The sequence below is a fragment of the Parambassis ranga genome, chromosome 16 (assembly GCF_900634625.1).
Source record: "Parambassis ranga chromosome 16, fParRan2.1, whole genome shotgun sequence".
In the NCBI taxonomy this organism is placed as follows: Eukaryota; Metazoa; Chordata; class Actinopteri; family Ambassidae; genus Parambassis; species Parambassis ranga.
Window position 1 is genome coordinate 643,466 of NC_041036.1, and position 67,780 is coordinate 711,245.

Sequence of the window (67,780 nt, forward strand, 5' to 3'; positions counted from 1 at the left end):
CGGTTTGAACAAAAAGAGAGGTTGTTTAGAGGGTGTTTTTACATTGGAAACTCATTATTAGGAGGGGGACAGAGAGAGCTGCAGTTGGGGGCAGTTGATAAACATTAAGGTTGCCATGGATACAGGCAGGTGGGCAGGGCTGTTACCATGGTGACGGGCTGACACAGGATCAAAGGTAAACCTCTGATTCAAAGGTCAAAGGCATACCAAAGGTATATAAAGGTACACCTTTTTGCAATAAAGGTGTTTCAAAGACAGACACAGCAGGATATTTTGGGGAGCTCTGTGGAAACAAACCTGCCTGAAGTGCAAAGCAATAGGCGTCCTAACGGAGAATAATCTCAATCTGATTACTGGACTAAACGCGTAGAACAGAAGGATTTAGAGAGGAAGAAGGAGAAACAGCTGCAGAGGAGGCTAACATCTTAGCAACAGGTTTCTTCATACAGTCAGATTCGTGGTGAGTACCAACAGTAGTGAGCGATAAGTGCAACTTCATCGCGTTTATTCAAAGAGAGAGAGGGAGAGAGAGTCGTGCGCATTTATGTACATGCCGTGTGTGTGTGTGTGTCTGTGCATATTGGGGTGAACTCCATTCTGTGTGATAGAGAGACCAGAGAGTGTAAACCCAGGGACTGTAGAGATGGTGGAGCTCTCTGTGACGTTACATTGATGTTAGACTTAACTTAAAGAAAACGCTGGGAGGAAGCTGTTGTCTACTCAAAGTTACAGTAGATGGTTTTATTTGGCTGGTGATCTGTTCTTTGCCATATCTGCGATGGCCATGAGGAGAAGGGTTACAGGCTGGAACTAGAAAAGGGCTTTTCCTGAAGAAAATGCAAGTTTGTGTTATGTGCCATGCAGAAATTGGACCCAAATGCAGACAATGGTGAGTAAAACAAAAGGTGAGCTTTAATAAAGCCAAAAACACAGTCCAGGGTACAAGAAAGACTAAACTAAACTACGACTGAGCAACTAAAAATACAAGCAATACAACAAACCAGGGAGAAGAAGTCCATGGGAGCACGGGAGAAAGGCAGGACGGAAGGAGCCCGGGGAGAAGACGAACACGGCATGGGGAGTGACAAACACACACAATGAACTGATCAAGACAAAGGGGAGCACAAGACTTAAATAGGGAAGAGACAGCACAGGTGAAGACAATTAGGGAGGAGCTGGCAATCAGGGAGGAGGAACAGAAGGAGAGAGGGAAGGACTGAGGAGCAGAGAACAGGAGGGAGGAGGAACAGAAGGAGAGAGGGAAGGACTGAGGAGGAGCAGAGAAAGACGAAGTACACTGAAAACTACATAACAAAATAAACAATATAATAACCAGACAAGGAGCCAAAACCCTGGCTCATGACAGTTTGATTGCTGCAGCTGAATTGTTGCTTTGAATACTGATGTGAAGGATTGCTCTGAATTGCTGGAGAATCAGAGGAATCGCCTAGCAACGGCAATCAAACTAATTAAAAACCAGCCTGTGAATATACCATATGAAAGGTCTGAGGCTGGAATAATACCATAAATTTATAAGAAGCTCAGGCTGCGTGATGTGAATGTGGAAAAGTAGTATACAGCTGAAGGACGATCAATATGACAGATGCTTAAAGTCTGATAAAGACTACAAACATGGCTGCTTTGTGTGCTTCCTGTGTGTCAGCCTGTCACCATGGTAACAGCCCTGCCTGCCTGCCTGTATCCATGGCAACCTGAATGGTTATCAACTGTATAGCTCTCTCTGTCCCCCTCCTAATGCATTTCCAATGTTTCCATGCAGGGTGTGTCGTGTCCCCACAGGGTATACCCCGCCTCTCACCTCCTCCGCCTCCAGCCCCCCGTGACCCTGCACTGCAGGACAAGAGGGTTAACAGAAGATGGATGGATGGAAACTGCTGTTTTTGTCCAAACCGAAGCCTTCAGACAGAAAACACGAAGAGAAGCCTGAGAAGAAAGAGTGCCAAGAACAAGACAAGCGCCAGAAGAAAGAGCGCCAAGAACGAGAGAAGCGTGACCAGAAAGAGCGCCAAGAACAAGACAAGCGTGACAAGAAAGAGCGCCAAGAACAAGAGAAGCGTGACAAGAAAGAGCGCCAAGAACGAGAGAAGCGTGACAAGAAAGAGCGCCAAGAACGAGACAAGCGTGACAAGAAAGAGTGCCAAGAACGAGACAAGCGCGAGAAGAAAGGACAAACGTTGAAGCAGTTTATTGGGGAATCTGAGCAAACACAGAAAAGTTTACACCAGCCTCTGACGCAGCAGCAAAAGGAGACTCTAGAGTTAGGGGTAAAGTGTGAACAGCTCACAAAAGAAAACGAAAACCTCAGAAAGGCTGCCGAAGAACTTACCCAGTGTTCTTCCAAGTGTGAGGAGCTGGCCAACGAGGTCTGCACTCTGAGGAGTGACCTACAGAAGGCCAACAAGACCATCCAGGAAAAAGACAGTGAGATAAACCAACTGTCAGAGGACAGGTCCTCCTTACAAGATCAGCTGAAACAAGAGCAGGAAGCAAGAGAAAGCATTCAGATAGAGCTTGATGTGGTCGAGAAACGTAAAAGCGATTTTCATTCAGAGGTGGTTCGTCAGGTGAATTTAATCACTGACCTGTCTGTTGAACACATTGATGTCTGCAACCAACTGGCCAAGAGCAAGGCCAAGGTCGGACAGTTGGAGAAAAAGGAGCTGGAGTTTGAGCAAACACAGAAATGTTTACACCAGTCTCTGACGCAGCAGCAAAAGAAGACTCTAGAGTTAGGGGTAAAGTGTGAACAGCTCACAAAAGAAAACGAAAACCTCAGAAAGGCTGCGGAAGAACTTACCCAGTGTTCTTCCAAGTGTGAGGAGCTGGCCAACGAGGTCTGCACTCTGAGGAGTGACCTACAGAAGGCCAACTGGACCATCCAGGAAAAAGACAGTGAGATAAACCAACTGTCAGAGGACAGGTCCTCCTTTGAAGATCAGCTGAAACGTGAGCAGGAGGCAAAAGAACCAGAGGAGCTCAAGCAATGTGACAGCGACCTGATTGCTGAGAGCAAGGATCCCTGCAACCAACTGTCCAAGAGCAAGGCCAAGTTCAGACCGTTGGACCGCAAACAGCAGGTAAACATCTCTGAGCCAGCATGGAAAGATTCACAGGAACCACCGAAGAGAGAATGTGTCGCAGAGACACCAGAAAAGAGCAAGGCCAAGGTCACACATTCGGAGGACAGTGAGATGGACAGCCTCTTTGCAAGGATCCATTCAGACATCTGGTACTACCATGACGATGAGAAGTACCGGAAAAGCTGGTACTACCAGTTCCACCAGGCTGAGCGAGAAAGTTCAACACACCAGGACAGCCAGGACTACCAGGGCAGCTGGGACTACCAGGACAGCCGGGACTACCAGGGCAGCTGGGACTACAAGGGCAGCCGGGACTACCAGGGCAGCCGGGACAGCCGGGACTACCAGGGCAGCCGGGACTACCAGGGAAGCCGGGACTACAAGGGCAACCGGGACTACAAGGGCAACCGGAATTACCAGGGCAGCCAGGACTACCAAGGCAGCCGGGACTACCAAGGCAGCCGGGATTACCAGGGCAGCCGGGATTATCAGGACAGCCGGGACTACAAGGGCAACTGGCACTACAAGGGCACCCGGAATTACCAGGGCAGCCAGGACTACCAAGGCAGCCGGGACTACCAAGGCAGCCGGGACTACCAAGGCAGCCGGGATTACCAGGGCAGCCGGGATTACCAGGACAGCCGGGACTACCAAGGCAGCCGGGACTACCAAGGCAGCCGGGACTACCAGGACAGCCGGGACTACCAGGGCAGCCGGGACCACCAGGGCACCCGTGACTACAAGGGCAGCTGGGGCTACAAGGGCAGCCGGGACTACAAGGAGATTGTAGACCACCAGGGCGGCCGGGACTACAAGGAAAGTGTAGACTACCAGGGCGGCCGGGACTACAAGGAGAGTATTGACCACCAGGACGGCCGGGAGAGTGTAGACCACCAGGCTGACCGGGACTACAAGGAGAGTGTAGATCACCAGGACAGACAGGACAACAACGAGAGTGTAGACCACCAGGACAGCCAGGACAACAAGGAGAGTGTAGACCACCAGGACAGCCAGGACAACAACGAGAGTGTAGGCCACCAGGACAGCCAGGACAACAAGGAGAGTGTAGAGGCTGACCAACACAGCCTGGGCAACCCGAAGAGTAGGGATAGTTGTGGAAAGGAGACAGGCAACAGACAGAAAGGAGGAAAGAAGAAAAAGAAGAAGAAGACAGGCAGAAGACACTGAAGTAGACCTAAGTCTCTGAATTGACCCTGTTTTCTGACAGAATCGTGCTTTAGTTGTGTTGATGTGGCTGTGATCTCCCAGCACTGTTCTCCTGCTCTGGAATACTTCTTCATTCACTGTGAGCCGCTCCACTCTCCATGTGTTTGCTTCATTCTTTCAGTTCCACTCTTTCATATCAGGGTCTATGTTTGCAGCTACAGTCCCCACTCATGTTCTGTTCTGGTCATTGTGGGTCTGTCATGTCAGTTTATAGCCATACTGTTAGTTCACATTGTTCACCTTGGCTTTTACCACTTTTATGCAGGTTTTATCTTGTTTCCTGTACTTTGATTATTTTACTTTGATGTTATTCATACATGACTGACTCCTGTCTGCAGCACTTTGTTGTTTTTTAAATGTGCTTTATAAATAAACTTGACTTGACCTTGTTTACTTGACCTGATCTTTTTGTTACTCACTTTCAAATTTACAGAACCAAACCATTCAAGAACACATCTTCATTTGTACAAAGTGAGATGTTAAAATATGTGTTTGTAAAAAAATACAAAGTGTTATACTTACAGTACAGTGTCATAGATTTCTTTCTGGAAACACTGTAACAACCATTTGAATGTGCAGGCTGCACCATGCTTGTGTACGGCTTTTAATAGCTGCAGTGTCAATGAGTGTGTTAATGGGAGGCGCTTACAAAGGTGCACAAACAGCTGCCAAGTTATTGTTATTCACAAAGTGAAGTTATCATCTTAAACACAAATGTTTGACTATGACTGTATTATTTATTTATGATATACTTCCGATATATATATATTGCCATTTATTCATTGTTCGATATGCTTATTTAAATATACTGAAGCTCTAACCCCAGATCAAATACTGCAACTCAAACTCCACACCAAAAGGGGCCGCTACATGTTACTACACTACGTTTGTGCAGAAGACGAAGAAGAAATCAAACGCACGGAGGAAACGGTTCGGAGCCTGTGGAGGAACAGAGGGAGGTGGAGACGTCACGGAACTTGTTGAATTAGTATCGCAAGCCATTCATGTCACATTTCGCCAGCACTTAAAATGTTGTTTTTTACGTCATACACATTGACAGTAAAAACTATGGACAGAGCTTTGTGACGTCACCCTTTTGTTTCTGAAGAGCCGTTCTGAGGCTCGGTGGGAGGCTCCAGGACGTTGATGACCGCCGCCATGTTGGCAGCGTCACGTCCGCCAAAACTCCAAATATGGACAAAAAGGGGGGGGGGCACGAGCGGGGTTAAGGGGGGCGGGCGATCGTGGAAGCAGGAAACTCACGTTGTGATACGTCAACTGTCTGTCACTCAAGCGGCAACGCCCATAATTAGGCGTAATTTTAAGTCAGAATATAATTGAAACCAGTGAGTTGTAAAAAAATTCACCCCCCCCCTACAACTGACACTAGAAGAGAACCTATCATCTGAGACCAGAGCGGTTTTGGTACCAGGCTGTAAACATGTTTTTTTCTGCTGTGAAGTGTCGGGGTGAAAATCCCCTTGTTTCCTTCTGATCACCCCCTGAATTAGTTTGTGAGGAAGGAGCGGATAAATTCTGGTCTCAAAATTATAATTTATTAAACAATGAGGCAAATTCTGAGTCGCAGAGCTCTGGGTTGTTGCACACAAATAACCAAACAAGAACAACACAAGAACAGGACAACCAACAAGAACAAACAACCACACAGCAACAACGAACAATGCAACAACAACTGGACATGGAATTCACACATTGATATACCCCGTGGGCGTTCCTGCCTGCCGGCCCACAGGGGCATCTACCGCCCCCCTGCAGACCCTGGTTCATACAGCAACTAGACCATCAGTGTTTACTGCCAAATAAGGTAAAACTCCAATTCCTTAAATCTCATAGGTTGTGAGTCCGATCTGGGGGTGACCATAAACTGGGCACTCAGGAGAAAAACACATTCCTTTAGAATCTGGCTTTTATCAGGTCAGAGGTGCTGCTGTCCTTAGTCTGAATTTATGACCATCTCGTACCAACCGGAGCTCTCTCCAGAGAACAGAAAAACAACTGATCTCATCTGCCACAGCCTGAACTGCAGAAAACAACGTTATATGACACACTATGAAATTACTTATTAATACATTCAGTATCCGCAAATTACTTTGATTTTCTATAAAACTTCCTAACACATAAACACTTATGAAAATCACATTATTAAGCGATAAACACATATAAACATGAAAACTTATATATCTGAACACACTGCATGTTAACACCATGCAGAATAAATTCTTTCACCCAACAATTCCCTCTTTTGAGCTCTTATAAGAGCTCACAACAAATCTTCCTCGTCGTCACCTGGCACGGGCACCTCTGCTGCCAGCAGAGGCATCTGATATGAAGGAGAATGAAAACCTGAATCCTGCTTTTCAATTGCTGACACAATTAACCTGTTACATAAACAGTGCACACAGGGAATATAACAACAACAACCACATGTAGTCAAAATACCCAAGAATGCTGCAAAAAAAGTGATTAGTGACATACCATACTACCGCCTTCCAGGGTCCAAGCACTCTAATCAGCCAGTCGTCCAGGGGGTTATCTATCCCTGAGTGCTCATGCAACATACTGGAAAGAGTTCTCAAACCTTCTAAAGCTTTAGTGACCTTACCGTCGGGAGCAGTGTTATTGGGAATGAAAGTACAACACATTTCATCAAACATAGCACATACACCTCCTTTCTCTGCCAATAACATATCCAAAAACATCCGGTTCTGTACTGAAATCAAATCCCCATGCATCGTCTGGATATAATGGGGCAGGTTCAGTGTACAGGTGGGGCCTCGCTGATGCACAGGCAACACAACCTGACATATTTTGCTCCCTCACCTGTTTTACCATCCATCTGAACCAAATATTATCATCCTCATATCCAGTAGATAACGCTAATACATCGAACGGGGTGAGCTTATGGACTACAATGTCGGGTTAGGAGTCCCAACATTGGCCAGGCACTCCGGAAGATTTAACATAAGGGTTGTGGTCCAGGCAAGTAATTGATAACATAATGGGATTCTGCGTGCAGCTCCAATCTCTTTGTATATGGAAATACCCACTGAGCAAGATCCGCCCACCTGAGGTGGTTTTAGCTTTTTTAGGTGCCCAATTTGTGTGCTACCACCGTAATCCACAAACATAGACGCCATACTGTCTCCACGACGCATTATATCCCCCGCAGTTGATTACTACGCACAAATCAAAGATGAAAGAGGACTCTGAACCCTTATAGTAGTCTAACTCTATACCTCCCCGTTTCTCACACATGCATCTCCTCCTGTCCCTGGTGCTCTCCTCACCCTGCGTGTGCTGGGCCCTGGATTTGATATACCATTGGATCCTGGAAAACTGACAAAATAATTATGTTCACACAAAAATAAAGTCAAAGATACAATAACTACTGACATGAAAACACAAGCTCCCAACACCCTCCAGTTACCCCACAGTCCCATCTTGTCAGTCGGAGTTTTCTTGACACAGGAGCTAGAACCTCTGCTCCTGAAACTTTAGACCTTCCTCTCGACAGCTGACCTTACTGATGACTGTGGTTCGTCTCCTGGTGGGGTGATGCACTTAACGTCGCCTATCACCCTTAGTTGGAGTGATGCGCTTAACTTCGCCTATCACTCTCGGTCCCACGCTGATCTTGATGGTGTATTCTCTGGACAGCCGCTCACTCGTGTCGGCTGAAATTCACCGTCTCATCCTCTTCAACCAAGTAGGGTAGACTACCTACTGGTCACACTCTTGGTTTCAGGGGATTATTCTGCCCCTTTTATTTTATCCTCCTCCTGCTGCTGTTGGATGTCGCTCAGCGTTCTCCCTGGTTCTGTAGCTGGGGTGCACTGGCTCCAGTGATACCAGGTGTCTCCTTTGCCTTTCAGCCGCACCGCGTGGGAGGTGCGCTCCACCACCTGGTAAGGACCTGTCCACCGTGGCTCTGACCACTTTCTCTTTATCACCTTCAGGAGGACCCACTCAGCTGTGTGTGGCTCCTTCTGGACTCTCCATCTCTCCTTTCTCCTGTAATACAAATACTAACACCAAAGCTTTAAATTCATTATATTATGGTTTATATTAATACCATACTGCATACTTCTTCAGTCTCAGCCGGCCAGCTGGTCCAGGAAACTGTCGACCTGTAAGAAGCTCATAGGGTGTACATTATATGGCGTTATTAACAGAACATCAATACAATAGATAATACTTGAACCCATATAAATTTGGTCTGTGCACAGATTTTAGCCAATTTTTGTTTTAGGTTGTAGTTTCATCCTTTCCACTTTTCCCTGTGACTGTGGGTGATACACTGCACCATACCTCTGTTTTAGGCCTAAAGTCTGCTCCACCTTTTCCAAGTCTAAACTCTTAAAATGAGATCCATTCTGGGAATCCATGCTGTGGAATGTAATAGTTAATCAAACAGTTTATTGTCCGGTTTAAAACTCAAATACATTAATACCTGTCTCACCCTCTTTTTTCTGAAACAGAACACCATTCACAGCTCCACCTGTTTCAGAAACATCAAGATAAAAAGTAATCTAGGTGAGCCAGATCGGTATGGAAGTTGAGACAATGAAAGAGACAAGAGTACAGGAGGCACAAAACCTACATCAGTAAATGATGAAGACCAGATGTTATGTGGTAGTGTGGCTAACATCTCCTGAGCCTTATTATGCCTCTACTGTATGAATGGCAACCTAATAAGCTTTAAAGGATGAAGAATTCTAAACACCTATCCTCTGTGCCTATTCATTAGAAATAGCTTTACATTTCTTAACCATGGAGCTTAATTCTATAATATTATGTGTGGTACAATGACTAAGCAAACAAGTGGCACACTATCATCTGCCATTTTGAGCCATTTAAAAACTGTTCTGGTGTTAACTATACGTCAGCAGCTACTCCCTCCTCAGTCACAAACAATTTATCTGCTGTGATGGACCAATGTAGTCCCTCTCATTAGGAGGTAGAACCTCTCCTGATAGAAGAGATCCTCACACCTGTCATAGAAGAGAATAACCTACAGGGATCAGTGGACAGCCTATAGGGTCAGAAAGACATTATCCAGGGTTTCCACAGCTGGAATAGACTGAGGAGACCGCCCCCTTAAGGAGACTCAGGTAAAAACGAGTCCAGCAGATATCTTCACAAGACATCTGTATCATAGTGTTTCTCATCAGCCACTGTCCAGTTACTCCAACACTCTGGGAGCATAAAAAGTCTGTCCAGTAAGAAAAGTCACTATTAATCCATCTGGGGAGCACATAACGGAGGTTCCAGTTTTGATCAACAAGTCTCTGCCCATCAAATTCACTGGTGATGAGCTGGAGCAAATGAAACAATGTCTGTGGTGCTGCTAACACAGTTTCACAAGTTCTGTGAATGGCAAAGGTTTCCCAAAAGAAGCCAACCGACGAAACGATGTGAGATGCCGGTGTGATCTTTGACAGCCATTTCCCTGGGGAGGATACCAGGGAGCCCCTTGTGGTCACTGACGGGGCTGCTTGTAGGGTCAGTCTCTTTCCCAGTGGCCAGGTTTTCCACAATAGAAGCAGTCACCTCCACTCAAACCGCTGTATCCACCCTTTCCATGCCCCCCTCCCCCACGGCCACCCTCTTTTCCCCTCCAGTTACCTCCTCTATGATATTGACCCCACCCACCATGATAGTGGGGGCGGGTGACCCAAGATGGGGTTAAATACATATCAAGATTTCCCACAACTGGGGACTGTGGCTGAGGTGGGGGAGCAGGCTGAGGCTGAACCACCCTCTGTGATGCAAGGGTGTATTTCTTCATTTTCCTCTGATATGCTGCTTCCTTTCTAGCTTGAGCTAACTGCAGCTTTAATAATTGTGTCTGCAGCCCTTTCATCTCCATGGTCTCTGTGTCTGTGTGTAGATTCATATGGTGTACAACATGTCTCTCCCAAGCAACAGAATCACTTCCTGGTAAATCAGGGTCATTTTTCTGGGCCTGCTGAAGCAACAGGGGAAGCCCCCTCCTCTGTTGCCTGTCTGTACCAGTGCTGCTGGGCACCAGGTTGACTAGAGTTCACTCCTGTCTGTCTGTCTGTTACTCGCCCCCTCCCATCAGGGACAGTCATGATGGGGTACATCCCAGGAGGTGGGGTCTGAGGCGAAGCAGAAGCTACAGCAGAGGCTGGTGAATAGGCAGGCGGTATCTCCGCCCCCTGAGTTCCCTCGCTCTCTACTTCCTGTTTAATGTCAGTGGTACTACCAGACTCCTCACAATCATCGTCTATGCAGCACAGATATGCCTGATATAGAATCTTACGTCTCTCATCAGCCTGCACTGCCTTCTTCAACTCAACTGTCTCTAACACTAATAATCTAATAATCTCCTCCTCTCTCTCTCTCTAGTTTAACTCTATTCTCCACTGTTGCAATCACACTTTTTAGTGGCTTTTATCATCTCCTTTCACTCCCTGTCCTGTCATTGCTGTACACACTGCTGCTTCCATCTTAGCTGCAGCCTTCTGTTGTCCCTCTGGTCCTGCCTGTCCGTAGCAACGGCTCAACATCTTACTCATCTGTTCATCAATTGTCTTCCACGTAGACATGATTACCACTCACCAAATCCTTCTTGCGTACCTGCTGTATGTTAAAATGTACCTTCTATATGTGCCTTCTTCTATCCCTCATTGTGACTCTGGCAACAGAGTCACACACCTTCACTTAAACACACTTTCACACACACACACACACAGACACTCATTCAACCTGCAACACACACACTTAGGCCTACACACACACACTCACTTCTCCGACGGCACGGAGTAAACACCTTTCCTCGACGGCGCGAGGTCAAAACAATTAAACACAATTTTCAATACATAAAACACAACTTAAACATATAACATACAAAAGCTATATATTTTCTTCTCTTTTCTCTTTTCTCGTGATCCTTTTTTTGTCTTTATTATTTTGTGATCACTGTGACACTTTTCCTCTGTGTGACCCTTTTTTTTTATTTTTTAAGCTTTAGGCGGTCATCACTGTCGTTTCAGGGGTCATCAAATCCCACAGGCTTTCAACCGAGCTTTATCTATATTTGCGTCCAAATATAGCGGGGGATGCCACTCCCAATGACATAACGCTCATTCACGTTATTGTATTAACCCTTTTTTTATTCTTTTTATTTTTAATTGGTTAATATCTCTCTCAGTGTCACTTTTCCTTTTTCTCTTTTACTTCATCTCATTTTCTCTTTTACTTCATCTCATTTTCTTTTACTTCATCTCATTTTACTTCACTTATTAAGACTTACAATCTGCCTCTTACAATTTGAACTCTAAAACACCGTACCCATCCTAGTGACTACTTAATTTAGATTGTCCAATGTGCAGAATTTTGATTAAACAGGTATCTGCTTACCTTGTTATTATTGGCCAGCCAGTAGTCACTCCGTCAGGCAAGATGTCATTTGACCCACACTCCTTTCGTGTCCCTGTTCGGGCGCCAAATTGTCGGGGTGAAAATCCCCTTGTTTCCTTCTGATCACCCCCTGAATTAGTTTGTAAGGAAGGAGCGGATAAATTCTGGTCTCAAAATTATAATTTATTAAACAATGAGGCAAATTCTGAGTCGCAGAGCTCTGGGTTGTTGCACACAAAGAACCAAACAAGAACAACACAAGAACAGGACAACCAACAAGAACAAACAACCACACAGCAACAACGAACAATGCAACAACAACTGGACATGGAATTCACACATTGATATACCCCATGGGCGTTCCTGCCTGCCGGCCCACAGGGGCATCTACCGCCCCCCTGCAGACCCTGGTTCATACAGCAACTAGACCATCAGTGTTTACTGCCAAATAAGGTAAAACTCCAATTCCTTAAATCTCATAGGTTGTGAGTCCGATCTGGGGGTGACCATAAACTGGGCACTCAGGAGAAAAACACATTCCTTTAGAATCTGGCTTTTATCAGGTCAAAGGTGCTGCTGTCCTTAGTCTGAATTTATGACCATCTCGTACCAACCGGAGCTCTCTCCAGAGAACAGAAAAACAACTGATCTCATCTGCCACAGCCTGAACTGCAGAAAACAACGTTATATGACATACTAGGAAATTACTTATTAATACATTCAGTATCCGCAAATTACTTTGATTTTCTATAAAACTTCCTAACACATAAACACTTATGAAAATCACATTATTAAGCGATAAACACATATAAACATGAAAACTTATATATCTGAACACACTGCATGTTAACACCATGCAGAATAAATTCTTTCACACAACAGAAGTCGGCCATTTTAACATGGGAGTCTATGGGAAATGACTCGCTGCTGGAGCCAGCCCCCAGTGGTTGCAGCGTGGACTACAAGTTTTGACACTTCCGCATGGGCTTCAGGTCTGAGCCCCGAAGGTTGCCGCTTGGTCATACGCCATACGGCGTTTTCTAACGTTCTAATGATCTCCGCCCCATAACTTGCTCAGCCACTAGTTCCCTCTTTATCAGCAGAGAAGAAGGACGGACCGCGCTGATCCAGCACTGACCTCCTTTGCTAATGTGGATCCATTCAAGATTCAAGATCCAAGACGTTCATTGTCAAATGCACAGCAGAGGTCACGCAGAGCACTGACCCTCTGACTGTGCCAGCTCCCTTCACATGACTTTGTCCACAACATAACTAAGATCAAAGAAAACAGAGCAAGAATCAACACAAATAAGAATAAACCAAGAAATCCAATAAGCAAAATGAGCTGATGTGCAGGTCTGTGTACAGAGGGTGAAGTGCTGTCAGTGTTGAAGGTTCATGTGTTGTTGTCAGAGCTCGGACATTCAGAGCGTGCAGATATCTTTGTAAAAAACACACATGTGCAGGTACTGATGTTAAAAAGTACTTCAGTAAAAGTACAGAATACTCTCCCCAAAAAGTACTCAGAGTACTAGTTACTTTCAAGGGTTGACGTAATGATTTATCATCATCCATCTTCTAGCGCTGGTCCGGGGCTGGAGTTCTGCTCGGCGGTCTGGAGCACCGTGTTTCTGGTGAGTCCATCTTCACTTCCTTCAATAAGCTCAGAGGCCTTTTTCATCCAGGACGTCCGAGGAAAGATTCCTCTGGATGAATCAGCAGAATCCTTCTGATCATCACTGATACATGTACACACACACACTGACACACACACAGACACACACACTGACACACACACAGACACACACACTGACACACACACTGACACACACACACAGACACACACACACACAGACACACACACACACACAGACACACACTAACACACACACTGACACACACACAAAGACACACACACACACAGGCACACACACACACACAGACACACACTAACACACACACAGACACACACACACACACTGACACACACACAGACACACACACACACACACTGACACACACACACACACACACTGACACACACAGACACACACACTGACACACACACTGACACACACACACACACAGACACACACACACACAGACACACACACACACACAGACACACACTAACACACACACTGACACACACACAAAGACACACACACACACAGACACACACACACACACAGACACACACTAACACACACACAGACACACACACACACACTGACACACACACACACACACTGACACACACACACACACACACTTACACACACACACACTGACACACACACTAACACACACACTAACACACACACTGACACACACACACTAACACACACACTGACACACACACACAGACACACACACAGACACACACTGACACACAGTAACACACACACTGACACACACACTAACACACTAACACACACAGACACACTGACACACACAGACACACACTAACACACACTAACACACACACTGACACACACAGTCACACACAGACACACACTGACACACACACTAACACACACACTGACACACACACAGACACACACACTGACACACACACACACACACTGTGACTGACTCTCAGGCCAGCTGCTGTGGCTGCTCTGTTACAGAGAAATAATCCCAGAGTTCAGTCTGATTTACAGTCACTTTATTCATAAGCATGAGGTCATTTAACATGAGCCGAGACCACTTCAGGGTCAGTGGAGCTGAATACTGGATTCTGATTGGTCAGTTGCGTTCTGCCACCTCTTCTTTCTGATAAACAGAGGATCCTGACCAATCTGTGAAGTTATGATATTGAGGATGTGTTTACAGCAGTGATTCCAGATTCAACCCCCCAACCTGCATATGGCTGAACAGCTGTACTTCCTGTTTCCTGTCAACAGGTGTCCTTCAGTCCAACCAGACGAGCGCTCTCCTCCCACAGCTTCCCTGCCGCCACGTTGTCCTGTCCCTCTGGAGCCGGATCCTGCTCGGCGCAGTCGCTGCGAACAGACAGCACGCTGGTTTAGATGGCGTTCATGAACAGCTTGGTTGGGTTCTAAACCACCTCGACCGACGACCACCACCTCCTACCTGAAGTACCGCCCTGACAGTCTCTCCAGGCCTGGCATGAGGGCGCAGTACAGAGTGGTCTGGCAGCCCTGCGTGGGCGTCTTCATCAGCAGCAGAGATGGAAGTCTCAGCAGCACCCCCAGCAGGGGGAACCAGCCCTCAACATGACGGCTCAGCTCAGTCCGGATCACACCCGGGTGGAGAGAGAAGGACGACACACCAGAACCTGGAGGACAGGTGAGGAGAGGAAGTCAGCAGCCGATCACCTCTTTGTCGTGGGGACCGCTGAGTGTCTTCCTGTGTGTGTGACCTCTGAGGCGGCGGGCAAGTTCTCTGGAGAACAGGATGTTGGCCAGTTTGCTCTGTCGGTAGCTCTCCAGAGGGCTGTACGGGCGTTTGCTGAAGAACAGGTCATCGAAGTCAATACGCCCTGAAAACGAAATAAAAAAACAAGAAAATGAATAAAACCTCAAATGTCAGGAAACCCTCAGAGGTCAAAGGTCGTACCACCACGGTGGACCATGGATGACACGTTGATCACGCGGCTGGGGGCGGAGCTCTTCAGCTTTGGCAGCAGCAGATTGGTTAACATGAAGTGACCCAGATGATTGACACCCAGCTGAGTCTCAAAACCATCTTCCGTCAGCCATTTTGGACACATCATGACTCCTGCAGACAGACAGACACTTAGACAGACGGCTGGGCCAGCACGCGGCGAGACGGACCGGCGTCTCACCTGCGTTGTTGATGAGGATGTCCAGTCTGTCTTCGCTGTCCAGGAACTCCTTAGCGAACTGTTTAACGGAGTAAATGGAGGCCAGGTCCAGGTGTCTGATCACCACGTTTCCGTTTCCTGTTGACCGCCGGATCTCCTCCGCCGCTTGCTCTGCCCGGGCCAGGTCCCTGCACGCCATCACCACCCGGGCCCCTGGTCAGCAAAACAAACACATAGGTGGTGGTTTGTGATGCAGTATGTTGACCTCTGAGGGCCACCGTATGACCACAGAGCCACGATGTGACATCACGGCAGGGTCAGAGAGGCTGAGAGAACCGGAGCCGATTAGTGCGGATTAGTGTTTCCTCTGAATGAGAGGGCAGATATTACACAAAGGCTCATGACATAACGCTACACAACAACACACACAGGAACACAGGAACACGGTTTTAAAGGAGGACACACACCCACACCCAGGTCTGACCTCTGCGGGCCAGGTCTCTGCTGGTCTCTTTGCCGATGCCGGTGTTTGCCCCGGTGATCAGAACCGTCTTTCCATCCAGGCGAACCGCACAGCGACACACTCCTCCTGCAATCCACTTCCTGAGCACTGCCACACCTGCGCACACACACACACACACACACATTAAACTAAAAGCTGAATGTTTTCTTTAATGTGCTCGGCTGTACAGCCACACAGCAGGGGGCGCTGCTGCAGCGGTAAGATAATGTTATGCTTCTGCATTGGACCTTTACCAGACATCCTACAAGCTCTTAAGCACTGATACTGAGAATCTTTCACCGTCTGACCCTCCTGTCCCATAGGGGGCGCTCTGTAGATGGTCCATAATGAAGGGGGTCCTACAGAGGCCAAAAATCCAGAATATTTTCATGGTGCCTTCACTACGACTTTTCTGATCAATAAGTCTTGATCTATAACTCAGTGACATCACCAGGAGCCACGTTCTGATTGGACACATCAGCCAGCAGCAGCAGAGCCCCTATAGAGAGCCCCACAGTGAGCGGCTGGATCAGCAGGAAGCTGCAGCTTAGCTCGCCGCGCTGGAACATTTCCACACAGATCTGTCTGTAGTAACTAAGTACATGTACTCAAGTACTGCCGCTCAGACACAGACCACACAGAGAGAAACCTGATCATTTACTCAACAAGATGGATTATTGATGATTGTCTATGATGATGATCTGAATATTTCTCTCACATGTTTTAACCCTGCGGGGTCTTTAAAACATAACAAGTCAGACAGTCACCTGATCTTATTCATATATAAACACCATACTGAGCAGAACCAGCTCCCTGCTGTAAGTTATTGATCTTGAATCAGAAGTAAAATCTTACAGATCAGAGTGACTCCCAGCACGGCTCCACACTTTAGCAGCAGACCCCCCTGACCCTCCTCCTCCGCCCCTAGGTCTGAGCTGCCCCCGCCGCCGCCGCCGCTGCGCCATGGCAGGACCAGGAATCCTCCCGGAGCTGCAGCTTTCATTCCGGCAGGTCAAAACAGACTGAGAGAGCAGGGCCGAGCCGAGCCACCAGGGGGAGGGGACAGATTACCAGATTAGATGAGATTATCCAAACACAGAGCTGCTCCAGGATCAGTCAAAGCAAATCAGGATAATCAATGGCAGAAATCACGTCTGCTTTCCAGGGACCAAGAAACACTGCCCTCTATGGGCGGAGACAGGAACTACACACACTGTCCTCTACGGGCAGAGACAGGAACTACACACACACTGTCTACAGGCAGGGACAGGAACTACACACACTGTCCTCTACAGGCGGAGACAGGAACAACACACTGTGTCCTCTACAGGCAGAGGCAGGAGCTACACACACTGTCCTCTACAGGCGGAGACAGGAACTACACACACTGTCCTCTACAGGCAGGGACAGGAACTACACACACTGTCCTCTACGGGCAGGGACAGGAACTACACACAGTGTCCTCTACAGGCGGAGACAGGAACTCCACACACACTGTAGAGGACAGTGTGTGTCTAGTATGGACATAGAGGACAGGAACTACACACACACTGTCTACAGGCAGGGACAGGAACTACACACACTGTCCTCTATGGGCGGAGACAGGAACTACACACACTGTCCTCTACGGGCAGAGACAGGGACTACACACACTGTCCTCTACGGGCAGAGACAGGAACTACGGGCAGAGACAGGAACTACACACACTGTCCTCTACGGGCAGAGACAGGAACTACACACACTGTCCTCTACGGGCAGGGACAGGAACTACACACACTGTCCTCTACGGGCAGAGACAGGAACTACACACACTGTCCTCTATGGGCAGAGACAGGAACTACACACACTGTCCTCTACGGGCAGAGACAGGTACTACACACACTGTCCTCTACAGGCGGAGACATTAAATCTGGATGAAATTGGGTTCAGTTGATGGATGATCTGTGTTTATGTGTGATTGTGTACATTGCTTTGTGTGGTTGGACTGATTGGCAGGTTCTTTTTATGATTGACTGACTAAAATGAGTCTCTGGATTTTGAAGAGAAAACTCAAACTATAAACAAATCAATCATCCACTTGAAGAATGTTGAATCATGAATCATTTTTAATTATATATTTTAATCATTATATGATATATTTTTTTATAATTATTTAAAATTATAAAAACTTAATAATAATATTTTTCTAATTCAAACGCAGCAGAGAACGTTTTTTTTAATTATCAGTTGTTTTTTTTCCTCAGCAAATATTGTGACGTCACGCCACGTGGCCCCGCCTCGTCAAACAATAACAAAAACAAAATGGCGCCTTGTCCTCAGAGTGGCTGCTGTTCTGGAGCCTCTCGGCCGCCGTTGTTTTGTTGGTGAGTGTGTCTGCGGCCGCTGCAGCCCCCGGCCCGCCGTGCTGGAGCCGGGCCGGCCGCCGCGGAGCGTCCAATCCGCCGCGGCGTGGAGACCCGCGGCTCTCTGCTGCGCACAGGACTTCACTTCCTCGGGAAAAATTCACACCGGCCAATCAGGAGGCAGCGTTGACTACAAGGGATATGACGTAGCCTGCGTGTCAGCCAATACGAGGCTATGAGACACACAGTGGGATGAAGACCCGCCCCCAGTCTGTGGAACCGCTGCGCGCCTGGAGAAGAACCTTACGAAACCGTCCGAGCCCCGCTGCCCCGCCTCAGCTGCAGGTAAGACCTGCCGGCACGGCCCGGTTCAGCTCGGGTTAACGCACAGAGCCGGCCGTAGGCGTGCACAGCTCCAGCTGCTGCCGGCGGGGTTCAGGCAGACAGTGAACCAAACGCACCGCAGCGGGCGGTGCGCTGGTGCGGGCAGAACTGGGTCTCATTCCGGGTTACACAGACCCGGTTCTGCTTTAAGTGGTTTAACTGGGCCCTCTGAGGCTTCGGCTCGCCCCAGAACTGTTAAGTTTCTTCCGCCCGGACGAACGTGCTTCAATCAGCCTCAAAGAGGCAAAAGCCCGGAGTGCAGCCTGCAGGAGTCGCAGAGCCCCCTGTGGCCACAGCCGGCATTACACAAAATGACGCGCTTTGACTCAAACTTTATTTAAAAGTGTCTCTGCGGGTTTCTGCCGTTTTCCTTTGTTGTTGGTCACATGGTTATTTCTGAGCATGTCGTGTTTTTACGACTTTAAGCTGCTACAGGACGAGAAATAAACTTTAACTCTGAGATTTGTTGCTGATGGGGATGAAGGTCAGAGGTCAGCCTTTTTTTGGTTATTTATGGTTTCCATAGCAACATGGACACAGAGTTGTTTATGGAGTGTGAAGAGGAGGAGCTGGAGCCATGGCAACAGGTGGACGACAGCGTGGAGGAGGACGACATGGACTTCATGGACAACTACTGTGAGCCAGGTGAGACACACACACACACACACAGACACACACACAGAGGAGACACGTGTTCATCTGTCTTTCTGTCTCCTCAGTGGAGGATTCCCTGTCTCCTCTTCCTGTCTCAGAGACTCCGCCCCCCAGGACACCCCCACCATCTCCACCTGCTCCAAGAGGTATCTGTGTGTGTGATGTCATCCGTTGTTAGAGCTAAAGTGACAAAAATAAATAAATGTCTGACTCCCTGCAGTCTCCTCATAAACCCACCAGTCTGTTCACATGGTCTGACTCGAGTGCAGACAGGTGGCGATAAGTGGAGCCGTGGAGTTCAGCCGCCATTTCTGAATATTTCTTTAGTTTTGATCGTGTCATTTAAGTCAGTCCGCCTCCATCATGTCAGAGACATCTGCAGTGTGGCAGCGCTTCATGGAAATGGAAAAAGTTTGCATCCTGAATTTCTTCGCGCTGTACATAAAATCATTCATTAATAAATCACTCCTCTCGAGCCAACAACTCTCTCTTCTTCTCGTCCACTCCTACACACCGTCTCTTGATGCCTTTTTCTGTCCTCAGCTTCGTCTCCTGTGCAGATCGTCTCCTCCTCTGTGGCCCCCCCTCCTCCTCCGTCTGTCATCACCACCTCTTCAGCGCCTCAGCTCCAGGCCGTTCCCTCCACCTCCGCCCCGCCCTTGATGGCTCAGGCTCAGCCTCTCATCCTGACCCAGACACCAAGTGGAACGTTTCTCCTCCCAGCAGCTCCGGGGACGGGCAGCGCCCAGCCCATCTTCCTCACTGCACAGGTACCAGAAACAAGCGCTCCCCCTGCAGATCATCAGCTGCTCCGGCGGGCGTCATGTGATGTCACGGCTGTGATGTCATGTGTTTTCAGGGCTTCCCCGTGCAGACGGTGGTGAACCCCGGGACTCCTCTGCTGCTGAACCTGCAGCCAGGTCAGACGGTCCAGCCGCTCACCCTCATCCAGTGTAAGCCGATAGCTGTCAATCAATATTGATCCGATTATTGATCCAAGCTAACAACGCTTCTCGTCCCTGCAGCATCATCTTTGGGTCAGCTGGTACGACCCAGCATCGGCGTGTCCCCGATCCTCCGCCAGGGCCAGGCTGGCCTGACCAGACTGCCGTCTGCCCCCTCAGGAGGCCCGGCCCAGCCGGGGTCGGCCTTCACTGCCGTGCAGCTGCCCTCTACTCTGACCATCCGCCCCAGCCTGCCAGGATCAGGTCAGCCCGCTGGACTCACCGAGTGGAAGTACGTCCTGGTTCTGGTCACACTGATGGACTGTCTCTGTTTTTCCAGCTAACTTCCAGGTGAGCGGCGCGACCACCCTGAAGCTGGCAGGTTCCCCCGCCCTTCCCTCAGGTTCTGCCAACGGAGTCAGAACCACTTTGGTCCGCAGCGGTAAGACGTTCCCACCTCATCTGGCTTCACATGGCGACAGCTGTGGCATGGGGTTCCTGGGTTGTTGTGTCATGTGACCCGATATCTCAGAAGGGGACTTAAAGATTGGGGGTCAAAGGTTACTCTGACATCACAGCCCTTTCCTCGGGGGGGGTTTAGGGCGGCCCTACGCTCTGTACACTGCGTCCTGCAGAACAGTTGTGTGGGGGTTCCGTTCAGATGATGGTTTCTCAGGCTGACGTTCAGGTGAAGTTCCTCATTAGGTTCCTGTTCATTGTGGGTTCCTGAGGTGGAAAGGTGCTGTCAGTCCTGTAGAGCTGCACCCATCCTATTTCTCCATACGACACCTTTTCCAGGTCCTGGTCCTGCCCACTCTGTCGCCATGACACACAGCATGACCTCAGCGCCGACCTTCGACCACCCCAAGGTGGTGATGAGCGTGGAGGAGTTCTACTACGGCACGTTTGAAGGTGACCTGAGTCTGAGGAAGCCACACCCACTGGGGATCAAAACCTGCACCTTCACCTGTCAGATCTGCTCGCACCTCGCAGCCAACAACCTGAGGTGAGCCCGCCGAGCGCCTGGACGCACTCGAGACTGCATCCTTCGTGTGTGTGTGTTCTACGGATTTAATTTGTGTTTACGTGTGTGTCTGTGTGTGTGTGTGTGTGTGTGTGTGCGTGTGTGTGCGCGCAGGTTGATGCAGCACATGCTTCAGCATTCAGATCTGCTCAGCTCAGGAGGAGGCGGTGAGAGGATGTCCTGCAAGTTCTGTTTCCGACAGTTCTCCTCTCTGGCTCAGCTGCAGAGCCACCAGGACCTGGTGCATGGTCCCACCCTGTCCACCTGTAAGAACCACATCTGCACACACACCTGAAACGTGTGTGTGTTTCTCACTCTCTCTCTTTCTCTCAGGCGTATGCCGCATTTGTGAGTGGGCGTTTGAGAACGAGCCCGCCTTCTTGAACCACATGAAGACCAACCACAAACCAGGAGAGATGCCTTACATCTGCCAGGTGAGTCCAAACCTCCGGCCCCCCACAGTGCTCCTCGTCAGGCTCCGCCTTAACTCAGGTGTGTTTGCACACAGGTGTGTTCGTACCGCTCGTCCTTCTACTCGGACGTCCTGCAGCACTTCGCCAGCTTCCACCAAGACTCTCGCTTCCTGCTGTGTGTGTTCTGTCTGAAGGTGACCAGGAACCCTACCAGCTACCAGCAGCACCTGCTCAGACACCAGGTAACACACACACACACACCTGCGCACACACACACACACGGCTCATCTGCTCCTACTTCTGGTTTGAGTGTGTCTCACGCTGTGTGTCTCAGGTGAACCAGGCCTTCCACTGCAACCGCTGTCGTCTTCAGTTCATCTTCCTGAAGGACAAAATGCAGCACAAGCTGGAAAACCACCGCAGCTTCCGCCGGCCGCCTCAGCTGGAGGGCCTGCCGCCGGGGTCAAAGGTCAGCTCCGCCCCCCGTGGTGACTGCAGGACCCCTTTGGTTTCATGTTCCTGCTTAAATAACATTCAGTCTGTGTTACTGGTCGTGTCGTCCAGGTGACCATCAGGACCTATGGTAAGATCAGACCTCCGGTGACATCAGCAGGAGGACGCCTCATGCAGCCCGCCCCCCTCATCCAGCCAATAAATATTAAGACGGAGCCGCAGAGGCCTTTTATCCAGAAAAACCTCGCCATTTCCAGATCTCCTCGCTCCCCGACCAAGAGACTGGCCGGCCGCAAAATGCACAGCACCAGGTGAGGGAGATGTTTGTCCTGTAGGAGGCGCCGGAGGAGTGCTCCTGCTGACCCGTGTGATGGTTCTGTAGGTCGTGTGATGGCGACAGTGTGCTGTGTTTGGAGTGTGGGACCGACGCCTCGGACTTCTCCGCTCACTACCCGACCCACGTTCGCTGCCTGCTGTGCCCCTACAACAGCTGCTGCTCCAGAGCCTACGCTGCCCACATGATCCAGTGAGTAATCCGAGTGCTGCAGGAGTATTCAGATTACTGAAGTACTCAGAGTACCTGGCGGATTATTAACCTTGTGTAGTGTTTTATTGACCCGTGCCGTCAGACTGCAGGTCATCAACAATGGTTGTGTTTTGCAGTCACCACGTGCCGCGCTCCAAAGACAAAGTCCTCCCTCTGCACAGGCTGCCTCCTCCATGGTGAGAGTCACTGTCATGTATTGATTACTCATTGATCTGATCGGGTCACCCTGTGTCTGCTGCTGACGCTGTGCGGCTCCTCCTTCAGTCCGTTCCTGCTGCAGTGCTCCGACTGTGACTTCAGGCCTCAGACGGGTGATCAAATGGCCAAGCACCTGCTGATGAACCCGGATCACTACAGCGCCACCTGCTGCTCCCGGAGTAAGTCTGAAAACAAAACTATAAAGTACTACTGTGTATTCATGGCAGCAGAAGTTTACTTTATTTCATTCTTTATCTAAGTTTGTATTCATTAGATTTATTTGTTTTCATGAACTGATCTTCTGGACAGTTTCCTAACATCCGTCACGTCGCTCTGTTGATGGATTCTCCTCCTGATCTAAATATTTTTGGGGGTCAGTCTGGAACGGTTTCCCTCCTCCGCCTCCTCCTCCTCCCCCTCTTCTTCCTCCGCCTCCTCGCTCCTTCCTCCTCCTCCCTCCTCCTCCTCCCTCCTCCTCCTCCTCATCCTCCTTCTCCTGCCTCCCCTCTTCCTCCCCCCCCCTCTTCCTCCTCCTCCTCCTCCTCCTCCCTCCTCCTCCTTCTCCTGCCTCCCCTCTTCCTCCCCCCCTCTTCCTCCTCCTCCCCCCCCCCTCTTCCTCCTCTTCCTCCTCCTCCTCCTCCTCCTCCTCCTCGCTCTGACGGAGTCCAGCTGTGTAAAGTAAACAGAACAGAGAGAGGAAGCAAACACCGAGGGAACAGTGTGTTTACCCATCAGCAGAGTCCCTGTTTAAAGTCATCAGCCGGCGTCTTAAAGCAGCATTTTTCTTTCATTTATGAGAAAAAAACATCCAGGAATGAATTTAGCCTGACACAGTGAGGTCCTCGTCCTCCAGGTCTCAGAATAAGACCTACAGCATCGTGTCCAACATGCCGTCTTTACCCGGGTTGGAACAGTTGAACCCTCACAGCATGTTTGTTCTGACCTGAAGTGTTTTTATTCTTATTTATCCTTAGTTTAAATGTTTATTCAGATACTTTTTATTTTGTTTTTGTAGTCGGGTCCTTCTTGGATCCGGCTCTGCAGTCTCTAAGTTTGATGAGCAGCTGTGGTTTTAAAGTCTTCTGTTGAAATAATGAACCTCTGCCTTCTTTTCTTTTCAGCATATGTTGAACGCGACATCCAGTTCTACCGCAGTGAGGAACCTTCTTCATCAGAAGAAAAGGAACCAGACCAGAACAAGGACTCGCCTGACCCGTCCTGGAGGTTGGCGGATTCTTGGATACCGCCATCAGAGAGCAACGCCGTCCCCATCCTCCCCTTCGCACAGATCAGCGGACCTCACCACAGCCTGTCCAAGAACAGCGACGCCATCGACTTCTTCAACCTGCTCTTCCCAGCTCAGCTTATCGAGCTGATCGCCACCGAGACCAATGCCCACGCCAAGACCTGCCGGTTCCTGGGCTCTGACATCCAGGACTGGGTCCCTGTCACTGCCCATGAGATCAAAGGGTTCATCGGCCTGGTTATTCTGATGGGGATTCAGAACCTGCCAGACCAGTCGCACTATTGGTCCTGGAGTCACTATGACAACAGCTACACCTTCTACCGGGCCATGAGCTTCAAGCGCTTCAAGCAGATTGCTGCTAATATCCGCATGGGCAGCTTCGCCACAGAGGACTATCGGAGCAGCAACAACTCCCAAGACTCTCTGCACATCTTCAGGCCCATGCTCAACATCCTGGGCAGAGCCATGTGGGACACCTACAGGCCCAACTGCTGCCTGACCATTGACCGGGCCCTGCTGCCCAGTCTGGAGGAGGAGAGCAGCACCAAGGGGAACCCGAAGACTCAGCCTCAGGTGTGGCTGCTCTGTGACTCAAAATCTGGCTATTGCCACCGCTTGTTCATCCAGGTGGGAGAGAAGGAGAGCCGAGAGCTGGGCTTCACTGTAGTCCCAGAGCTGGTGAAAGATCTGGAGGACAAACACCACCAGCTCTACCTGGCAAATTCGCTTACATCTGTCCCACTCATGCAGAAACTCCTGGACCAGGGCATCTATGCCTCCAGCTCTTTCCCCCCACCTAATCTCATCCTGCCCAGGGAGCTCTGGGTAGAGGGCCAGTTGGAGAAACCTGGTGACTTCTTGCAGAGGCAGTTTGGTCCTCTATTAGCCACTCGCTGGAGGGACACCAAGGAAATGGGCTGCTTGTCGACCAATGCAGCTCCAGGTGAACCAGATACTGTCTGGAGGAGGTCTCAGACCAAAGTGGGTGAGTTGGACCCTATCAACCGGCCCATGGCCTTCCGCCTCCTGCAAGAAAACATGCGAGGGGTCGACATCTGTAAGCAGCTGCTGGCCTGCAACCCACTGGGAGGGATCCCCCAAGACCGACACTGGCGCAGCCTCTTCTGGTTCTTGGTGAACCTGAGCATCGTCAACGCCTTCATAGTGTTGAGGGAGAGCCGCAGAGAGAACCCCCCCGCCTGGGTGCAAGACGGTCTTTTTACTCAGGTCAACTTCCGCAAGCGCCTCGGCAACCAGCTCGCCAAGTGTGCCCAGAAGTACTTTGAGACCATGGAGATCGCCAGCTCCCGCGGGACGAGGGGGGAGGTGGCAGGCGAGCAGGTTAAACAGAGACACCGGATGGCAAAGATCAGCGCCCTCTGCAAGAGGTGCAAAAACTGCAACCGGAAGAACATCCGCCACGAGAGCGTGTACGGCTGCATCATCTGTAAGGCCAATCTGTGCAAACAGCCGAGCTGCTTCTGGGAGTACCACGGACTGTCACCCCTGAACAAAGGTCCGCATTTCACTCAGTGAAACGTACTTTATTGCTGATTAATTTTATGCAAATTAAGGTGTTTGATGTTTTTAACAGGATCAAGCAAAGTTGGATTTCTCAAGGACAGAATGAGGTAATCCTTCCTCTGTCTTCAGGATTCAGAGAAGTGCGGATTATTGTCGTGGTTCATGTTGTTGACATTGTCTGTCTTTGCTGCAGCGGAGCCATCGAGGTGGACGAGGACGTGGATGAGACCATGGCTCCGGTGGAGGACACGGACTTCTCTGACGATCTGGCTGACATGGACGAAACTGAAGCCACTAAAGAAGACCTGATCAAAGATGAGAAACAGTCACCGTCTCCTTCACCACCAACAGCAAACGACCAGCCAGCGGCCATCTTGCCGGTTTCTAAAGAGCGTGAGGACTTCCTGACAGCTCGTCAGCTGAGGATCACCCTGTTCGCTCTCTGTGATGGAATACATCAGGCTTCAAGGGTCTTTTCAACAGAGACGCAGCTCATCCGGACCTGGCTGAAGGAAGCCAGGAAGCGCTTCAGGCTAGCAGACCAGCGGGTCCATGCTGATGGTGAGGGCCGCCTGGTAGCCTGGGTGATGTCGATGCGTGAGCAGCAGCTGCCAATCACAGAGAGTAGCTTCTTCCACAAAGCCTCCACGCTCAAGAAGAAGGGAGAATTCGGTGACTCTTTCCGGATCTCCTACGACTGGGCGGTGGGCTTCCTGCTGCGGCACCGTCTGGGTGTGCGAAGCTTCGGCAGGGCCGCATCATTGGCTCGTGCCCTGCCTCCTTCCCTGGAGGCCAAGGTCAGGACCTTCAGGGACTTCACCCAGAAGGTCATCAAGACCCACAAGCTGACAGACAGCAGTGTGGCTGCGATGGACGAGCTGTGTCTCTACGTGGATTTGAGATTAGCTCAGGACAAGTCTAGGAGCTCACAAGCCCTCCAGCTCACTGGGTCTTTACCTCTGGTCACAGTTTACCTGACGGCGCTGGCTGATGGCACCATGCTGCAAACTCTGGTGCTGGTGAACCAGTTGCTGGCCAACAAAGACCTGCCGGAGTTTGTCCTCCTGCAGGCCAATCCAGAGGGGGTGTCTGTTGAGGAAGCCTTGGATCTCTGGACTACAAAAATCTGGCTGAAGCATGTGTCCTCTGTGGCTCAGCCCAGTAAATCCATGCTGGTGTTAGACCGGCACCGGGAGCACATCGGAGATCAGTTCCTCACTTCCATTAGTGGGCCGAGCACGCTGCCGGCGGTGATCCCTGCAGGCTGCTCTTTCTGCCTGCAGCCCCTGGAGGTCTGCGTGAAGCCGGTTCTGCAGCGCTTCCTGCTGTCACGCTGGTCAAAGTTCACGGCCGGAAACCCGAAAGAGCTGGAAGAGAGTTCACCCCAGCAGCTCCAAGCTAACGTGGCCCAGGTGCTGGTGGACTGGGTGGTTGAGGCCCTGACTCAGCTGCATGAACTGCAACAGCTTTGGAAGAAGTCATTTGACTTGACGGGCCTGCTGCCGGGACCCAAAAACAAAAAGGAGGAAGACGAGGACCAGAAACCAGAGGAGGCTCAGTCTGACCTCCTCAAGACCCTGACAGAGACCCTGCTGGGTGCTGAGGCTTCAGAGGAGTATCCACAAGATCTGCTGGAACTAGAGGATGAAGAGGACGTAGAGGAGGGACAACAAGGAGACAAAGAACTAGAGACACTAGAGCTGGAACAAGAGTGCAAACTAGATGAAGGACAGGACAGGAGAGAGGACAGGAAAGAGACAGGAAAGGAGACAGAGGACAGACAGGAAATGGAGAAGGAAGGAAAGGAAAAAAATGAGGAAGGAAGGTCAGAGGAGACAGAAAGGGAAGGAAATGAGACAGAAGACAGACAGGAAATGGAGAAGGAAGGAAAGGAAACGAATGAGGAAGGAAGGCCAGAGGAGACGGAAAAGGAAGGAAGGGAGACAGAGGAGAGAGCCAGGAAGGACACTAAGGAAAAACAGGAGGAAGGTAAGACGATAGAGGAGGACAGTGAGGAGGAGGGGAAAGAGACTGAGAAAGACAGGAAGGACGTCAGCAAGGAGAGACGTGAGACCAGGATCGTGATCGGAGAGGAAGTCGGGGATGAGTGGCAGATAACCGTGAAGAGCCGCGCTGAGGGCGTGGAGGCTGACGGCGAGGACGGCAGGATGGACGACAGCTGAACCACGTGGAGGACGTGAAGGCCCGAGTCACCCTGGGAAGATGTCTGAGGAGACAGCTGTCCATTTGATCTGATGGACACCAGAGGACATTTCTGTTCAGCAGGAACAAACTGTAAAGACGTGTGTCTGTCAGCTGATTGATCAGCAGCTGGTTTAATGAAAGACTAACAGAGTTCAAAGGTCTCCAGACCAGCTAGTCAGAATCCTCGTCCAGGAGCCAGCCCCCTCTATGTGAAAGGAGACCCAGGTTCAGGCCTGACTGTCTCTGTGTGTGTGAGGGTGTCTCTCGTATTGATTATTTCTTTGATCCATCACTAAATCATGAAAAACTACTTGTAACCTGTCGTATGAGTCAAACCGTGGCGCCGGCCCTGGGAGCTGATTGGCTGGTCTGGTTCTGGACCCACAGAGGTGCTGATGAAGATGATGAATGTTGAAGATGATGTCTGGTGTGGAAACTTTAATTGTTGTCTGAAATAAAAACCAGCCTCAGAACAGCAGTGCTAGAATGTAACTAAGTATTTGTACTCCTTCTCTGTACTTAAAGCTCTCAGAGCAGACTTCAGACTCCTCCATCACCTGCTGCAGCTGCTCCTCTACATTTCTCCAGTGTTTGTTGTTACTCGGTACATTTCATGAACAGGAGCCACCAGGGGGCGTATCTCAAAGATCTGTTGAGTTCAGAGGGCCCAGAAAGGATCGGTGGATCCAGCAGAGCATTCAGAGGGGGCCTCAGAGAGAGGAGCTGCTGGCAGGGAGGTGCTGTAGAGACCTGTAGAGGCAGAAGCACCACCAGGAGCTACACCTGCACTAACATGACTCCACCTGAGAGACAGCTCACTGTGGGAGTACTGTTACTCTGAGTACTTTCAGTACATTTAAAAGTACTTAAGACCTTTACTGAAGTAGGACTGTTGATGCAGAACTTCTACGTGCAGAGATCCAGGTTCCTCCGACTCTGCAGAACACAAACAGGAAGACCGCCCCCCACACACACACACACAAAACAACCACAACACTACACAACAGCCAGACACACAGCAGGACCTCAGACTAGAAGCAGTGGTTTTGTGGTCTTTGTTGTGTGTCTGTGGCTGTTGTTTAGTGTTGTGGTTGTTTTGTGTGTCTGTGGTTGTGTCTCTGGTTGTTTTGTGTGTCTGTGGTTGTGTGTCTGGTTGTTTTGTGTGTCTGTGGTTGTTTTGTGTGTCTGTGGTTGTGTGTCTGGTTGTTTTGTGTGTCTGTGGTTGTGTGTCTCTGGTTGTTTTGTGTGTCTCTGGTTGCTTTGTGTGTTTGTGGTTCTCAGACTTGGTGCAGAGGAGCTGTGTAGAGTCCCTCTTGTCGGGCCCTCTGGCAGTGCGAGGGTTAAGCTGCAGGTTGTTCAGTAGCTGTCCCACCGCCCTCTCTGATTGGTCATTATGTCGACATACCAGCAGTGAAGCTCCTCCCCCCAGTTTGGCCACAGCCTGACAGAGTCCAGACCTGCAGGATCACTTGGGACCGGCAGCTCAGACATGGGTAAGTTCTTTCTGCTTAATCTGCATCACACCTGCAGCTGGACTCTGCTGGACTCTTGGTTCTGGTGTTTTCCTGTCTGAGCTCAGAGGGAGAGAAAGGAGCAGTCTGTGAATCCATCAAATGTTTGTGTGTGAGTACTTTTGCAGCAGGCTAAGTTAGTTCATTTGAAGGCAGAGCAGGTCTGTGCTCTGAACTCTCCACAAAAGACACACAAACGTATAAACTCTGCTCTAATAGTGATTAATCAGAAGACTGATCGATCAATCGTTCATCAAATATTGATTTCATGTGTGCGCCGGGACGTTCTGTCTGTTTCCATGTAACATCAATGAAGATTTATTCATGATCAGCAAGATAGCCTGTTTCTTTAAGACAGAGAGAGAGAGAGAGTGTCTGTCTGTGTGTGTGTGTGTGTGTGTCTGTCTGTGTGTGTGTGTGGTGTGTCTTTGTGTGTGTGTGTGTGTGTGTGTGTGTGTGTGTGTGTGTGTGTGTGTGTGTGTGTGTGTTATATAAAGCTGTTTGTTGAGCTGACAAACTTTCACACAAATCCTCATCAGGTTGCTCAAACCGACAGATTTGATCTCTGGGCCTCTGTTGCTGTTGTGTCTGTGAAGTCCAGACCTGGTGCAGGATTTGTTCTGGTTCTGCTCTGAAATCCACCGTTCAGGATTTTACTACTCAAAAGACAAAACTCAGAGAGCAGCAGTGTTACAGCAGAGGTCCTCATGCGGAGCCCTGTGGGACACCACCTGCACGATAAATCACTCAGGGTCTGTCCTCCAACATGGAGGTGGAGAGCTGACGTGAGAACAGACACATCGTTACACACACACACACACACACACACACACACACACACACACACACACACTCCGCCTCCAGCTGCAGAGCTTCATGTAAAACAAACATCTTAAATCATTTTTAACACTTCGGCCTGATTCCAGCACTGATGAAGAGTCCGGTCCTGGACCTCCAGGCAGCTTCATCAGTGCTGTTTGTGGTGGTAACACGGATTAGATTAGATTAGATTATGTCAGTGTCAGTTTTATTTATATATATCGCCCACCAAAGTGCTTAAACATCAAAATACATAAAATAAACTCAAACTAATAAAATAAAAGACAAAGTGCAGTAAAATACAATAAAACAAAGATACAGTCATGAAGCATAAAATCCTCCGGAGCTGCCGACACTCAGGCAAAGGCCAAGGTGAACAAGTGAGGCGACCGCACGGCTAGAGGCAGACTGGGAAGGCCCGGTCACCTCCACTTTTTAAAAGAGATCGGTGGACCTGCAGAGCCCCGTGGTTAGCAGACCTAAGAGCTCTGGAGGGCCGATGCACTACCAGGAGGTCTGATAAATAATCCGGGGCCAGCCCATGCAAGCACTTAACAACGAATAAAAGAATCTTAAAATCCATTCTGTGCTTCATCGGTAGCCAGTGCAGTGAGGAAAGCACTGGCGTGATGTGCTCGCACTTTTTTCGTCTCGGTGAGAAGGCGAGCCGCTGTGTTTTGGACCAGCTGCAGGCGGTGAAGCTCTGACCGTCCAATCTCTAAGCCAGAGGTTATAAAAGCGTGGATGAAAGGTTTGGCTTTACCTTAGCAATAAGCCTTAGCTGAAAGAAACTGGACTTGACCACTGAGCTCACCTGCTGATCTGATTTAAAAGCACCATCTACAGTCACCCCGAGATTCCTAGCTAATCTAATCTAAACTCTAATCTAGATTAGATTAGATTAAGAACATTTATTTGTCCCACAATGGGGAAATTGCATCATTGTAACAGTGCAGATACAACGAAAATCCAGCTGTCCTGATCAGGCTGTGAGAGTAAGACGGTGGCGTGAGGGCCGAGCGGTGCTGACACGCCTCACTCTGTGTGTCGGTTATATTGTGTTTGTTATCTCAGCTATAAAATCTCGAGTGAACGCCTCACTGACAGGAAACACAACCCTCGGTGACCTTTGACCTGTTGTTGTTGTTGTTGTGTCACAGCCAGCTGTTCAGGATGTGGCCCGGGATACCGCAGCCCGCTGGACGCCATGAAGGGTGAGACACCCTGCTGATTTCCACACTGTGTGTGTGTCTGTGTGTGTGTCTGTGTGTGTGTTAACCTCTGAACCTGCATGTTTGACTTCTTCTCCTTCATCTGGCTGAAGGTCCTCGGGAGGAGATCGTCTACCTGCCCTGCATCTACCGCAACACCGGCACCCTGAAACCCGACTACTTGGCCACCGTCGATGTTGACCCCAAATCCTCCACCTACTGCCAGGTAGACCGAACCAGAACCAGCAGCTCAGAGCAGGACCAGCAGATTTTCACATCTTTGTTCTTCCCTCCGTTTCTCATCTTCTTCTTCTTCACACAAGGTTTCTGTCTCGAACCTGCAGGATGAGTCTGAACTTCTGTAAAAACGTCTTCATGTTCTGCTGCTTTATTTTGTGAGAAAGAATAAAAAAGTACACACGGCGTGACCTTTGACCTCTGATCAGGTGATCCACCGGCTGCCGATGCCGAACCTTCGTGATGAGCTGCATCACTCCGGCTGGAACGCCTGCAGCAGCTGCTTCGGAGACGCTTCCAAGAAAAGAAACCGGCTGATCCTGCCGTCGCTGATTTCATCCAGAATCTACGTGGTCGACGTCGGGACGGATCCCAGAGCGCCAAAAATCCACAAGGTACCGCCGCCGTTCAGCAGCGCTGCGTTCTTACTCTGCTCAGGCGCTCTGTGTGAAGGCTGAGTTGTGGTTCTGCCGGTGCAGATGGTGGAACCCGTTGATCTGTACATGAAGTGCGGCCTGGCGAACCCTCACACCAGCCACTGCCTGGGCAGCGGGCAGATCATGATCAGCTGCATGGGAGACCCCTCCGGGAATGGCAAAGGTCAGAGTTCATACACATTTGCAGTGACCTCTGGTGGACGGTGTCAGAGCTACACCTGCCCCTGTCCTAACAGGTGGTTTCGTTCTGCTGGACGGTGAGACGTTCGAGATCATTGGGAACTGGGAGCGCCCTGATGAGGCCGCCCCTTTCGGTTATGACTTCTGGTACCAGCCGCGGAACAATGTGATGATCAGCACCGAGTGGGGGGCTCCCAGAGCTCTGATCGACGGCTTCAATCCTGCTCATGTCAAAGAGGGTGAGTCAGGAACCGGCTGCCCCCATTCTGCTCCTGGGTTTCTGTCGGTGCTGGTGGGTGCCAGGATCTGGTTCCATTTCACAAACCCTGACCCTTCCTGTGCCTCAGGTCGCTACGGCAGCTGCCTCCATGTTTGGGACTGGACCAGCCACAGGAAGCTGCAGACTCTGGATCTGGGTGGAGAGGGCGCTATTCCTCTGGAGGTCCGATTCCTTCATGAGCCAAGTGCCACCGAGGGCTTCGTAGGATGCGCTCTGGGAGGAACCGTCTTCAGATTCTACAAAACGCCGGTCAGTGCCGCCATGTTGGAGTCTGCCAAGGGGTTAATCCTGGTAGATGAGTTGGACTTTATACTGTTCTCTAAAGGGTCAATCTTCAAGGCTAATTAGCTAATGTTAGCGTGCTACCGCTATGATGGTTAATATTGACGCTGTTAGCATGCAGATGTTAGCATTTAGCTCCTCCGTCTGTGTCCAGAAAGGTGACTGGGCGGCTGAGAAGGTCATCAGTGTCCCCAGCAAGAAGGTGGAGGGGTGGATGCTGCCGGAGATGCCAGGTGACTGTCTGTCCTCTGACCCGTCCTCTGACCCGTCACCTCAGTGCTTACTTGTCTCTCTGTCCTTTCACCTGTCTCTCTGTGCAGGTCTGATCACAGACATCCTGATCTCATTGGACGACCGCTTTCTCTACTTCAGTAACTGGCTGCATGGTGACATCAGACAGTATGACATCACAGACAGAAGAAGCCCACGATTGGTCGGCCAGGTCTGATGCTTAGACACCTGTCCTGTTTGTGACCCCTCAGAGTAAGAGTGAGACAGCTCACCTGTCTGTCTGTTCCAGGTGTTCCTCGGAGGAAGTATCCTCAGTGACGGGCCGGTCAAAGTCCTGAAGGACCCGGAGAACCAGCAGCAGCCCAACCCCCGCATCATCCAGGTACCAGAGACAGGAAGCAACCGTCTCTCACCTGTCCCACCCACATCTGTCTCTCCTTCACCTGTCTGTCCTGTCTGTCTCTCAGGGGAAGCGCATCCATGGCGGTCCTCAGATGCTGCAGCTCAGCTTGGACGGTCGCAGACTTTATGTGACAACGTCTCTGTACAGCGGCTGGGACAAACAGTTTTACCCAGACATGATCAGGTACTGATCAATGATCAATTGATCATTGTGTCCAAAATAACAAATATGGAGACACTAGTGCTGTGACCAGTGTCTGTCCGCTTTGGTCTGTAAGCGTCTCTCTGCCTGTTTGTGTTCAGAGAGGGGTCGGTGATGATGCAGATCAACGTGGACTCTGTGAATGGCGGTCTGTCCCTGAATGAGGACTTCCTGGTGGATTTTGGTAAAGAGCCCGACGGCCCGGCTCTGGCTCATGAGCTGAGGTATCCAGGAGGAGACTGCACCTCCGACATCTGGCTGTGAAAACCTCAGCGGCTGCTGAAGGTCCTGCTGCTGGCTCCACCACAGATTAACACATGTAATCCGACTAAATCCACGATCCATATTTCTGTATAGACTCTGATGTATTTTCTACAGATCACGATGTCAATCAGCTGCTTCAACATCCTGCACAGTTCAACCTCACGTCTTATATTTTTGTATCAGCACCTGTTTATTTCAGATTCATTAAATAAGAACATGTTTAAAAAGTGAATAAACGATGTAAACAAAAGTGTTTATCTATAATTTATTTATACATTTCTCATCATAAATGAGCAAACACGCCTTTTAGCCTTGTTGCAGACTAAACTCTAGAAAAAAGAGACTCCTCCCGTACAGCAGGTGGCAGCACTAACAGCAGAAGGAGGGGGAAGAAGAGGAGACGCCCCCTGGTGGCTGTGAGCTGCAGCTGAGATGAAGATCCGACAGAATCAATGGAGGCGACAAAGTGGACATAAAACTTCCCTTCAGACCCACTAAGCTGTGACCAGGTAAGCCCGGCTCACCTGAACACACCACGACACGTCACTGCGTTAGAACAGCTCACTCGTGACGGCCCCGGTGCTAACGTTAGCCTAGCATGCAGCTTTGTAATCAGCTGAGCGGAGTTAGCAACAGTTGGCCTAGTTATCTGTTGGCTAATGCTAATAGTGACGGTGTTCAAATAAACTTAAGAGTTAATTATCCGCCGAGCGTCCCGCTGCATCTGTGACGTCTTCGCCGCGGTGCCGGTGTTTAGTTAGTTGGTTCCCGGTAACAGCCCGTTAACTAGCAGCCGGATTAGCCTTTCTGTGCATCGCAGAGCTAGCCGTCAGTCACCCGGCGGTGTTTGTTAGGGCTCACCGGGGGGTTTAATCGTCTCAATTGTGTCCTGAAAGTCACCGCAGAACCACACAAAGACGTCCTTTGACATCTGAGTGAAAGCGGTTCGATCCAAACGTTAGTAAAAAGATTCTTTCACTTGTTTCTAAGTTACGCCTCTGATTGAAAATCAAAACAAAGATGGCGGCTAGCCGTGGCTAGCCGGACTGAGTCACAACTTGTGAAACTGGATTAAAAATGTCTTAATTGTATAAATATTTCTGAACCCGGGTGGTTTGGAGAGTCACTGAGGGTTTCAGAGAAGCTGTTTGTAGACGACTTTTTGAGTCTTAACAACTTCTCATGTCCACTAGAAGCTAACGGTTAGCTTAGTGAGAGCAGCTCCAGCAGCAGGATGCTAACAGTCCGTTTAAATGGACTTTAAACTCTGACTAAGAGTTAGTCCTGACACTGATGTGGACTGATGTGATCCATGGCATTTCATTGAAGTGATTCAAGACGTTCGGAGACAGTTTCTGGGTTCTTGTTCCGCTCCTTTCCCCTCGTGGACAGAGTTAGCCTTGTGCTAAGAAGAGGTAACATCAGCTGGTCTGAGTTCAGATCGATCGGTCAAACTTTATCAGCATGTACGTCCCAGCTCTCACTTAGATTAAAACAATGAAGCTGAGATTAAAACACAGATGTTAATTATTAAATCTAAACGAAACATAATGATTGAAATAGTAGAAATTAAGTCAGTGAGTGAGTTAATAACAGATCCTGGAAACTGTGTGAGAGAAAATGGATGTGACAAACTTAATATTTAGTGTGTTGTCCCTGACAGGAAGCGTCGACCGAAGTTCATTTGTGATGTTTAGTGGCGATGATGTGGTCAGTGTCAGTTCTGCTTTATTCATGCATGGACGCTGCTCTCAGAGCCGTCACATCATGGAGGGAAGTCTCCGAGGTTTCCGATGGCTCTGTTCCCACAGATATTATTACAGATGGAATAATCAGTGATGACAGACACGAGCGTGCGTCTGCAGACTGTAATCTGTAATCTGCTCAGTGGGATTACTGGACTGATGTTAGGCTGACTCTCAGGGAAGCAGCTGCTGCTCTGACGGGACTCTTCATTAATGATTTGATCCATGAAGCATCAGAACAGAATGTTTCTGAGTGTTAGATGCTTCCTGTGAGCCCAAGAAGAGGGGGAAAGGTTTTTCTTTGGACAGTTGATGATTAATAATCTCATCCTAATCTCATCACTGCTGATGAGCATTTTTTTTCAGTTGCCTGATGACAGTGACCTTTGACCTCTGTGTGCCTGTTTCAGTGGAGGAGGGCGGAGCCCAGCGGCCACGATGGAGGACACAGAGCAGGATCTTTCCCCCGCCCCCTCTGACCCGAACAGCCCCTCCCCCTCCGTCTCCTCCTCCCCCTCCTTGTCTCTCCCCTCCACCCCGTCCTCGTCCTGCGGCCCTCCTGCGGCCATCACCCCTCCCTTGGGCGTGATCAGCGAGGGTGTGGGTGAGCTCAGCCTGGTGATCGACGCCGAGGTGGCCCAGCGTGCCTGTCAGGAGGTGCTGCAGAAGGTGAAGCTGCGGCAGGAGGAGGGCGATGGAGGCCCCCAGCAGAACGGGGTGGCGCCGGACACAGAACCTTCTGACCCCCCCGTGGTCAAACCGTCAAAAATTTGTGAGGAGGGTGATCCCGAAGGCCCGGCGCCCGGCTCGGTGAAGAGCGCTCGGAGGCGGCAGAGACACAATCCCTCCAAACAGTCGTGGCTGCTGCGGCTGTTTGAGTCCAAACTGTTTGACGTTTCCATGGCGATCTCCTACCTGCATAACTCCAAGGAGCCGGGCGTCCAGGCGTACATCGGAAACCGCCTGTTCAGCTTCCCCCATGAAGAGGTGGACTTCTACCTGCCGCAGCTGCTCAACATGTACATCCACATGGACGAGGACGTCGGGGACGCCATCAAGCCTTACGTGGTGGGTGTGGCCTCCGGTAGCTGCAGAGTTTAACCCCATAGATCATAGATCCAAGCTCAGTGACATGAGAAGGTAAAGGTCGGCATCAGAGAGACAGAAAGGTGTGAAATCATTGTGGAGGTTGTCCTGTTTGTAAAGGACAGGGACTATCATAAGAATACATGACAGCTGATTGGATGAGCCGTTTATAACCAGCTAACACTTCAACCAATCAGATCAAAGACGTACAACAACCAGCTGCTGAGGCTGAGGCTCTAGTATCAGAAACGTAGAAGTTTAAAGTGTTAAGTCATCGGTTCTGTCGCTCACATCAGCTCTGTTTCTTTTCCCTTTTTGTCTGATGGTCTTTATGCCCTGCTGCTTGTCTGCAGGTGCACCGCTGCAGGCAGAGCATCTCCTTCAGCCTGCAGTGCGCCTGGCTGCTGGGGGCGTACTCCTCCGACATGCACATCTCCACCCAGCGCCACTCACGAGGAACCAAACTGAGGAAGCTCATCCTGTCTGATGAACTCAAACCTGCAGGGCCTCGGGCCCGCAGGGACCCCCTGACCCTGTCGCCATTTTGTCCCACTGCATCGGCCGCCGGCCCCGGGCCCCTAGGAGCAGACCACGGCCTGTCACCATCCAAACGGACACACCAACGCTCCAAGTCAGACGCCACCGTCAGCATCAGTTTAAGCAGCAACCTGAAGAGAACCGCCAGCAACCCGAAGGTGGAGAGCAGCCAGGATGAGGTAACAGCAGCGGGTGAAGCTTCAGGCGCCACTCACGGCCCTCTGTATCCAGAAGGTCACATTTATTTATTACATGTAACAGACGGGAGCCCAGAACCCCAAGAGTTCAGTTCAGAATAAACCGTAAGGTTTGGGTTTTATGTTGAATGAGTCCGGAGGAGGATTAGACGACCCCTCCTCCCTGCAGACAGAACTCTGGGCTGAATGTGACCCTCTGCAGGCTGACTCTGACGCCGTCCTCTCACCCTCAGGACAGCAGCTCCAGCTCCGACAGTCTGGAGTTTGATTCGGGTCCAGTAAGTTCTTCATGTTCTGACCTCCAGGGTGCATTGTGGGAAATGGAGGCTGTGGGCTCTGGTTCTGGTTCTGGTTCTGGTTCAGTCTCAGACGTGCTGCTCAGAAAGAAGAGCGGCACGTTTGTGACTCCACCCACTGAAATCCTGCGTCTGTTAGATCCAATCGGCTGTTGGAGGTTGTGGGTGTATTGATTAGGATCTGATCATCTGATCGATTGATTGTGTGTCAGGTTTGGTTCTCATGTTCTGGATGTGTAGTTCAGAGTCATCCAAACACTGATCAGATAACAGTGAGTATTGATCCTGATTGGTCCAGCTCGCTGTGCTGAGGCTCTGGTTGGTGGTTTTTCATCAACATTGAATTTATTATGAAAAATAAATGGAGCTTCATTTTTACAGATCTTCTGGATTTTAAAGTGTTTTTGAGCACGAACCTGACACAAACATCCAGCCCTCACTGTCTCTGAGCTGACCCCGCAGACACTCCGTCCTCTCTGTCCTCTCCGTCCTGTCCTCCTCCGTCTCACTCTGTCTCCGTTTGCAGCCGGTGCGCCTGGCTCCTCAGAGGGAGTTCATCAAGTCTCTGATGGGCATCGGGAAGCGTCTGGCCACGCTGCCCACCAAAGAGCAGAAGACCCAGCGGCTCATCTCCGAGCTGTCGCTGCTCAACCACAAGCTGCCGGCTCGAGTCTGGCTGCCCACCGCCGCCTTCGACCACCATGTGGTGCGCGTGCCGCACACGCAGGCCGTGGTGCTCAACTCCAAAGACAAGGCCCCGTACCTGATCTACGTGGAGGTTCTGGAGTGTGAGAACTTCGAGACGTCCAGCGTTCCAATCCGGATCCCGGAGAACAGGATCAGGAGCACGCGCTCCGTGGAGAACCTCCCAGACTGCGGCATGACGGCGGAGCAACGAGCCGGAAGCTTCTCCGTCGTCCCGAACTACGACAACGACGACGAGGCCTGGTCTGTGGACGACATCGGAGAGCTGCAGGTGGAGGTGAGGACACGCCCACACAGGAAGTGACGACCATTCTGACTGGTTAACTGCTTCCACAGGGACCTTAGACGATGTAAATATGACTCTGTCCCTCTTCCTCCTCCTCCTCCTCCTCCTCCTCCTCCTCCTCCAGCTCCCAGAGGTCCACACTAACAGCTGTGATAACATCAGTCAGTTCTCAGTGGACAGCATCACCAGTCTGGAGAGTAAAGAGCCTGTGTTCATAGCTGCTGGAGACATCAGGTGAGAACACACACACACACTGAACTACAACACACACACTGGAGCAGTCTGAGTGTGTGGACTGTGATGGATCAGCTGCTTTGTTTAGATTTAGTGTCCGTGTGTAACTGTGTGTGTGTGTAACTGTGTGTGTTTCAGGCGACGCCTGTCGGAGCAGCTGGCTCAGGCCCCCACCACTTTTAAACGGGACCCTGAGGACCCCTCAGCTGTGGCCCTGAAGGAACCCTGGGAGGAGAAAGTCCGGTAGGTAGTGACATGGGAGTACTTACTGAGCACCTGACCAGCCTGACTAACACACCTGTGTGTGTGTGTGTCTGTGTGTGTCTGTGTGTGTGTGTGTGTCTCTGTGTGTGTCTGTGTGTGTGTGTGTGTGTGTGTGTGTGTCTGTGTGTGTGTGTGTCTGTGTGTGTGTGTGTCTGTGTGTGTCTGTGTGTGTGTGTGTCTGTGTGTGTGTGTGCAGGAGGATCAGAGAGGGCTCTCCTTATGGGCACCTTCCAAACTGGAGGCTCCTGTCTGTCATTGTTAAATGTGGAGACGACCTGCGGCAGGAGCTGCTCGCCTTCCAGGTGCTGCAGCAGCTCAAGGTAACACCCTGACATCAGAACACACTCCTCCTCTTCCTCCTCTTCCTCCTCCCCCTCCTCCTCCTCCTGTTGACTGTCATCAGTCGTCAGCCTTTAAGGCGCCCCCTTGTGTCTGCAGTCGATCTGGGAGCAGGAGCGCGTCCCGCTCTGGATAAAGCCCTATAAGATCCTGGTGCTGTCGTCGGACAGCGGGATGATCGAGCCCGTGGTGAACGCCGTGTCGCTCCATCAGGTGAAGAAGCAGAGTCAGCTGTCTCTGCTCGACTACTTCCTGCAGGAACACGGCGCTACGACCACCGAGGCCTTCCTGTCGGCGCAGAGGAACTTTGTGCAGAGCTGCGCCGGCTACAGCCTCATCTGCTACCTGCTGCAGGTCAAGGACAGGTGAGGGGCCGTCGCCTCCTGCACGTGCTCAGACCGTCAGCGGACGCAGTCTTAATGTTTCTGTCCTCTCAGGCACAACGGGAACATCCTGCTGGACGCGGAGGGCCACATCATCCACATCGACTTCGGCTTCATCCTCTCCAGCTCGCCTAAAAACCTCGGCTTCGAGACGTCCGCCTTCAAACTCACCTCTGAGTTTGTGGATGTGAGTTCATCAGGCTGTGAGGTCGGAGAACATGGTGGCTCTGATTTTAACCCCTGTGTCTCGCCTGTCAGGTGATGGGCGGCCCAGACGGCGACATGTTTAACTACTATAAGATGCTGATGCTGCAGGGCCTGATCGCCGCCCGGAAGCACATGGACCGCGTGCTGCAGATCGTGGAGATCATGCAGCAAGGTGAGTGCCGCTGACGGCGCCCCCTGCTGACTGGCCGCTGACAGCGCCCCCTGCTGACCGTTCTCTCTGCCCCCCCCCCCCAGGCTCCCAGCTGCCCTGCTTCCACGGCTCCAGCACCATGCGAGGACTGAAGGAGCGCTTCCACATGAGCCTGACGGAGGAGCAGCTGCAGCTGCTGATCGATCAGCTGGTGGACGGATCGATGAGGTCGCTCACCACCAAACTGTACGACGGCTTCCAGTACCTCACCAACGGCATCATGTGACCTGTGAACCTGTGTGTGTGTGTGTGTGTGTGTGTGTGTGTGTGTGTGTGTGTGTGTGTGTGTGTGTGTGTGTGTGTGTGTGTGTGTGTGTGTGTGTGTGTGTGTGTGTGTGTGTGTGTGTGTGTGTGTGTGTGTGTGTACAGACTGAGGATGATCCTCCTGCTTTTATAACTCCTCCTCCTCCTCCTCCTCGTTTCATCTTATTCTTTTATTCCAGTTTTTTTGTCGTCTTTAGAAGACTCGTCTTTGTCTCTCTGCGCGCCTCCTCTTCCTCTTCGTCCATATTTGGGCAGAAGCCTCTCGTCGGCCACTCAGCCGGACTCTTGGCCGACCGGAGAGCAGCCTCGTTTTAGTCTGAAATGTGAACAGGCAGCAGGCGGTGAACCGGCAGCACGCCGCTGATTAAAGGACCACGCCGTGTTTTTCATGTCTTGTGTTTAACCCATTAAAACCAAACTGTCCACCTGCAGCTCCTCGCTTACTGTCTTCATTTCAGAGCCCGACTCATCATCAGTGTTCACGTCAGCTCCTGGAGACCTCCCGCAGGAAGCAACAAGGTTTTATATTAACAAAGACAAACGGACGAGCAGCTGGTCCGGATGGTTCTGTTCCTCCGAGCTGAGCTCATTCAGGTTTTTCTTAAATTCATCAGTGAAGTAAATGAAACGGTGAAAGTTCTCTCAGCTGATCAGCAGCAAATGACCAGGTTTGAACATTTTATTTCAAGAAAACATGAAGTATAAACAAACACTGAAACAAACCGTGAGCTGGAAATAAAACGTGTGAGTCCGGTCCAGCTGTAGTTCTGGTTTCGGTCAGTGGGGGGCAGGAGAGCTCAGCTGGACTCAGGCTCCAGTACCCAGAGTTCCTGAGGAGGAGGAGGTGAGGAAGAGGTGGGGCCGTACCTGCCCACACCTGCAGAGAGCTGAGACGCTGAAGACCGAAGGAGGAAAAAACTGACGGAGCGGAAAAAATGTTGGGCAGACCGGCTCAATCCGCCTGAACCGAACCGAGCCGACCCGGACTGATCTGATCCAGGTTCAGTCTGAGCCCACCTGGACCCACCTGAGACGGAATAAAGATTTCTCAACTTTGAGCTGAAGCAGGAAGTGAAGCGCGGAGCCGCAGACATGGTGAGTTCACTGACTCAGAAAAAACACAAGAAGCGGAGAAAACAAACCCGGTCCGACCCGGGGCTGTTTCCGGTTCTGTTTCTGCAGGGATCAGATTTATTGTGACACTCTGAGGTCCGGGTTCTGCGCAGAATCAGATCACAGCTGATCATGAAAAAACACTTCCTGCTCATTCTCTGTGTGTTGATGCAGTGAGATAAGAAGAAATAATGAGGACAGTGATTCAACATGTAGAACCCGGAACAACCCACAGAACACAGAACAACCCACAGAACACAGAACAACCCACAGAACAACCCACAGAACACAGAACACCCCACAGAACACAGGCAGCGGCCCAAAACAAATCACTCTAAACAATAACAATAAACAGAATGAGACATGGAGCAGCCTCAGAAACACACTCTGTTCATTGTTTTGAATCCACGCGTGTCGTGTGTGATTGTTTCCAATTGATCAAAGTAAAATTACAAAACAGCCAATCAGAGTGCAGCAGACAGGTGACGTCTCCGACCAACGAATATCTGATGATTTAAAGAAACTTTTTATTGTTTCCACCGTTCATTCATTCATGAAAAGATGTTTGATGTTTTATTTTGTTTTTGTTCTTTTTACTGAACCAGCAGCTGAGTTCAGACGTCTACACACACACACACACACACACAGACACACACACACACAGACACACACACACACAAACATACACACACACACACACACCACACACACACACACACACACACACACACACACACACACAAACATACACACACACACAAACATACACACACACACACACACAAACATACACACACACACAAACATACACACACACACACGCCCTGCAACATGCAGCCTCCTGCAGGCCGGCGTGTTGAGGCGTCACCACTTGCTGTTTCTCAGAACAACAAGATCTCACAGGACAGAGGAATGCTGGGAATTCAGGGGGGAAAGTCAGAACCACTGCGGGCCCCGGAGACGTTTAAAAATGGCGTCCACCCTGCAGCACGGCCCGAAAACACCCGGACACACACAGGTCTCTGAAGGTGTCTGCTGAGATGCTCCTGACTGACCTCTGTTTGTGCCCCCCCCCCACAGGGCAGTAAGGAGCGATACCATTGGCAGGCTCAGAATGTGAAGGTGAGCGGCGTGGACGACATGGTGCTGCTGTCCAAAATCAACGAGGACGCCATCACCGACAACCTGAAGAAGAGATACATGGACGACTACATCTTTGTATCCTAGACACACACACACACACACACAAGCTTCACATGTCTGTCTCTACACTCCATGACACCTCTGGTTCTGGTCCTTGACCTGGTTCTGTCAGACATACATCGGTCCAGTTCTCATCTCTGTGAATCCATTCAAACAGCTGCCGTACTTCACTGACAGAGAGGTGGAGCTGTACCAGGGAGCGGTGAGACAACACACAGAGACACAGAGACACACACACACAAAGACACACACATACACACACAGAGACACACACACACACACATGCAGACACAGAGACACAGAGACACACACACACACACAGAGACACACACACAGACACACACAGAGACACACACACACGCAGACACAGAGACACACACACACACACACAGAGACACACACACAAAGACACACACACAGAGACACACACAGACACACACACAGAGACACAGAGACACACACACACAGAGACACACACAGAGACACACACACACACAGACACACACAGAGACACACAGAGACACACACAGAACACACAGAGACACACAGAGACACACACACACACAGAGACACACACACACACAGACACACACAGAGACACACAAACACACAGAGATACACAAACACACACAGAGACACACACACAGACACAGAGACACACACACAGACACACACACAGAGACACACACACACACACAGAGACACACACACAGAGACACACACACAGACACACAGAGACACACACACACGCAGACACAGAGACACACACACAAAGACACACACACACAGAGACACACACAGACACACACACACAGAGACACAGAGACACACACACAGAGACACACAGACACACACACACAGAGACACAGAGACACACACAGACACACACACAGAGACACAGAGACACACACACAGACACACCAGAGACACACACACAGACACACACACAGACAACACACACAGAGACACACAAACACACAGAGATACACAAACACACACAGAGACACACACACACAGAGACACAGAGACACACACACAGAGACACACACACACGCAGACACAGAGACACACGCAGACACAGAGACACACACACAGACACACACACAGACACACACACAGAGACACACACACAGAGACACACACACACACACACAGACACACACACAGACACACACACACGCAGACACAGAGACACGCAGACACAGAGACACACACACACACACACACAGACACACACACAAAGACACACACACACAGAGACACACACTGACACACACACAGAGAGACACAGAGACACACACACAGAGACACACAGACACACACAGAGACACACACACACACACACAGAGGACACACACAGAGACAGATGCACACACAGAGACAAACACACACACAGAGACACACACACAGACACACACACAGAGACACACAAACACACAGAGATACACAAACACACAGACACACACAGACACACACTCACTCTAACAGTCCATGTCCCCCTTCCCCAGGCTCAGTATGAGAACCCCCCTCACATCTACGCTTTGGCTGACAACATGTACAGAAACATGATGATTGACAGTGAGAACCAGTGTGTCATCATCAGGTAGGCGGGGCTTCACACACACACACACACACACACACCTGATAAACACACCTACACAGCTGCAGTGTGTGTCTGTCTGTCTCAGTGGAGAAAGCGGCGCTGGAAAAACTGTCGCCGCCAAATACATCATGAGCTACGTGTCCAAAGTGTCCGGAGGAGGAGACAAAGTGCAGGTCAGTACACGGACCACTGTCACCACGGTTACTGTTGGTATCACTGTCACCATGGTTACCCCTGCCGTCCTCCCTGCTGTGTGCAGCATGTCAAAGACATCATCCTGCAGTCCAACCCGCTGCTGGAGGCCTTCGGGAACGCCAAAACCGTCCGCAACAACAACTCCAGCAGATTTGTGAGTATGACAACACAAAAGAACACACACACACACACAGACACACACACACACACTGACTGTACACTGTCCTGTCAGGGGAAATACTTTGAGATCCAGTTCAGTCGAGGAGGAGCTCCTGACGGAGGCAAAATCTCCAACTTCTTGCTGGAGAAAAGTCGAGTCGTCTCTCAGAACCAAGGAGAGAGAAGCTTCCACATCTACTACCAGGTATATATACTCTCACATGTCCAACATGTCCTCCAGCATGTCCTCCAACATGTCCTCCAGCATGTCCTCCAACATGTCCAACACGTCCTCCAACATATACACTGTGACCTTTGACCTCTGTCCCCAGCTGTTGGAGGGGGCCAGTGGGGAGCAGAGGGAGAACCTCGGGGTCACGACTGCTGACTATTACTACTACCTCAACCAATCAGGGACCTACACCGTGGAGGACGTCAGCGACAAGAAGGAGTTCACTGATACTCTGGTCTGTGTGTGTGTTAAACACTGTGTGTGTGTGTGTCTGTGTGTGTGTGTGTTAAACCTGTGTGTGTGTGTGTTAAACCTGTGTGTGTGTTAAACCTGTCTGTGTGTGTGTGTCAGGAGGCCATGGCGGTTGTGGGTCTGTCTGTGGAGGACCAGGACTCGGTGCTGCAGCTGGTTGCAGGAATCCTCCACCTGGGAAACATCAGCTTCAGAGAGGAGAACAACTACGCTGTGGTGGAGAGCCAGGACTGTAAGACTGCACCGTCACAGACAGACACATGCCCGTCCTCTGTGGACAGTTAGACCTGCACAGTGGACGCTCCGTGTCCTCTGCTGTCTCTGAGAATGTGTCTCTGTGTCCTGTCAGTCCTGGCGTTCCCGTCCTACCTGCTGGGGATCCCTCAGGACGGTCTCTGCAGCAAACTGACCAGCAGGATCATGGACAGTAAGTGGGGCGGGAAGACCGAGTCCATCTCCGTCACCCTGAACACGGAGCAGGCCTGCTTCTCCAGAGATGCCCTGTCCAAAGCCCTGTACAGCCGACTCTTCGACTTCCTGGTTGACGTCAGTCCCCCGCCACCGTCTGTCCTTCGGTCCTCCCAGCTCTGAGTCTCTGTCTCACGGTGTCTCCTCTCTGTGTGTCAGTGTGTCAACAGGGCCATGCAGAAGGACCAGGAGGAGCTCAACATCGGGGTCCTCGACATCTACGGCTTCGAGATCTTCCAGGTACGAACACGCCCCGCCATTCTGGTCCCAGAACAAACTGTCCCCGCTGCCTTCAAATGTTTCACACATGCTGAACGGCATTCTGGGAAACGTAGTCTGTCAATCATAAAAGTATTCAAATAAAAATGTAAAGAGCTAACTAATAATAACCAAACCTATTAACAGACTGACTGATCGATGTATTGATCCGATTATTGATGATTTTCCGCGTCTTTTTCCCAGAAAAACGGTTTTGAGCAGTTCTGCATTAACTTCGTGAACGAGAAGCTGCAGCAGATCTTCATCGAGCTCACTCTGAAGGCCGAACAGGTGACGGCGTCCTGCAGCTTCCGATCAGCTCCGATCAGCTTCCGATCAGCTCCGATCAATCAAAGGCGGCGGCGCCATGTTTCACCTTCTCTGTCTCTGCAGGACGAGTACGTCCAGGAGGGAATCAGATGGAACCCCATCGAGTACTTCAACAACAAGGTGGTCTGTGACCTCATCGAGTCCAAACTGGTACGTCAGCCAATCAGAGCGCAGAGCACTCAGTCACTTCCTGTGAAGAAATACTTTCTGCAAACGTCATCTCATCATCGTTTCCCAGAATCCTCCTGGGATCATGAGCATCCTGGACGACGTGTGCGCCACCATGCACGCCAAAGGTGAGGGGGCGGATCAGACGCTGCTGCAGAAGCTGCAGGGACAGATCGGAACCCACGAGCACTTCAGCAGCTGGAACCGAGGCTTCATCATCCACCACTACGCCGGAAAGGTCCTCGCCACGCCGGCACACTGTGTGTCCGCCTGTCCGCCTGTCTGTGTGCTCACTGTCCGTCTGTGTCCAGGTGTCCTATGACGTCAGCGGCTTCTGTGAGCGGAACAGAGATGTGCTGTTCAATGACATCATAGAGCTGATGCAGAGCAGCGAGTTGTGAGTACACCGTGTGTGTCAGTGTGTGTGTGTGTGTGTGTGTGTGCGTGTCTGTGTGTTTGTGTGTGTCAGTGTGTGTGTCTGTGCGTGCGTGTCTGTGTGTGTGTCAGTGTGTGTGTCAGTGTGTGTGTCTGTGTTTGTGTGTGTCTGTGTGTGTCTGTGCGTGGGTGTCTGTGTGTTTGTGTGTGTGTGTGTGCCTGTGTTTGTGTGTGTGTCTGTGTGTGCCTGTGTGTGTCTGTGTTTGTGTGTGTGTCTGTGTGTGTCTGTGTGTGTGTGTGTGTGTTTGTGTTTGTGTGTGTGTGTGTGTCTGTGCCTGTGTCTGTGTTTGTGTGTGTGCCTGTGTTTGTGTGTGTGTCAGTGTTTGTGTGTGTGTCTGTGTGTTTGTGTGTGTCTGTGTGTGTGTGTGCGTGCGTGTCTGTGTGTTTGTGTGTGTGTGCCTGTGTTTGTGTGTGTGTCTGTGTGTTTGTGTGTGTGTCTGTGTTTGTGTGTGTCTGTGTGTGTCTGTGCGTGCGTGTCTGTGTGTTTGTGTGTGTGTGCCTGTGTTTGTGTGTGTTTATGTGTGTGTGTGCCTGTGTTTGTGTGTGTGTCTGTGTGTTTGTGTGTGTCTGTGTGTGTGTGTGCCTGTGCCTGTGTGTGTGTGTTTCTTTGTTGACTCCTGTGGTGTGTTTGGGTTCAGTCCGTTCATCAGAGCTCTGTTCCCTGAGAACCTGGAAGCAGAGAAGAGAGGGCGACCGACAACCGCTGGCAGTAAGATCAAGGTGAGAGAGACGGGGCGCTCTGTCAGGTACAGCAGGTAGCAGCAGGTTAACCTTTGACCCCGGCCCCTTTAGAAACAAGCCAACACGCTGGTCCAGACCCTGATGAAGTGCACCCCCCACTACATCCGCTGCATCAAACCCAACGAGACCAAGCGCTCTCGGGACTGGGAGGAAAACAGGGTCCGACATCAGGTGGAGTACCTGGGCCTGAAAGAGAACATCAGAGTCCGCCGCGCTGGATACGCCTACAGGCGGGTGTTCAGCAAGTTCCTGCAGAGGTCAGAGGTCAAACACGGTACAAAAACCCCACCATTGTACTTCAGACATGCCAACAGGGACTTGTACTGCAGGTACGCCATCCTGACCAGGGAGACCTGGCCTCACTGGAGGGGCGAGGAACGTCAAGGAGTCATGCACCTGCTCAACTCTGTCAACATGGACCAGGACCAGTTCCAGCTAGGAAAGAGTAAAGTGTTCATCAAAGCTCCGGAGTCGGTATGAAAGAAGTGGTCGGTCCGGTGTAAACCAGTCCTGTGGTGCTCTGGGTTCTGGTTTTCAGGCTCTTTGTCTTTTGGTTGTTTCCTCTCTGCAGCTCTTCCTGCTGGAGGAGATGAGGGAAAGGAAGTACAACGGCTATGCTCGGGTCATCCAGAAGGCGTGGCGCAAACACATCGCGGTCCGCAAGTACGTCAAGATGAGGGAGGAAGGTACGTGTCTCCAGTGAGTCGGTCACTGAAGTCCAAACCCGGGTTTTTGTCTCGAGTGACGTGTCTGTTGTTGTGGTTCTTCAGCCTCTGACATCTTGCTGAACAAGAAGGAGCGCCGCAGAAACAGCATCAACAGGAACTTTGTGGGTGACTACTTGGGGACGGACAACCACCCCGAGGTCAGACAGTTTGTCGGCCGCCGAGAGAGGATCGACTTCGCCGATGTGGTCATGAAATACGATCGAAGATTCAGGGTAAAAACCACCGACAGCAAAGCCAGGTTTAAACCTAGTTCCAGAACCAGACCGGGGTCTAAATCTGTAACTGAACAGTCCCTGTTCTTGTTGTTCTACAGACAGTCAAGCGGGATCTAATTCTTACCCCAAAGTTCCTGTACCTGATTGGTCGAGAGAAGGTGAAACAAGGTCCAGATAAAGGTCAGATCCAGGAGGTTCTGAAGAGGAAGATTGAGGTCAACAAGATCCAGTCAGTTTCTCTGAGGTAGGTCACAAGAGCCTGGATCAAAACCTGGAATAACAGCTAGAAGCACAGATGAAGACCACCAGGGTCAGAAGCAGAAAGGAAGAACTAGGACCCCTAGGATGGATCTTTTTGTGAATGATTTATTTAATGTCTGTCTCTCTGACCTGTCTGTCTGTCTGTCCGTCAGCACTCTGCAGGACGACTTCTTCATCGTCCATGAGGAGGAGTATGACAGCGTTCTTCAGAGTGTCTTCAAGACGGAGTTCCTCAGTCTGCTGGTCAAACGTTATCAGGAGAAAACTGAGAAGAAGCTGCCGCTGAAATTCAACAACCTGTCAGTACCAAACCTGTCTGTCTCTCTGCCTGTCTGTCTGTCTGTCTGTCTGCCTGCCTGCCTGTCTGTCTCTCTGTCTGCCTGTCTCTCTGCCTGTCTGTCTGTCTCTCTGTCTGTCTCTCTGCCTGTCTGTCTGTCTGTCTGCCTGCCTGACTGTCTGTCTCTCTGTCTGTCTGTCTCTCTGTCTGTCTGTCTGTCTCTCTGTCTGTCTCTCTGCCTGTCTGTCTGTCTGTCTGTCTGCCTGCCTGTCTGTCTCTCTGTCTGTCTGTCTGTCTCTCTGTCTGTCTCTCTGCCTGTCTGCCTGCAGCATGGTTTTCAGTAACTTTCCATCTGTCTTTCCCTCCAGTCTGGAATTTAAGGTGAAGAAGGGCGGCTGGGGTCCGTTCAGCAGTTCAGGGTCGAGGCAGATCCAGTTCCAGGTGGGTCAGGGAGACGAGGTGGTCCTGAAGCCCAGCGGGAAGTCCCTGCAGGTGTCCATCGGACCGGGTCTGCCCAAAAACTCCAGTGAGTTCTTGATTCAGGCTTCGTCAGAACATCGTGTTCTCTGCTCCTCACTTCCTGTCTGTGTGTTTTTAGGACCCACTAGGAAGGACAAGCGCAAGAGCCGCTACGTGGGCAACCAGGCTCCGCCCACCAGCCAGTACCACTCAGGTAGTAGAGTTAGAAAAGACGTCAGCTGTCTTAGGAGGTGGTGGGTTGTAACATGTCTCTTTTTTTTTATTCAGCTTCTCGGTACAGAAGGGGCGGGGGTCAGAGAGGAGCCTCCACCTCCTCCAGAGGCTCCATCCTCAGGCAGCAGTCCAGCATGGAGCAGCCCACACTGCCTCGCCACCACAGCCAGTATCCCCCCGAAAACCAGAAGGTCCAACAAAACGATATGGGCTTCATGGGCGTCCCTGACCAGGGCGCTGCAGGGTGAGGCTGCTGGGAGTGACCCAGTACAACCACTGAATCCATCTGTGTGTGCAGTGTGACTAATCCCTGCTCCCCGCCTGCAGGCTGCAGCGGCGGCGGTCGAAGGAGGTGAGGCCTCTTCCTGGAGCAGGTCGACCCAAACCGAAGCCGCGGACTCCTCAGTGCAGAGCTCTTTACGCCTATGACGCTCAGGACACCGACGAGCTCAGCTTCAACGCCGATGATGTCATCGAGATACTCACTGAAGGTACTGCTAGCACTGTAGCATTTCTGCTACTATTAGCACTGCTGTTCCATATACTGTGTACTATTACCACTGCATGGCTAACTGCTCTTAGCGATAGCGTTACCTGCAGACCTGCAGACCCTGTGAGCGCTCTACTGTGTGTCTGCAGATGCGTCTGGTTGGTGGTTCGGCCGGTTGCGGGGCAGAGAGGGAATGTTCCCTGGAAACTATGTGGAGAAGATCTAGACCTCCTTGGTGGGGGGGTCAGAGGTCACCAGAGGTCACCAACCTGCTGCTGCAGCTGGGGTCAAAGGTCACACGAAACTTAAACAAATCAGCGAAGGCCAAGCAGGAAGCTGAAGATGAGCTCAACCAATAGATATGTTTCAGTTTGAGTGGCAGCTGTCAGTCAGAGGTCAGAGGTCATAGGTCAGCTTCTGCCTGTGGACACCTGGACACTAATGTGTCCTCGTCCCCGTCACGCTGCATACATTCAGGTTAAACGTCTCCGTGTGACTTCAGTCTCTGATCATCTCACAGCGGGCTGATCAGTTTTCGCCTCAGTGTTACCATGGATACGGTGTAAGCCCCCCTCCCGCTTGTAGGCTTCAGTCTGCACTGAACATTCAAACAGAACAAATTTAGTGAGAAGTTTAAAAGCCGCCTGCAGAGTTTGGTGAACGGAGACTAAACGTCACACCAGAGCTTTAAAATGTAGAAAAACAAAAAACTTTTATTTCTCTGAACAATGATTTTATCTCTGATCCAAGTACCAAATAAAAAGTAAATTAAAATCAACTTCATTGATGGTTAAATTGTTTTACAGTGAATCGCTGTTTCCTGCTCAGGTCACATGTTCAGTGCTTCAGCTGCTCTGATCAGATCCATGTCTGTAACTGAAGCTGCTGCTGCTGCTGGTACGTTACTAACAACACACTACATTACCCAGAGTTCAGTCCCTCGGGAGGGTTGTGCTGCCTTCAAATGCTGATGGAAAAGTGGAGTGTGATATGATTCACACAGCTGTCAACACGTGTGTTTGGAATAACTGCCAGAAAAAAAACACTCCACAGTTCCCTGTGTCAGAAGTCACAGAGTGCACGGTCATATTTACAGCAATGAAAGTTTTATTAGAGTATTTCTCATGTTGTTAATCCCACAGGATTTTAATTAAACTAAAATTAAATCATATTTATTTTATCTCATAAATTACATCTTTATTTATATATTAGCTTCGTCACACGTCCCATGAACAGAATAATTAATAATTGAAAAAAGGGTTTTTATAATTTTAATTTTTTTTCGGCGGCTGGGAATGTCTTCAGTGTGTCTCTCTGTGGGGACATGGATCTGTCTCGCCGTGCTGTCTGTGTCTCTGTCCACTTCTCTGGATCCGTTTTCCCGTCCATATCCATCAGCGGCGGACATTTACGAGGCTGAAACGTGTCCGTGAACGCATCGTGACCTTTTACCCAGTGCGCTACCGACAGCCCTCCTGACTGTCATGCGTTCAGGTTCACGGTAACGTGTGTGACTGGCAGCCCGTAGCCCGGTGAGCCGGCTGTCACCGTTTACCGGATCCGTGGAGCTGTCGGACGGGCAGCTAGCCTGTTAGCTGGCGGCCATAACGGGTGTGTTAGTAGCTAACAGCAGCGGAGATGGAGGAGTTTCTGGCGAGCTGCCTCCAGGCCGTGAAGGTAACACAGACAACATCAGCTAGCTGTTAGCCGCAGCTAGCCGCCAGGCTACGGTGGCCTGTTAGCAGGTTTACAGCGCGCTCATCATGTATTCAGGATTTATTTATTCAGCGCTGTCGAGTTAGCCCGACTACAACTTTTCACAGTACACTTCCGGTCACTTACACCTTTCACACTAAACTTCCGGTCAGACAACTACGTCATCAAATTTCACAATAAATCATTTATTTATCTACATTTCTATAAAATCATTTACATAAAGAAACACACTATTTATTATTATTGTTATAAAAAGACAGTTAAAATATAATTAGATTAGACTACAAACTGTACAAGAATAGATTGAATCATGTAGTTACTGTATTATGTAAATATTACTACATTATTATAATGTAGTGACACTAAACACTAAACTTTGTCACAGAACATGTGAACATCTGATCATGTTTACGTTGAGCTTCCTTCATGTTTTCCTGTGTTTATAAAGTCTGTGCTACTTCCTGGTTCTGGTTCTTAGGCGAACGTGGATCAGGCTGGTCCAGGGTTCCATGTTGTCCTCGGGAACGAGGCCTGTGACGTGGACTCCATGGTGTGCGCTTTGGCCTACGCCTACTTCCTGTCCAAGGTAAAGAACTGTCCAATCAGTTGCCAGTACTTGTCAGTAGCTTCAGTCTCTTCAGTCCTGAGGTCTCTCTGTCTCTGTCAGACGGCACAGAGCGACATGCTCGCTCTCCCTCTGCTCAACATCCGGCAGTCAGACCTGGTGCTGCGGTCAGATAACGTTTTTCTGCTGCGTCAGACCGGTTTGTCTCCAGACCTCCTGCTGTACAGGGAGCAGCTGGACCTGCGAGCGCTGCAGCAGGCTGGCCGCTTGCAGCTGACGCTGGTCGACCACAACATCCTTCCCAGGTAACAGCAGACATTCGCTGAGGAGCCGCAAACACCTGACAGGTGTGTGTCACAGTGTGTCTGTGTGTGTCTGTCTCCTGCAGTTCAGACAGCGACCTGGAGGGGGCCGTGGTAGAGGTGATTGACCACCACCTGCTGGAGAGAGAGCCCTCAGCCTCCTGTCCTGTTACCGTGGAGACGGTGGGATCCTGTGCTACCTTGGTAACAGAACGTATCATCCAGAAAGCTCCACACATCCTGGACCAGCAGCTGGCTCAGCTGCTCTATGGTACACACCTGATCACATGACGTGATCCGCCTCAGGCGGTCACTGAGTGCTGACCGGTGTCTTTGGTCGTCTTTTCCTGTGTGTGTAGCGGCAGTGGTGCTGGACTGCGTCAACATGGCTCCCGCTGCAGGTAAAGTGACTCCTAAAGACAGTCAGTATGCCGCAGCACTGGAGTCCAGATTCCCTGCTCTGCCACCGAGGGGCGCTCTCTTCCAGGCGCTGCAGAACGCAAAGTTTGACGTCTCAGGTGGGTTTCCGAGGCCTCGCCTGTACCTGCCGGTGTCATCCACACATGCTCAGTGTTTTTTTTTCCCCTCAGGTCTGAACACTGAACAGATGCTGCTGAAGGACATGAAAGCTGTCGCAGGAAGTTTGAATGTTGCTGTCTCCGTCCTCTACATCACACTGGAGGTCAGTACTGTAGAGTTCCTGCTGCCTCCACCTGATGGTCAGCAGCTGCACTGATGGCAGCCTGACAGCAGGGGGAGGCAGAGAGCAGCGGGTATGACCTGTTTAGATTGTGTGTGTGTGTGTGTGTGTCAGGAGTTCCTACAGAGGCCGGAGATGGAGGCAGAGCTGTCGGCCTTCTGTCAGAAGTTTGGGTACGATTTGTTGCTGCTGATGACAATCTCATTCACTGAGAGCAAAGAGCCAATCAGAGAGCTCGCTGTGTTCAGCCACAGCACCACCTGCAGGGACCAGGTACTCACTGTTTCTGCAGCTGTTATCCACTGCTGTAAGTTGTGTTTGTTGAGGTGTCCTCCGTCCTCAGGTTGGCCAGTACCTGGAACAGGCCCGTAACCCCGCCCTCAACCTTAGTCCAATCAGCAGCCTTCATCCTCACATCTCAGCCTATCAGCAAGGTGACGTTTTAAGAGGAAGTGAATGGAAGGGTGGATGAGGGGAGGCTTGGTTCTGCTCTGACCTAACATGAGTTGGTCTTCTCCTCCAGGAAATACGTTGGCGTCTCGGAAGAAGCTCCTCCCCATTGTTAAGGACTTCCTGAAGGAGCTGGAGGGAGACGGTTACCTGGGAAACGTAGAGGAAGAGGATGCTCAGGTCCCGCCGACCCCAATGAACAGCCTGGTGGAGGGCTGTCCCCTAGATGATGGTCTGCCCCGCATCAGTGCTCAAGACCTGGAGGAGAAGTTCAGCAAGATGGCCGACAGAGGAGGGAACTGACATCTGAGCGGACACGTGTCAAACATTAGGACGATTCTGTGGACGTCAAAGTGTAACAGCAAGAGAGAAAGAAGTTAAAAGCTTTTAATCACAGATCCACCAAAACCGTTTCCGTCAACACAATGAACTTTGACCTGAGAGCCAGAGAGGAGCAACAGAAGGAAGTCCAGACCAAACCTTTCAAAATAAAACCCCGTGTTCTGGTCCGAGGAGTGACGTCTGCAGACTCTCAGAACCGAACATCCCCCAAAGTGAGTCGGCTCAGCTCGACCCGCCACCACACACACACACACAGGTTTTTAAAGGCAGCATGCAGAGCCGGGGTGAACGCTGCCGTCACTCGCTGAGCGTTCTGTCTGCACGCCGATCCAACAAGAAATAAACACGTCTGAAACCAAGCATGTCACATCATTTCATATCTGACAGACCGGCGGCCATGTTTGATTGAGATGAAAGCGTAGGGATAACTTTGTTTCAGCCTGCTGTCATCCATGAATCTGTTCCACACCTGTGCAGCAGCTTCACACCAGAGCTGAGAACAGCTGAAGTGTCAGGTGCTCTCTGAGAGGAGGCAGCTTTTACTGTGACACAAAGGGAGGAAGTTCAAGGCAACAGGAAGTTACAGCAAACTAACAGTGGACAGTGTTTCCCTTCTGTTGATGGCTGCTTTGTATGTTTTAGTTTTTACCTGCTGAGTTAAAGGTCCATCAGAACCTGCTGACCTTTGACCCCAAACACACCACAGACACAGAAACATCCAAACAGATCCGATTGTTCCAAACATGCCTTGTTTTTAAATATTTCTGCACGGATAAATAAACCCACCAGTGCCGGGTCATAAGGTTAAAACTCTCCTGTGGTTGTTTCAGTGTCAGACTGTGTGTGTGGGCTTTAGGACCCTGAGGACTCCTGACACTTCCTCCTTCTTTAAATAGCCTCAGCAGCTGAGTGGTGGATGCTAATGAGGCCCACCTGTCTGCACGGAGTAGGTGAGCTCCGACCAATCAGGCGAGGCTCTGCTGTGAAATGCAGCTGAACCTGTCTGGTGAAGAGAGAGAGAGAGGGCGGGCGAGAGACCTACAGAGTCAGAGAGGGAACTCCCTCAGAGAGAGAGAGAGAGAGAGAGGGGAAGGAGGCCGACACTCAGACATCCAGCAGGTCATACGTGCTGGTCAGGACACTGTGACATCACCGTGACATCATGAGTTCCAGCACTGAGTGCACGGACACCGAGGACCGGTACGTTAAAAATTTAGACCCGAAACACAGCCGAGCTTCTGTCAGCTGTGTGTGTGTGTGTGTGTGTGTGTGTGTGTGTGTGTGTGTGTGTGTGTGTGTGTGTGTGTGAGAGTCTGTGTGTGTGTGTGTGAGTGTGTGTGTGTGTGTGTGAGAGTCTGTGTGTGTGTGTGTGAGAGTCTGTGTGTGTGTGTGAGTGTGTGTGAGAGTGTGTGTGTGTGTGTGTGTGTGAGTGTGTGTGTGTGTGTGTGTGTGTGTGTGTGTGTGTGTGTGTGTGTGTGTGTGTGTGTTTCCTGTTCCAACAGAAAGAGGAAGCTGAGTTTTTGGTGTTTTAGTACAAAGTGAATTCCTCCTGATGGTCAGTGAAGGTGTCTCTGTGGTGCGTTCACTGCTCTGTTATTATTGATTTCATGGATCAGTATTAAGGTTCCTGGCCTGATTCAGGTCATTAGACCAGCAGTCTGATGTCCCTCTGAGGGTCCTCTGGTTATAATGAGGTTCTGAGATTCTTTTTTAATCACACTGAAACCCTCAAGAAGAAGCTCCTCAAACACACAGCAACACATCAGGATTCCTCAAGACCCTTTTTATTTCACCAGAAGCTTCTTCAGGACTGCGGATCATCTTGAATGTCCCTCAGGATTAATAAAGTGTCACTGACTGTTCCTTTGAGGACCTTGAAGAACCATCATCTGCACTGGCTGGATTTCCAGCTGTGGTTTTTCCCAGATGGTCCCTGAAGGCACCACCGTGGAAACATAACCCCCCCCCCTCAAGTGTTCAATACCTGCTCGACTTTACCTGTGACCTACACAAACACGCACACAGCTGTGATTATCTGGGCGGGTGCTTGACAACAAACAGTGGAACAATAGAGCCCCGCCCCCCCACTCACCTGCTCAGGTGTGTCTGTGTCGAACAACCAGAGTCAGAGCGGAGGAGACGCCGCCAGGCAGGTTTGTTCAGTCTGATCCGATCAACAGCCTGGCTGTTCAACTGACACATGCCAGGCTGTGAGGAGTCTTACCTGCTGACAGGTCAGAGTCACATGACCACATAAACCAGGAAGAAGAGTGGAGTCTGGTTTCAGAGAGAACAGAGGAAGGAATGCAGCACTGTGTGTGTGTGTGTGTGTCTGTGTGTGTTACATTTTCATTCACTGACTTTAGCATCCTGTGTTTGACTCCCCACGCAGGACTGCCACGAGGTCCTTGGTCCCACCCAACATCCAGGACATGGAGCTGAGGGAGGAGTGGCAGGATGACGGCTTCCCCAGGTCAGGGGTCACCTTTCACACACGGAGACTGAGAGGCCATGTTAGCATCTGACACATGCGCTTACAGAAGCTAACAAAGGCTAACAGATACAGATACTAACATTCTGACACTGGCAGATGCTAACACATGCTAACAGGGAGACTGATAGACAGTGGCGGTGATGCATGTTGATGCTAGCAAATGCTAACAGATACTACCAGTGACAGGAGCTAACATGCTGACCCAGACAGACGCTCAGGGACAGCCAGTGTGTGGTGCATATAGAAAGTGTTAAAACTGTCCTCACAGACACTAACTGTCACTCAAAGGCATCCTTTCCTGTTCTCTTTTGGGTTTTTGGGGTTTTTCTGGTCCAGACCGCTCCCAGAGGACTGTGGCAATGCAGAGGAGGCCGAGAGTCCAGCAGGAGGCGCCGGGCGCCCCGGTGAGAGTCCAGGGACAACAGAGAAGATGCAAGATATTGTTGGTATTTTGTGTTCATTGTGCGTCTGTTTCTTCTGCCCATCCCCTGACTTCTGTTAGCCCCGCCCACCACCCTCGACCTCTCAGGTACGGTGGGGGGCGGGGCTAAGAAGCGCCTGGTGGCCCCGACTCTCAGCCTCACTCTGAGCCACCGTGACTCACACGACTTGAACGACAGTTTCTCTGCTGCCGCGCTGTCGGCGACTCCGGACGAGACGCCGTCTCTTGACATCAACCTGGAAGCTCTGGAGACGCCATCGGACAGCGAGACAGGAACACTACCAGACAGCACGCATGACCTGGAGTGGGAGGGTGAGGCAGCTGAGAGAATGCTAAGCTAATGCTAATACTGAGCTGACTTCTCTGTGACCTGTCCCTGGCAGATGACCTCCCTCGGATGGGGAGGGGCGGGGCTGTGGGCGTGGCCAGGAGCCCGGTGGAGCATTCAGAGGGTCTGATGGGGCTGGACCAGGTGGACAGCAGGGGGCGCCGCTGGAGGAGGTTCTGCATTGCAGGACATGAATACCACGTCAACATGAGCGTCCTGGAGCCATACCTACAGGTCCTGTCACACGGAGGTCAGAGGTCACACACACACACACACACACACACACACACGTGTAGGTCCTGATATCCACCTGCAGGGGGCAGAAGTGTTTGGATGTGTCAGCACACTTTTTTTATATTGATGAAGTTAATTTGTGATTTCTCTGTTTGTGACTGATTTTCAGGTTACTATGGAGACGGGATGAACGCCATCATCCTGTTCACTTCCTGTTACCTTCCGGAGAACACGGTGGAGGACTACGAGTACGTCATGGACAACCTGTTCAGGTGAGGTGAGGTGAAGGGACACCAGCCGTGATCACTGAAAGAGTGTAAAGGTGTAAAAACATGGCGTCAGCACTGAAAGGAGCGAGGAGGGAGTTAAAGAAGTGTGTGTCTGCCTGCAGGTACATCGTGGGGACGCTGGACCTGATGGTGTCAGAGAACTACCTGCTGGTCTACCTGTGCGCCATGGCTCCCAGAAACAAGCTGCCCGCCATCAAGTGGCTCCACCGCTGCTACCTATCCATCGACAGGAGGTATGAGGGTGTCACTCACAGGGGGCAGTCCTGAGGGGGGGGGGGGGCAGCTGTAGCTAAAAATGTTTATGGGTCGTTGTCACGGCGACAGATGCTTCATTAGTGTCCTGATGTCTGTACAGGCTGAAGAAGGACCTGAAAGGCCTGCTGGTCGTTCACCCGGCCTGGTACATCAGAGCTCTGATCACTGTGGTCAAACCATTCATCAGGTCCGACACACACACAGACACACACAGACAAACACACACACAGATACACACACAGACACAGACACACACATACACACAGACACAGATATACACAGACAAACACACACACACAGATACACACACACACACACACACACACAGATACACACACAGACACAGACACACACAGATACACACACACAGACAAACACACACACAGATACACACACACAGACACACAGATACACACACACAGACAAACACACACACACACACAGATATACACCCACACACATACGCACACAGATACACACACAGATACACACACAGACAGATACACACACACACAGATACACACACAGACACACACAGATATACACCCACACACATACGCACACAGATACACACACAGACAGATACACACACACACAGATACACACACAGACACACACACAGATATACACCCACACACATACGCACACAGATACACACACACACACACACACACACAGACACAGACACACACAGACACACAGACACACACACACACAGACACAGAGACACACACACAGACACAGACACACACACACAGACACACACCTGTTCCTGAGCAGCAACCTGACAAAGTTAGCAACACATCAGCTAGCTGAAGGTGTGACCAAACAGTGAGTGACCTGTGACCTCCATGTGACCTTTGACCTCACGTCCACAGTGAGAAGTTCAGCAGGAAAATCCGCTTTGTCCAGAGTCTTCAGCAGCTGTCAGAGTTCATCCCCACAGACCGGCTGCAGATCCCAGACGCCATCCGCGAGTACGAACACTGATGTTACTGAAGCTGATTCTTAGCGTTCAGTGTTTATGATGCTGACGTTAGAACCTGTCCGTGTTCTGTCCTCTGTCTGTCTGCAGGTTCGACAAGAAGTTGAACAGATGACAGATGAATGTTTGTCAGACTGGACGGAGGTCAGAGGTCATCAGAAGGCGGGGGCCTGCTGACCTTTGACCCGCTGCCTGTACAGACTGCTTTATTTATGCTGCCGTCTTTGTGTGTGGACGGTGAGCTGAGCTGCTTCTGGGTCGGTTTTCAGACTCGTCTCGCCTTGCAGGAGGAGCAAAGAGGGAGGAGCTTCACATCACTGATCACACAGAGCTGTGACGGGTCTGGCTGCAGGGACGCTGTGCCGTGACTCAGGAGGCCGGTTAGGTTTACATGTCCAGCTGCCCGCCTGTGCTCCTGGTGTCGCCATCTTTGAAACCACAGAAGAAAACTGTGAGACCCTCGTGGCCACACTGAACCCACTGCAACACTTCCTGTTTACATTATTTATACATTTAAACGGCAGCGTGATGTTTCTGCTGCTGGCCACATGAATCCTCCATTTCTCCCTCTGCTGATGCTGCAGGTGTGAATCGTTGTAAATCAGGTTGATTGATCTGCTTCAGGTTAGAAGAAACACACGCAGGAGGCTGCTGATTGGTCACGGTTTTACTTCCTGTAATAAAAACATCAACCAAACGGCTCCCTGGACGACTTTGATGTGCTGAAATATTATATTAAGGACTCTGCTGAAATGTGCAGCTTTAATACCTGTTCTGACCCCCCGGTTCTGTCCAGAAGGTGGCAGTGATGCACACACTGTTTGCAAACCTCCAGTGAACAGAAGAGGGAGGAGGAGGAGGAGGAGGAGGAGGCTGATGAAGCTGATTCACCAGGACACAAACAGGTTTCAGTGGATTCAGACTGAAGATCAGTGAGTTCAGCTTGTGTGTCTGTGTGTGTGTGTGTGTGTGTCACTTGTTGATTCCTGAACTCGTCTAACAGGCCATAAAACAGTGTGTTGGTGGAAAAGCTTTAAACTGAACAGATGGGGAAACAGCTCCCCTCTCAGTCCAGCAGGGGGCAGCCTGCTCCCACAGCTGAGGTCCAGGGACCTGCAGGGGTCCCTCCGTTTGTTTTGTGGTTCTGATGATCAGTAAATATCTCTTTCACGTTAAAGGATCATTATTATTTTATTTCTTAAATTCAGTGATGACCTCATGTGCATCCACTGCTGCTCTGGGGTCAGTTTGGTCCGATGAACAGCAGGTGGAGCTACAACAGCATGTTCGCTACAAACAGGTGGAGAAGAAGCGGAGCTGTGAAACAGGTCTGAGTCCTGATGACACGCATCCAATCTGTAATGATTAGTATTGGCCAGTGATAGCATTAGCAAGCAAGCTAAGGTTAGCTGCCTAGCTTTAGCCACTATGCAATGATTTATCAATCTTAGCTTAGCTTAGCCAGCTAGCTGTGACCATAGAGCACATGTGAGAGGCTGTGACCTAGCATGGATGTGGTTTTACTTATGCTGAAATAATCTGGAAACAGTTATATAATAAACAGTTATATAATAATTTAGCATCCAGATCAGCCTGAGGAGGTTGGAAGGGGAGCTAGCAAGCTAATATTAGCCAGTGTTACCCACATTATTAAATATCAGCTCCTCCACTGTTAGCTCACTGTTAGCTCTCTGTTAGCTCACTGTTAGCTCACTGTTAGCTCCCTGTTAGCCACTGAGAAGTTTCCATCTGTGTCATTTATTGATATTTGCACGCGTGACCTTTAACCCAGTCATAGTGTGTGTGTGTGTGTGTGTGTGTGTGTGATGGTGTGTGTGTGTTGGAGCAGTGTGATGGTGTGTGTGTGTGTGTGTTTACAGTAGTTGTGCTTCTATTCTCACTCTGATGACTTTACTATTTAAACTTTACTCTCATTTATGGCCCGCCAGCTTCAGGCCCCGCCCACCGCGCTCACTAGCTGTCCACGCGGCCTTTCTGCGCTCTGATTGGCTGGCTGTCGGGGCCGACCAATCACAGAGCGCGCTCCTGCGGAGGCTCGGTGTGTTCACGCTCTGCGCACGTGCTGCTTAGAAGGAAAGTAACGGGACACCCGGCTCGCCCCCCTCCGGTATAAAGCGGCGCTCGGACTGTTTACCGACAGAACCCCCGGGGCTGACTACATCCACTCCGCCTGCGCTCATGTTTAATTAGCCCTTTATTATTGTTATTATTATCATTTATTAAATGATAAACTCTCTGATTTAATCCTAATTCCTGAATAAACAGCAGATTATCAGAATCACTCAGCCCGGTACCGTCCGAACAGCCGCCTCCGTCATGGTCCTCTCTCCGGTCAACAAGATGAAGGTGTTCCGGCTGCAGCTCTCGGACTCCGGCCGCTCCTTCTACTGCAGCGGGGACAAACTGTCCGGCTCCGTGCAGCTGGAGGCGGCTCAGCCCTGCAGGCTGGCCGGCCTGAGGGTCACCGCCGCCGGCTGCGCACGCGTGGTGCACCGCAGCGGGAAGAACCGCAAGAGCCGCAGCCAGGAGGTGGAGTACCTGAAGTACGAAGAGGAGGTGCGGCTGGATGAGGTGCTCAGCCAAGGTGAGGGCTTACCCGGATGTGGGTGCAGCCAATCAGAGTGCTGCAATATTTAACATAAACATGTTTACGTCATCAATCAGCTGATCAATCAGAAACATGCAGCAGGCACTAGCTCACATGTTTATGTTCATCTGAAGCAAACTGTCAGAAACAGACACAGACACACACACACACACACAGACACACACAGACACATAGACACACACACACACACACACACACACAGACACACACAGACACATAGACACACACACACACACAGACACACACACAGACAGACACACAGACACACAGATAGACACGCAGATAGACACACAGACACACACGCAGACAGACTCACACACACACACCAGACACACACACACACACACAGACACACACACACACACACAGACACACACACAGACACACAGACACACACACACAGACACACAGACAGACACACACCACAGACACACACACACACAGACACACACACACAGACACACACACACACACACACACATACACACACACACAGACACACACACACACACACACAGACACACACACACACACACAGACACAGACACACACACACACAGACACACAGACACACACACACAGACACACACACACACACAGACTCTCTCTCTCTCTAACGGCCTCCTCTCTGGTTCAGGCTCTGACGGCTTCTTCCTGCTTCCAGCTGCTAAAACCTTCAGTTTCCAGTTTGGCTTCGAGCTGCCGCCGCCCCGGGTGAGCCTCTGACCGCCCCCCTCTCTCTTTCTCTCTCTGATCTCAGCTGATCAGGGCTTATTGATCGACCCGCTGACCCCTCTCTGCTCTGTTTTCAGCCGTCTGGTGTCGTCCTACAAAGGGAAGTTCGGCTCGGTCCGGTACTACGTGCGGGCGGAGTTGCAGCAGCCTTCCCAGCGTGCTCTGCAGTGTGAGAGGGAGTTCGAGGTGGAGGAGCCGCTGGACGTGAACCAGGCCGACCTGCTGGTGAGAAACACATCACAGCCTGATCCGAGGCCGGACACACACAGACACACACACAGACACACACACACACACTGAGGAGCAGCTCAGGCTGGATCAGCACCACTTAAATCCAGCATCCACAGCAAAGAAGCTGAACACTGGAACTATGTAAGAACAGACTCATGGAGAGCGCTGAGTCATCAGTGCTGCTCTTCCTCCGCTGATGAAAACCTGCTGGCTCAGGACGTCCAGCAGTCCACGTGTCCCAAACACAACAGCAGCTGTCAGGAGGCTCAGCCACTGCACCACAGGTCATGTAGCCATGATGCTAAGCTAGCAGCAAGCCACGTTTAGATAAACCTTTAAAAACACGCTGATGTGCTGATGGGCAGGGAAATCTGCAGCAATCTCATGACTCAGCAGGAGGAGGTGACACAGTGTGAGGACATTTTGTCTTAACGCTGCGGTGACACCACACAAAACAAGTCGAACAAACGAAACATGAACAACAAGAACACAACTCTGGATTATATCTGAATATATCACTGACCCCTCCTCCTCTTCCTCCTCCTCCTCCTCTTCCTCCTCCTCCTCCTCCTCCTCCTCCTCCTCCTCCTCCTCCTCCTCCTCCTCTTCCCCCTCCTCTTCCCCTCCTCTTCCTCCTCCTCTTTCTCCCCCTCCTCCTCCTCCTCTTCCTCTTCCTCTTCCTCCTCCTCCTCCTCCTCCGCCTCCTCCTCCTCCTCTTCCTCTTCCTCTTCCTCCTCCTCCTCCTCTTCCTCTTCCTCTTCCTCTTCCTCTTCCTCTTCCTCCTCCTCCTCCTCCTCCTCCTCCTCCTCCTCCTCCTCCTCCTCCAGGCTCCAGCTGCGGCCTCCAAACAGAAGAAGGTCACCTGCATGTTCATCCCGGACGGTCAGGTGTCCATCAGCGCTCAGATTGACAGAAGGGATTCTGCGAGGGCGAAGACATCAACATCAACGCCAAGTTCGAGAACACATGCTCCCTATCGTCTTCCGAAGGCCGCCATCATCGCCACACACTCCTACGTCACCGACGGTCACACCAAGGTGACGACCTGCACACACACACACACACCTCCGGGTTCCTGAGAGCAGGTCTGAGCTTCTTTCTGCTTCCTGTCCAGGTGCAGCGTCAGAAGCTGTCCAGCGGGTCCGAGGAAACCACATCATCTCTGGAATGTGGTGACATGTGGCAGGGGAAGACCATCAGAGTGCCCAAACTCAAGCCCACGCTGCTCGGCTGTGACATCATCAAGGTGGACTACACACTCATGGTGAGTCATGGACGATGTCATCAGATCAATGACATGATGATAAAGCGAGGACATACATCACAATGACCCCCCCCCCCCCCCCCCCCCCCCCCCCCGCAGATCTACCTGAGCATCCCTGGCAGTGAGAAACTGATCCTGGAGCTGCCACTGGTCATCGGCACCATCCCGTTCAGCGGCGTCGGCAGCAGGAGACCAGCAGCATGAGCACCAGGGCCGACTCCATGAGCAGCTGGTCCTCCTTCCCCTCTGCACCGCCCAGCTACAGCAACATCCACAGGGACCTGAGGGTGGAGGGCCCCCGCACGGCCGCTGCTGCACGACTATGACGACGGAGAGGACCGCGAAGACGGAGGCCTCTTCATGAGGGCACCTGAACTGTACTAACCCCCCACCCCCGGCATACAGCGAGGTGAGACAGCAGAAGCATCTGAGACGTGATCTGAGACATGATGAGTCAGTGTGGAGACGAGGTTACGTGTCTTCTTTCTTGTGGTCTACAGGTGGATGGGGACTCTGCTGACCCTCCTCAGACCGTCCAGGTCTTCTGAGGACATGCTCTGAGGACACACTACATGAGGAGCGCGTCCCGTGACGGTGTCCCAGCATCAGGTCCAGCTGCGATGAGGGGACCCCGGGCTGGACTCGGTGCAGAGTGGCTCCAGCCTGTTGTCATACGTTGCTGTGCAGATTGTGTTGTTGTTTTTTTTGTTTTACTTTAGTAACAGGAAGTTACATCATATGATTGGTGTATATTTTTAAATAAGAGATTTTTTATTTTTTATTCAATAAATAAAAAGCGTTAAACATCTGATCTGTCTTCTTCTTTCCCTTTGTGAGTCTGGTCCCACCAAAATAAAGCCTCTGTGCCTCTTACATAAACCAGTTGATTTATCTGACTCTGTCATGATGAGGGTCGGTCCATGTGTTGGATAGACGCCTGCACAGCGTTGGTGTTAGCAGAGGTAGGTGAGGGGTCAGACCTTCAGCAGGTGCTCCGCGCTTATTTGTGTCACACTGAACTGAACGACTGTTTTTCTTTTCACTAGACGGTGACCTGTTTGTAACACGGCACTGACAGTAGGGGGCGCACCGAGGCGTCATGTCACCACACCTGGAAGCACCAAAATAGGAACGGTTTGTCTGCAGCTGGTTTCTGGTGAGTTCAGGTTTGAATGAGCAGAGGTGTCATCACCATCTGGAGGTGGGTCGACTCTCTGCTCAGCTCTGACAGGACGTTTGTCTATGGGAAGGTTTCCCAGTGAAGTGTGGGCAGTCAACATGTTTTTATGGGTGTTTTGTTTGTTTTGAAGGTTCGACTCCTCCAAGTCCCTGCAGTGTCCTCCAGATAACACTGTGTGTAATCTGACCTGTTGTTTACTGCCACTGCAGCTGTTCACATCAGACAGACGGTACAACAGCACAGTGCAGCCGAGGGTTGTGTCCAGTGACTGTGACGTTTTCATCAGGTGTGTAAATTCATAGAAACATAAGTACATCTCAGAGCTTTAACAACATGAAACAAACCGGACACAGAAAGCCTGGCACACGTCTGCTGATGGTGGGTTTCCACTTCCTGCTGCGGAGTCAGAACATCACCAGGAAGAAGATGCAAATTTACAGAGAGAGAGGCACCGGTGCATGAGCTGAATTACCAGTATGAACCAGAGTGATGAGAGAGGAGAGGTCAGAGGTCAGACACACAGACACACACAGCGTAGGTCTACAGCAGCACAGCTGCTAACTGTTAAGTTATATCGGCCCTATGACGCCTGTTCTACCTGTGGCTGAGGCCATGTCAACAGGTGCCTGGACCTATCAGTTATACCCCTTACTGGACAGAGAGGGTGTAGTCTGGTCTTAAAGGTGGAGGTGGTGTCTGCCTCATGAACTGAAGCTGGTTCCATAGTAGTGGTGCCTGACAGCTAAAGGCTCGTCCTCCCGTTCTACTAAGTAAAGCTGCACTCGGAGGTCTGACTGTTCTGTTAGGAGCATGCGGTTCTATCAGGTCCTGCAGAGATCATGGAGCTAGTCCATGTAACAACACTCTGAGAGGGGATGCTCCTGATCTTACAGAGGTGAAAGAATGCTCTGTGTATGTGCAGCACATGCCTCTGCCTCATGTTACAGCTGACCCGGTTAGCCGTGGCCCACTTCTTTTCTTCCTCTTTCTTCTTGGAACAGTCTACGTGACCAGCAGCATGCCTCCGCTCTCATCGGCCCGTGGAGTCTCCCAGGCGGCGTGTGATTGGCTGAAGGTCCTGTGGACACTTGTTAAGAGAGTGACCGGGGGCCTGAGTCAGCCGTTCACATTCCTGCTTCCACATTTAGAAGCACTGAGCTAACGGTAACAGCAGCTCTGACTCAGTGGCAGCCTGCAGACGGAGAGCAGGGCAAAGGTCGGCACAGCCCTGCTGCTCCGTCGCGCTCGTCTTTACACGCTGCGGCGAATGCATCACAGGACGTCATCGATAACCTGCACTGTCTCTGAGGGGCAGCTTTGTGTTGTGTTCAGGGACGCAGTGTGAGACTCATAGCTGTGTCAGTGCCCCCTGCAGGCTGCACGCCTCATTACATCTGGTTGTCTTCCATCCAGGATTAAAGAGGGTGGTGCCTCCACCCTCCTCCTGTAATATACCTATATATATATATCAGCTGATTTTTAAGAAGATACGACACTTAACACGTGAAGCTGTTTATTCAGCAGCTGGACTCACAGATAAAACAGGTGTTTGTATAAAAGTTTAAAAACATTCAGTGCTGGTTAAAACCTTCATCGTGGTCTTCATCAGCTGGACGGTTTAGACCTGATGATCAGTGAAAGATAATCACGTCCGTGTGTGTGTGTTTCAGTAAATAGCCTCGTCCATGTTGTCGTCACTGTCTCCTCCAAAGTCCTCTCCGTTGTCAAAGTAGGACATGATGTAGTCCGTCTCCTGAGCCGAAGAACACGCCGTGAGACTCAGAACAATAAAACGACTGAATGAGCTCCAGGACAGAAACGACTCACCTCCTCAAACTCCTCCTCGTCATACTCCTCTTCTCCTTCAGCCTCCTCCTCCTCCTGCTTCTTCTTCTCCTCTCCCTCCTCCTCTTCCTCCTCGCTCTCCTGCTGCTCCTTCTTCTCTAGTGTCTGGGGCGGAACACAGTGACGGCAGACATGTTTGTTTAGGTATTAATGATGTGATTTTAGGGTGTTTATGCTCTTTCTGCCATGCAGGCTTAGAGC

The 67,780-nt window shown here is 50.7% G+C and overlaps 7 protein-coding genes and 1 pseudogene across 12 annotated transcripts in view; 6 read left to right on the forward strand and 2 right to left on the reverse strand.

The window, feature by feature from the left end:
* Window positions 1-14,634: 14,634 nt before the first annotated feature.
* LOC114448323 (retinol dehydrogenase 12) lies at window positions 14,635-17,030 on the reverse strand. Its single transcript, XM_028425225.1, has 7 exons — window positions 16,883-17,030; window positions 16,010-16,144; window positions 15,547-15,738; window positions 15,318-15,479; window positions 15,121-15,240; window positions 14,832-15,036; window positions 14,635-14,740 (listed from the first exon to the last, which is right to left on the reverse strand). The coding sequence occupies exons 1-7, from the start codon at window positions 17,028-17,030 to the stop codon at window positions 14,635-14,637; spliced, it is 1,068 nt and encodes a 355-aa protein (XP_028281026.1).
* A 12,131-nt stretch (window positions 17,031-29,161) lies between these two features.
* Window positions 29,162-34,267, forward strand: selenbp1 (selenium binding protein 1). Of its 2 annotated transcripts, none has more exons than XM_028425074.1 (12): window positions 29,162-29,454; window positions 31,452-31,505; window positions 31,616-31,728; window positions 31,949-32,134; window positions 32,219-32,339; window positions 32,413-32,595; window positions 32,704-32,885; window positions 33,073-33,151; window positions 33,239-33,360; window positions 33,439-33,531; window positions 33,617-33,735; window positions 33,855-34,267. In XM_028425074.1, exons 1-12 carry the CDS (start codon window positions 29,451-29,453, stop codon window positions 34,015-34,017), a joined length of 1,419 nt encoding a protein of 472 aa, XP_028280875.1. In that variant the 5' UTR covers window positions 29,162-29,450; the 3' UTR covers window positions 34,018-34,267. The 2 variants fall into 2 exon arrangements, with proteins under 2 accessions (XP_028280875.1, XP_028280874.1); XM_028425073.1 differs by having other exon boundaries at window positions 29,452-29,584.
* A 129-nt stretch (window positions 34,268-34,396) lies between these two features.
* Window positions 34,397-41,202, forward strand: pi4kb (phosphatidylinositol 4-kinase, catalytic, beta). 3 transcript variants are annotated; one of them, XM_028425056.1, is made up of 13 exons: window positions 34,397-34,526; window positions 36,173-36,830; window positions 37,202-37,564; window positions 37,816-37,860; window positions 38,405-38,860; window positions 38,994-39,103; window positions 39,242-39,346; window positions 39,564-39,687; window positions 39,806-40,071; window positions 40,144-40,276; window positions 40,348-40,468; window positions 40,552-40,743; window positions 40,818-41,202. In XM_028425056.1, exons 2-12 carry the CDS (start codon window positions 36,201-36,203, stop codon window positions 40,731-40,733), a joined length of 2,535 nt encoding a protein of 844 aa, XP_028280857.1. In that variant the 5' UTR covers window positions 34,397-34,526; window positions 36,173-36,200; the 3' UTR covers window positions 40,734-40,743; window positions 40,818-41,202. The 3 variants fall into 3 exon arrangements, with proteins under 3 accessions (XP_028280857.1, XP_028280859.1, XP_028280858.1); XM_028425057.1 differs by lacking the exons at window positions 34,397-34,526; window positions 40,818-41,202 and adding an exon at window positions 34,745-34,974 and having other exon boundaries at window positions 40,552-40,808; XM_028425058.1 differs by lacking the exons at window positions 37,816-37,860; window positions 40,818-41,202 and having other exon boundaries at window positions 40,552-40,808.
* Window positions 41,203-41,615: 413 nt separating this feature from the next.
* myo1eb (myosin IEb) lies at window positions 41,616-51,370 on the forward strand. Its single transcript, XM_028425032.1, has 27 exons — window positions 41,616-41,866; window positions 42,965-43,102; window positions 43,200-43,289; window positions 44,596-44,690; window positions 44,776-44,863; window positions 44,950-45,039; window positions 45,118-45,249; window positions 45,377-45,511; window positions 45,628-45,760; window positions 45,878-46,074; window positions 46,156-46,236; window positions 46,459-46,545; window positions 46,648-46,734; window positions 46,823-46,990; window positions 47,064-47,149; window positions 47,826-47,907; window positions 47,980-48,185; window positions 48,258-48,402; window positions 48,500-48,614; window positions 48,699-48,868; window positions 48,970-49,115; window positions 49,285-49,431; window positions 49,778-49,935; window positions 50,008-50,082; window positions 50,157-50,346; window positions 50,430-50,593; window positions 50,742-51,370. The coding sequence occupies exons 1-27, from the start codon at window positions 41,864-41,866 to the stop codon at window positions 50,816-50,818; spliced, it is 3,285 nt and encodes a 1,094-aa protein (XP_028280833.1). The 5' UTR covers window positions 41,616-41,863; the 3' UTR covers window positions 50,819-51,370.
* Window positions 51,371-52,024: 654 nt separating this feature from the next.
* Window positions 52,025-55,026, forward strand: LOC114448242 (exopolyphosphatase PRUNE1-like). The gene is made up of 9 exons (XM_028425080.1): window positions 52,025-52,269; window positions 52,787-52,894; window positions 52,976-53,178; window positions 53,262-53,446; window positions 53,535-53,693; window positions 53,766-53,857; window positions 53,990-54,148; window positions 54,219-54,309; window positions 54,399-55,026. The coding sequence occupies exons 1-9, from the start codon at window positions 52,231-52,233 to the stop codon at window positions 54,626-54,628; spliced, it is 1,266 nt and encodes a 421-aa protein (XP_028280881.1). The 5' UTR covers window positions 52,025-52,230; the 3' UTR covers window positions 54,629-55,026.
* A 136-nt stretch (window positions 55,027-55,162) lies between these two features.
* LOC114448248 (bcl-2/adenovirus E1B 19 kDa-interacting protein 2-like protein) lies at window positions 55,163-60,390 on the forward strand. Of its 2 annotated transcripts, none has more exons than XM_028425086.1 (10): window positions 55,163-55,867; window positions 57,060-57,140; window positions 57,498-57,565; window positions 57,664-57,915; window positions 57,987-58,181; window positions 58,335-58,437; window positions 58,557-58,688; window positions 58,811-58,897; window positions 59,589-59,687; window positions 59,786-60,390. In XM_028425086.1, the coding sequence occupies exons 1-10, from the start codon at window positions 55,830-55,832 to the stop codon at window positions 59,808-59,810; spliced, it is 1,080 nt and encodes a 359-aa protein (XP_028280887.1). In that variant the 5' UTR covers window positions 55,163-55,829; the 3' UTR covers window positions 59,811-60,390. The 2 variants fall into 2 exon arrangements, with proteins under 2 accessions (XP_028280887.1, XP_028280888.1); XM_028425087.1 differs by lacking the exon at window positions 55,163-55,867 and adding an exon at window positions 56,533-56,901.
* A 1,547-nt stretch (window positions 60,391-61,937) lies between these two features.
* LOC114448244 (thioredoxin-interacting protein-like) lies at window positions 61,938-65,135 on the forward strand (annotated as a pseudogene).
* A 2,095-nt stretch (window positions 65,136-67,230) lies between these two features.
* The window catches only part of LOC114448777 (DNA-directed RNA polymerase III subunit RPC7-like), a 1,688-nt gene continuing 1,138 nt past the window's right edge, over window positions 67,231-67,780 (reverse strand). For both annotated transcript variants that reach the window (XM_028425949.1, XM_028425948.1), the window contains exons 6-7: window positions 67,562-67,684; window positions 67,231-67,487 (exon numbers count right to left, since the gene is read on the reverse strand). In XM_028425949.1, coding sequence (XP_028281750.1) covers window positions 67,401-67,487; window positions 67,562-67,684 — 210 coding nt within the window. In that variant the 3' untranslated portion in view covers window positions 67,231-67,400. The remainder of the gene's footprint in view (window positions 67,488-67,561; window positions 67,685-67,780) is intronic.

Excerpts from the sequence above, each read along its gene's own strand:
- LOC114448323 (XM_028425225.1), bottom strand. The coding sequence starts at position 17,030 with ATGAAAGCTGCAGCTCCGGGAGGATTCCTGGTCCTGCCATGGCGCAGC. Across the intron at positions 16,145-16,882 it reads GCTGGGAGTCACTCTGATCT|GTGTGGCAGTGCTCAGGAAG; the intron begins GTAAGATTTTAC and ends GTGTGTGCGCAG. Across the intron at positions 15,241-15,317 it reads ATCCATGGTCCACCGTGGTG|GGCGTATTGACTTCGATGAC; the intron begins GTACGACCTTTG and ends TTTCGTTTTCAG.
- selenbp1 (XM_028425073.1), top strand. Across the intron at positions 32,340-32,412 it reads CCCCTCCGGGAATGGCAAAG|GTGGTTTCGTTCTGCTGGAC; the intron begins GTCAGAGTTCAT and ends CTGTCCTAACAG. Across the intron at positions 32,886-33,072 it reads TCAGATTCTACAAAACGCCG|AAAGGTGACTGGGCGGCTGA; the intron begins GTCAGTGCCGCC and ends GTCTGTGTCCAG.
- pi4kb (XM_028425056.1), top strand. The coding sequence starts at position 36,201 with ATGGAGGACACAGAGCAGGATCTTTCCCCCGCCCCCTCTGACCCGAAC. Across the intron at positions 39,104-39,241 it reads ATAGCTGCTGGAGACATCAG|GCGACGCCTGTCGGAGCAGC; the intron begins GTGAGAACACAC and ends TGTGTGTTTCAG. Across the intron at positions 40,072-40,143 it reads CTGCTGCAGGTCAAGGACAG|GCACAACGGGAACATCCTGC; the intron begins GTGAGGGGCCGT and ends CTGTCCTCTCAG.
- myo1eb (XM_028425032.1), top strand. Across the intron at positions 48,403-48,499 it reads TCATCAAAGCTCCGGAGTCG|CTCTTCCTGCTGGAGGAGAT; the intron begins GTATGAAAGAAG and ends TCCTCTCTGCAG. Across the intron at positions 50,594-50,741 it reads CATCGAGATACTCACTGAAG|ATGCGTCTGGTTGGTGGTTC; the intron begins GTACTGCTAGCA and ends GTGTGTCTGCAG.
- LOC114448242 (XM_028425080.1), top strand. The coding sequence starts at position 52,231 with ATGGAGGAGTTTCTGGCGAGCTGCCTCCAGGCCGTGAAG. Across the intron at positions 53,858-53,989 it reads TCCTCTACATCACACTGGAG|GAGTTCCTACAGAGGCCGGA; the intron begins GTCAGTACTGTA and ends TGTGTGTGTCAG. Across the intron at positions 54,149-54,218 it reads GCACCACCTGCAGGGACCAG|GTTGGCCAGTACCTGGAACA; the intron begins GTACTCACTGTT and ends CTCCGTCCTCAG.
- LOC114448248 (XM_028425086.1), top strand. The coding sequence starts at position 55,830 with ATGAGTTCCAGCACTGAGTGCACGGACACCGAGGACCG. Across the intron at positions 57,916-57,986 it reads GCATGACCTGGAGTGGGAGG|ATGACCTCCCTCGGATGGGG; the intron begins GTGAGGCAGCTG and ends TGTCCCTGGCAG. Across the intron at positions 58,689-58,810 it reads TACCTATCCATCGACAGGAG|GCTGAAGAAGGACCTGAAAG; the intron begins GTATGAGGGTGT and ends ATGTCTGTACAG.